This window comes from Malania oleifera, chromosome 11 (assembly GCF_029873635.1).
Source record: "Malania oleifera isolate guangnan ecotype guangnan chromosome 11, ASM2987363v1, whole genome shotgun sequence".
NCBI classification, from domain to species: Eukaryota; Viridiplantae; Streptophyta; class Magnoliopsida; order Santalales; family Ximeniaceae; genus Malania; species Malania oleifera.
In genome coordinates this window covers 25,477,984-25,550,072 of record NC_080427.1, presented here as the reverse complement: position 1 = coordinate 25,550,072, position 72,089 = coordinate 25,477,984, and the positions used below count along the sequence as shown (strand labels likewise).

At 36.1% G+C, this 72,089-nt stretch overlaps 3 protein-coding genes and 1 pseudogene across 5 annotated transcripts in view; 1 reads left to right on the top strand and 3 right to left on the bottom strand.

The window, feature by feature from the left end:
- Nucleotides 1-3,056, top strand: part of LOC131168410 (pentatricopeptide repeat-containing protein At3g53360, mitochondrial) — a 3,273-nt gene extending 217 nt beyond the window's left edge. The window contains exons 1-2 of one of the 2 annotated variants that reach the window (XM_058127798.1): nt 1-967; nt 1,169-3,056. The exon at nt 1-967 is cut by the window's left edge and continues 102 nt beyond it. In XM_058127798.1, coding sequence (XP_057983781.1) covers nt 95-967; nt 1,169-2,371 — 2,076 coding nt within the window. In that variant the 5' untranslated portion in view covers nt 1-94 and the 3' untranslated portion in view covers nt 2,372-3,056. The other variant, XM_058127797.1, reaches the window with a different exon arrangement.
- A 4,896-nt stretch (nt 3,057-7,952) lies between these two features.
- LOC131168409 (DEAD-box ATP-dependent RNA helicase 57) lies at nt 7,953-33,302 on the bottom strand. 2 transcript variants are annotated; one of them, XM_058127796.1, is made up of 14 exons: nt 32,808-33,302; nt 30,866-30,933; nt 27,918-28,028; nt 24,891-25,002; nt 24,185-24,300; nt 23,978-24,069; nt 13,323-13,419; nt 12,935-13,015; nt 12,631-12,863; nt 10,750-10,944; nt 10,494-10,584; nt 9,417-9,539; nt 8,776-8,926; nt 7,953-8,325 (listed from the first exon to the last, which is right to left on the bottom strand). In XM_058127796.1, the coding sequence occupies exons 3-14, from the start codon at nt 27,996-27,998 to the stop codon at nt 8,117-8,119; spliced, it is 1,581 nt and encodes a 526-aa protein (XP_057983779.1). In that variant the 5' UTR covers nt 27,999-28,028; nt 30,866-30,933; nt 32,808-33,302; the 3' UTR covers nt 7,953-8,116. The 2 variants fall into 2 exon arrangements, with proteins under 2 accessions (XP_057983779.1, XP_057983778.1); XM_058127795.1 differs by having other exon boundaries at nt 30,881-30,933.
- Nucleotides 33,303-34,978: 1,676 nt separating this feature from the next.
- Nucleotides 34,979-54,439, bottom strand: LOC131168406 (importin subunit alpha-9). Its single transcript, XM_058127791.1, has 11 exons — nt 54,120-54,439; nt 53,253-53,469; nt 52,575-52,728; nt 48,200-48,302; nt 43,077-43,261; nt 42,606-42,685; nt 41,833-41,983; nt 37,218-37,299; nt 37,072-37,130; nt 36,693-36,998; nt 34,979-35,433 (listed from the first exon to the last, which is right to left on the bottom strand). The coding sequence occupies exons 1-11, from the start codon at nt 54,172-54,174 to the stop codon at nt 35,269-35,271; spliced, it is 1,557 nt and encodes a 518-aa protein (XP_057983774.1). The 5' UTR covers nt 54,175-54,439; the 3' UTR covers nt 34,979-35,268.
- LOC131167935 (endoplasmin homolog) lies at nt 44,206-46,773 on the bottom strand (annotated as a pseudogene).
- Nucleotides 54,440-72,089: the final 17,650 nt, after the last annotated feature.

The window sequence follows — 72,089 nt, the reverse complement described above, 5'->3', positions numbered from 1 at the left end:
TTTGTGGAAGTTAAAAATGGAGTCTTTTTCTTCAAAATGATATGGGGGAGCTTCATCTTCTTCTTCTTCTTCTTCTTCTTAAAATCCCATAACAATGATCAGGAACTTGAAACCCCCACTGCGATTCTCATGCAATGGTGGTCACACTGTTTTAGCAAACTTCAGGTCTGAACAGTTGAGCGACGATTACGTAAGCTCTCTGTGCAAGCAAAACCTCTTTGAAAAAGCTATTGAGGCGTTTGAATGCCTGCAAAAGAGAGAAGGCTTTCAGATAAAGCTCAGTACTTATGCCCATTTGATATGCGCCTGCGCTTCTCTGAGAAATCTTGAACATGGCAGAAAAGTGCATTACCATTTGAAGACGGCATCTAACTCCAAGCCAGACGTAATTCTTCTGAATCACATTCTTAATATGTATGGAAAATGTGGGTCATTGAAAGATGCTCGAAAGGTGTTCGATGAAATCCTCGAACCAAATCTGGTTTCTTGGACTTCAATGATTGCTGGGTACTCGCAGAATGGTCGAGCCCATGAGGCAGTCGAATTGTACTTTCAAATGCTACGGTGGTCAGGCCTCAGGCCTGACCAGTTCACCTTTGGGAGCATTATAAGAGCTTGCTCCAGTTTGGGAAATGTTGGGTTAGGGAGGCAACTGCATGCCCATGTAACAAAATCAGAATACGGTTCTCATCTTATTGCACAGAATGCTCTCATTGCAATGTATACAAAATTTGATCACGTTGTTGATGCAATGGAAGTTTTTTCCCGGATTGCAACTAAAGATTTAATATCATGGAGTTCCATAATTGCAGGGCTCTCGCAACTGGGTTATGAGTTAGAAGCTTTGAGTCATTTCAGGGAAATGCTCTGTCAGGGAATTTACCAGCCGAATCAGTTTATATTTGGAAGTGTTTTTAGTGCTTGTGGTAGTCTTCTACAACCAGAATATGGACAGCAGATACATGGGGTGAGCGTAAAATTTGGCCTAGGGAGAGATGTTTTTTGTGGATGCTCCCTTAGTGACATGTATGCCAAATGTAATATATTAGATTCTTCAAAAACTGTATTTTATCAGATAGAAAGGCCTGATTTGGTGTCCTGGAATGCAATAATCGCTGGGTTTGCCTATGCTGGTGATACTAATGAAGCCATATCGCTCTTTTTGCAGATGAGACATTTGCAATTGGTTCCTGATGAGATCACAGTTCGCACACTACTTTGTGCTTTCACAAGCCCTTGTACACTTTATCAAGGTAAGCAAATCCACTCCTACATTACCAAGATGGGTTTTGACTTGGATGTTTCAGTTTGTAACACTTTACTTACCATGTATACAAAGTGCTCGGATCTTGGTGAAGCCTTTAACATGTTCAATGAGACGAGAAGCAATGCAGATTCTGTTTCTTGGAATGCAATTCTTACAGCATGTATGCAGCACAAGCAGGCCATAGAGGTTTTCAGACTATTTAAATTGATGCATATTACTCAGAATAAACCTGATAATATAACTTTGAGCAATTTATTGGGGGCCTGTGCAGAGATATCCTCTCTTGAAATGGGGAATCAAGTCCATTGCCATGCAATACAAAATGGGCTAGAGTTTGATATTTCTGTCACAAATGGATTAATTGACATGTATACAAAGTGTGGGTCTCTTGTAAGTGCTCGAAAGCTGTTTGATTCTATGGAAAATTCCAATGTTGTCTCATGGAGTAGTTTGATTGTCGGGTATGCTCAATTTGGATATGGAGAGGAAGCTCTTAATCTCTTTGGAACAATGATAAGTCTGGGTATTAAGCCAAATGAAGTAACATTAATTGGGGTCCTTACTGCGTGCAGTCATGTTGGAAGGGTAGAAGAAGGGTGGCAGTTGTATAAAATGATGGAAATAGAGCATGGGATTGTACCAACAAGGGAGCACTGCTCCTGTATGGTTGACTTGCTTGCCCGTGCTGGACGCTTAAACGAAGCAGAGGCTTTTATCAGTCAGATGACTTTTGATCCTGACATTGTGGTGTGGAAGACACTGCTGGCTGCCTGCAAGACCCATGGAAATGCTCAGATAGGAAAACAGGCTGCAGAGAATATTCTGAAAATTGATCCTTCCAATTCTGCTGCCCATATATTGCTTTGCAACATCTATGCCTCGAGTGGCAGATGGGAAGATGTTGCCAGATTGAGGAGCTTGATGAAACAAAGGGGTGTCAGGAAAGTTCCAGGTTGGAGCTGGATTGAAGTTAAGGATAGGATCCATATTTTCTTAGCTGAAGATTGTTCGCATCCTGAAAGGAACAAGATATACACAATTTTAGAGGAGCTGTGGTTACAGATATTGGATGCTGGTAAGGAAGCATCAACTGAGCCATTGTAATTATGAAACAAATTGTATCTAGCTGTTCGGAATTGTAGAGAGTGATCCCTGGATCATCTAGGAGGTTTCAGTTAGTGGAATTACGTCAGCCAGCTCTCTGGGATGTTATGTGGGATTATGATCTACTTCCTAGTAATGTTATTGGCCTATTTTTAAATGAACAAGCAAGGAACAGTGATTTAACTTAGTGGGAAGTTAGAACAAGACAAGAGTATGTGGTTTTTGAAGTAGTAGAAAAAGATTCAATTATTCATTTATTTTTTTTATTTTTTTTTGCAAAAGGAGCAGCCTTGCAACAAATTGAATGGAGGCAAATGATTCATGTCACAGACAGATATGATTGGGATACATGCTTAGTTGTTCTGTTGTACAAGTTCATTGTTGAGGCAACTTTATAAATGAAACAGTGAAGTTTAAGTTGTGAAGCTTGCAAAAGAATATTTCCATGTTTGTGGAAGAAAGGGAAAAATTACAATGGGAAACCCAAGTTAGGGCTTGTGAAGCATCCTTCCTGCCTGCACCAGATACGTGCCACAAATGCAGGAGTCCAAGAGAACAAGATTGAAGCCAACATTTAGCATTCAAACTCATAAGAGCGGTGCCTGGCACCATGGATGCTACATGCAATGTGTTGCCAGTGTAATTTATTACAGATTCTTATTTTAGCTATATATTGTCTGATTATATATTTTGAATCTCAAAAAGATAAAGAGATGTTTTGTGGAGGAAATAATTTTCAGTTTTTTATAACTCTTCCAACCCCTCCTCGGGGTTGGGGTGGGGGTGGGGGAGAGATTATATCAATCTTAATCATTCTTTATGTGGTGATCTTTTAATGGCAAATACATTGTGATAACCCCTGATTCTGAATTCTAGCTCAGTATAGTAATAAAGTATAACAATATTTTCCACCAAACGCATGCTTCAAGCTTTACATCCTTAGGTTACATTTGATTTGCTGAATGCATATTCCTTAGGAATAGAATGGCTATAGTATAGGAAATTGATAGGTTATTTATTTATTTATTTATTTTTGTTTCCATCATAAATTAAATGACAATGCAAAAATTTATATTATTCCACCAAGGACAGAAAAGGATAGGAATAGACATTCTATGGTGATTTGGGAACTTTTTTTTTATGATAACTTTTTTTTTTTTTTCTTTTGTTAGCTATTAAATCCTTACACTAATCATTCTATTCGTAGGAATAGATATTCCACTAACCAAACATAACCTTAGTAGCTTAACAAGAATAATATTTTGATAAAAATAATTTAACAGTTTTTTCCCCACTGAATTTAATTGTTATATTTAAATTTTACATCTGCAAAACAGTTTTAATTTGGATTTTATTTTATTTTTTTTGTGGTAGGACAATATATGTGTGCTTCTTTGGTAAGAAAATCAGCCAAAGCTGATAGGTATACTGCATATGTTCAAAAGTAAAAACCACACAGACCCCTGAATAAGTTTCTTAATTGAGCTTAACCGGTCATTGGTATGTTGGTTTTGTCAACTGATGCTAGGTCCAGAAGTAAATCTTCACTGCACAGAATCTACTATAACATGATACATTTTGGGGTAGTTTCTCAGGAAGTTTGCTAGCTGAAAGCATAAAATAAATAAATAAATAAATAAATCATTCCAGAATTAATGGTTTGGACATGTCATATCAAAATGCTTAAATTTCTGTTTTGGAGCGGACTGGATTCAAAGTCTCAATCAAGTTGTGGTACAGGGGACTGAGGAAATTTGTCTTGAAGATGTTTTATGGAGTGAACAGATAAAAAGGGCAGCCCAGTGCACAAAGCTCCCGCGTATGAGGGGTTCGAGGAAGGGACAGATCACAATGGGTCTATAGCACGCAGTCACGCCTTGCATTTTTGCAAGAGGCTGTTTCCACGCCTTGAACCCATGAACAGATGATCTCTAGAAATCAACTGGCATTGGAAGGCTAGGTTCCTCATTTTAAGATTATTTGGTTTCCTAGCCAAGGAACCCACCATTTGGGCCCAAGGAAGCAGTCATGACCAAATAGTGCACTTGGTTCTGCTAACAGTGTTCTCTCAAATATTTGACTGCTATGCATATCCCTGGAAACCGTGATCTCTCTCTCTCTAACATGCACACACCTACCCCTGTGCTTTGGAACCTGGAAGGCTAGATTTCTCATTTTACATTATTCAGTGTCCAAGACAAGGAACCAATGTTTGGGCCCAAGGAAGCAGTCATGCCATGCATTTGGTTCAGCACAACTGAGAGTGCATTACTAAAGATAGGACTAGAATGTATATCTCATAATCACATGAACCCTGAAAACTAGATCTCTCTCTCAAACAGGCACCCACATGGCTTTTAAAGTTATTCCATATATTTGTTACTCAGTTGGATTAATTTTGCATTCAACTTGTATACCTTTTCTTTGATATTCACAAAGACATGTATACAAACATGCGTACACACTTTCAAGTCATGCAACCAGGTTGTAACAACATTTTTTACTTTTGCGTGCTCTACAATTTTTTTCATTATATGTGGATCATGAAATTTATATGAAAACTATGGTTGGTTCTGTTCACTGACAAGTTAAAGCACATTTGCTTTGCTTTTATCTGTCACAGCTCATGGGATTTTGCTATTTTAGATTTTATTAATCTGTAGTCTCTTTAAAATTTTTCCCTGGATAGTTGTTTAAGTTTTTTAATTTTTTTTTTTATTGTTGTTAGTAATGCCCTACTCAACACCCCCTTCAAAATCATTCTTGAAAAACTTTTATTCACTTTGTGATCATGTCTTCACTTCCATTGGTTTTTGATTCCTCAACTTTTGATCTCTCAATCATAAGCAGGTTCGAAAATCTATTTTGATTCTCTATTTTTTTAGGTACTATATTCATAGGAAATCTTTCATTCTTATCTTTTAAAAAATATAACCTCTCGATCATTTACCTTACCAGAAACATGACTCTTAAGAATCCCTTATCCTTCTCTCTCTATCTCTGGATATGGTTGTCTTATCTAATTAAACATGTTCTTTTGACCATTTACCTTACCAGAAACATGACTCCTCCCTTAGCCTTCTCTCTCTCTCTCTCTGGATATGGTTTTCTTATCTAATAAAATATTTCCTCTCGATCATTTACCTTACCAAAAACATGACTCTTTAAGAATCCCTTAGCCTTGTTAATTTGATATCTTCCATTTATAGCTCTTCCATGAAAAATTGTTGAAGGTATAAATTCAACTGCATTTTCATTAACTATCATTATTATCATGAATACATGCTGTCAACTATATGCTGCTAATAGATTTTGAGAATAAAATCAACGTGATAATCCATTCTCTCTTAAGTTCTCTAATGAATTGTTTTGCTAGAATTTGCTTTTGCATGGGTAGCGTGGCCAGCATTGGCAGGTCATTAATTTCCCATTGCCCTATCTCTCTCAATGTTATGAAAACAAACCTCTGGTTGGTCATTATCTGGAAATATCAGGGCTTGCTAATTCACTTCTAAAAGTGGACTGACAAGTGCATAGATTCAATATGCTTTTTCTCAGGAGCCCCCTGTTCAGCCAACAGCCAACTTCAATTTGCTAATTAACTTTGACACCAGTAACTTGACTATTATCATCAAGCAGAAAGATTTTATTGGTTTTGCAGAGTGCCTATCTTTGTACAAATTAATTTGATGATTATTTAGATCACAGTGGCAGCTTCACAATTTTATGAATGATTTTCCCATCTGCAGAGCTTCAATGGCCGATCTCCACCTGATTCCTAGTAGTCCAAAGAACCCAAATGGTCGCCAGAAGGATCTGCTGCCAACTTCCATTTCTGTCCATAGCCTTTGACCGCAGCATGTTATGGAGGGAATTATTGAAAAAGATCTCATAGTCATGTAGATGAATTAAGGGGTCCCAAATCACCCTGGCTGTTGGGCAATCCATCAATATATGAAGAACTGTTTCTGGTTCCAACGAACATCCATCTCAGATAGATGGTGCTTTGAGAGATGTCTTTTCCGGCCCTGAGATCAAGAGTGCAAAATCTATCATGTCGCGCAGACCACATCACCATTAATTTTGTTTTTGTTCATTCCTAGTGTACAAATCTTTGTAACTGCAATGTTTGTGAGGTTAAATTTGTTTTTTAATTAATCCATAATCTTTGTTAAATGGCGTGTTTTGTTACAATCACGTGCTTGATGGATTTGCTTATAGAGGTGGCTTTGCTTCTTATTGAAGGTGCATGACATATTTGTCTCAAAACACTAGGAATTTATGTTTCTGTAGATATTTTGTGAGCAATATGTTTATTTTGTTTTATATTTATGTTGTATTTGAGAGCATGAATTTTAAGATTTAAATTTGAATTTATATGAATTTAGACAAAATTAAGTACAATTTTATATTACATTTTATTTAAATTTATACAAATTTAATTCAAGGTCTGAACTCAAAGCTTTCAAACACGGGATTAAAATTTTTTATTCAAGAATAAGATACTAATTATAATCTTATAAATCATAGCACGTGTTCTCTAAGCACAATTTAAATTGATAGTTATTGTCGCTTATTGCATTACATCTCATGGTTATCCCAAATATATTCTTCTTCCTGATCTTCATTACCATGTGAAGGATTGTTGGTATTGTTCTTGAGATGTTTTAATTGAAACTCTTGTATGTTTGTTCCAAATGAGAAGAACTGAAAGGGTTTTCTGTATTATTCAGACCTAAATAATTTCTCCATTAACGCAACATTAACTAAGGATAGTGGTTTGTGGTTCTTTCAGTGGTAATTTTCTCACCAAAGTTAATATCCTCTAATTTATCTTATTGGATTTCTCATAGAAAGGCCTCCAAAAATAACATCAAAGCATTAGTGTAGAAAAGGTGCAGAATGGGAGAGCCCTCACTCGAAACTTTGGCTCCTCCAAAATAAAGAATTTGCTTGTCATTACTCCATTTGTTCTCCACCCACAACAACCAACCACCCCCCCCCCCCCCCCCCCCCCCCCTTTTCATTTTGTGATGAGCCTCTTGGCGCCATCAGAATATGTTCACCATTGATCCCGCAGGGTTTGAAGCTACTGCCCTTCTGAAGCAAGATAAGCTGAGGAAGTAACAAGAGTCGGACTTTCCACAACCAACTTGTTAAGCTTCCACACACGGCTTTGTGCAAGCCTCAACTGGCAATCATCTTTCATTAACATTTCAAGTTCATGCTCTACGGCTTTTTGGTAAAATGCAGATAAATGGTGCACGCAATGCGCAAATCATTTTCATTTTCACAAGTAATAACAATTGAAAAATGCACATTGCACATGTTGATTTTGGAACATTTTTCAGTGTTCTACATTCTTCAAATTGGATTTTAGAGCTTAAAAGTCCATCCCTGCCAAGCAAGTTTTCAGCACATGTAGAACCTAGAGGCATCAGATCGCGCCAACTCCATCAGATTCCCTCTTTCAAGCTACTTTCAGGTTTTCACCGACTCTACCCCCAAACCCCACAAACCAAAACAAGGGGAAAAAAAGAAAAGAAAAAAAGCTTCGAACTCGTAACAAAATTGAACTACATTTGGCTCCTTAAAAATTATTAAATTGAAAATGCAAATATTTGAAAAAAATTAACTTAAATTCACCTGCTGTTTATATTGAGGTTACAAAAAAATGAGAACTTCACAAAAAAAAATCAAAAATAAAAATTCTCTGATGCTGGAGATTTGCTTGGACAACCAGGCTTAATCTTGCACATCTTTTGGCTTGGTGGATATAGAGTCTCTTTTTGGCCGGTGCCTTTTCCACTTCAGTTTAGGCATGGACATAATCCAGGACGGCACCTCACAGCCTGAAGCTGCCATAACATTAGCTATGTTACGCAAAAAAGGAACATCATCCTCTGTGTAAAATGTCACAGCTTCCCCACTCCTTCCAGCTCTGCCGGAACGACCTGGTTGCATGATATGTATCAGCAACTATATACAACTTATGTAAGAGGATAAGATAGGGAACTTGCCATGTCAAGCATCTTTTTGCAGAGAGAAGCTATGGGCTTAAGAAATTCTTGACAAAAGAATCCATTAACAGTTTATCAGAATGATTGAGGAAATTGGTAGGACTAGAAAACAGGCAACAAAAAGAACCAACTATGAACTTGAAACAAATAAGCTGAAGGATCAGTTATTAGCAATTCATGATCAATTTGCTCACAGTAAAATAGACCAATATTTTCATTAAATGTGCAATAATATGCTGCATAAATAATTAAATCTGATTACTTTTGCATCATAACACAAATTTCCATTAATCCATCCACGGTTCACCAGCAAGAACAATAATCAAATAACTCATGCTGAACTTAAGCTACAAATTGAAGCATTTGAAAAAGTTTAGTACATACCAATCCTGTGAATATATGCTGCTGCAGAATCTGGAAAATCGTAGTTTATCACACAATTGACACCCTTAAAGTCCATTCCCCGGGCAATAACATCAGTGGCAATCAAAACCCATGTTTTTCCGGATCTGAAGTTGTCAACAGCATTTTCTCGCTGTATCAAATTAAAAGAGATTAGCATGAATTTATCCACTATTGTTGGAAACTCATTATCTGACATATGATTTGGAGGAGGAAAAATATGTAAAACCTGAAAAAGCTTTTATGCAGGGAAAGAGCAAGAGGGAGAGGGAGAGGGGAAAAGAGAGATCAGAGATTCAGAGGGCTAATTTAAAGTGCTAGGACCAAACATTAGCTAGGTACATTGCCAACACCAAATAAAATATCTAAATTTCAACCATACTTTTTGAGAAGTTGCTTAGGCACTATTAATGAGCAAGATGGTCCAAATTCAATAGACCATCTTTCCTTCTTCCATGTAAACTGCCTAATAACCAACGTTACTGGCAGACCAATGCCCGTGACAAATCAACTGCTTAACAAGACCTCATCACCAAAGCTCCAAAAATTTTTCCTTGGTTTCAATTACCTGCTTCCTTGATCAAAGAGTAATCAGTACATACAGATGATGGCAGTGGCATTACCTGTGACTGGGACAAATCTGCATGGATAACATCAACTCTAAAGCTGTCAAATTCCAGTTCCCCATACAGCTGTTTTGCTCGCTCCTTGCTTTGAACAAACACTAGGACAGGAGGATTTAGGCTCTATTTATAATTGGAAAAAAAAAAAGAGTCAAGTAAATTGAAAATTCACTTCAATTGAATTTAACATGAAGAGCGTAATAAAAAAAAGCAGCAACTGCACATTATAAAAAAATTTGAATAAATTGCCCCCCATACTAAATTTCTGTTGGGTAAGGGATGTAATATTCATTTTTGGAAAGACCTTTGGTTGGGGAATATTGTCTTGTCCACCTTTTTTCCTCTCCTACTTTGATTGAGCTCAGGACAAAATGATTACATTTCCTCTTTCCTTGTTGATCCGAATGGTTCTTTACCTTCTTGGAATTTTCATTTTAGGAGATTCTTGATTTTTTTTTTTCTTATGATCGGGAACTTGGGGTGGCCGAGGCCCTTTGAACCCTTACCTCCTTGCAAAACTTAAAGTGGGGTGAACTGACCATGGCTGGCAAAGCTAGCAACAGGTAATCCACATGCCTCGTCCACCCTTACTGCAGAACCACACCTTGATGGGCTATTTCTTGGAAGAGTTGAAACAGGCTAATAAACTAGATATTTTTACCCATTGTGCACCAGCTCAATCATTGTAAGTTTTAGCACTCACAACACCAGAAAACACCAATTGTTTATGTTATTTTTTATTTTTCGAACAGGAATCCAATACATTTGATTTTAGCATAAAATTTCAAACTAGCATTATCTACTAATAACAGTCATTTCAGAACAATGTGACATCTCTTTTCAACTTAAAGCTTTCAACATTCCAGATAAAAACACCAACTAGCCACACCATACAAGGACATTTAGAGATTTAGAAGGTTAAAACAAGCATTGCATCAAACTCCAAGGAGCTGGCACCAAAAAGAAACATATGAAAGTTTAGAAAAAAATCCTATCTCCGTCATCCTTGTTGGGTGGGAGGTACTAATCAATCTATTCCAACCAAAAACCAATATTTCCTTCACCAAAAAAACATACCTCTGCAAAGCTTTGACGAAGTGCAAGAAGTTTTCCTTCTTCACTTCCAGCAAAAACCAATTTTTGCTTTATCAATTCAGAAGCTGAATTCCTGGACAAAGTTCAAACAAAAACTCTTAAGCATAAAATAGAGAGACCCATATAAATAATGCAACGGATGATCATACTCTTTCCATTCACACAAGGGAAGTGCACAACAATATATATGACACAAGACAAGGAAATGACACTATGCTTTTATAATCTAGCTTCATACTTCCTGCCAATGATAACTCTAACAGCATCATGCATTATTGTGCGTGCAAGCTCTTCAACGTAATCAGGTAAAGTCGCACTGAATAATGAGCGTATTATTGAAGGGTTGGAGCATGCTTTGACAACAAAATCAATCTCCTTCACCAAGCCAAGCTCAAATAGCTTGTCAGACTCATCCAAGACAAGGTACTCAACCCTGCACAAGGCCAATCAAAAAGAATATTCAGTACTCAAGCCTCCAGTTCTTTGACAGCTAACTCAAAATGCTATTCAAGTGTTGGTGATTTTCATCTGAAATAGACCAATTACTGGGTATATTTTCCCATAAAGTGATCAATCACTGAAATTTATGTTCTGCAATCTGTTCTGATCCTTCTCAATGAGAAGACATGATTGTTCCTCCTAATTAACAATTAACTAAGGTCAGAATGGTTCTAAGTTCCCAAATCCTAACAAATTTACTAGTATGCACAAAAATGACGCTTTAATCCTTACTTTTTCATATTTCCCTTGAATGTACAAAAATAAAACTTTATTTTTTCATATTTTGGGAGTGCAATGTAAATTGGAGAAATAATGCCCCATGAGGCAAAAACAAAAGCTTGTCAACTCAATAAATTCCTACTGATTTTACCTGGATGTTCAATATTTTAGCCCGGAGTGCAGTGTAAATTGGAGAAATAATGTGCCATGCCATAATATGCATTTATTCACCCCATGAGGCAAAAACAAAAGCTTGTCAACTCAAAAAGTTTCTACTGATTTTACCTGGATGTTCAATATTTTAGCCTGGATTTTCCCATTTTCTTCCAATTCTTCAACTAGGAATATGATGGGGAGCCATGGCATACCTCTAAGGTGCTTACTCCTATAGAACAGGGATACGGAAAAACTAGAATTGGAAATCAGAACCTACAAAGTTCTAGCTAGTCTACAGTGCACTCTTTATTTTTGTCCAAATTTAAGTTCCAAAGGGACGTCTCAACATTTGAAAATAAAGTAAACAATGACCTGAAATAGTGGACAGTATTTAATTGGAAAAGGTACATATCATACCCTAAACGTTTGAGGGTGCAGTTATTTTTGTACCTCATGCTCCAATTTTCAAATTTTCATTTTTTTCCCCCATTTTGGTCTCTTATGTTCTAATTTTGAAATTAGTACCCCAGTGTTTTTGCTTGTTATCAAGTTCCCTTTTACATTAAGAACCATTATTCTAATTTAATACATCGAGTACGTAATGGCATCATTTTTTATGAACTAAAAAGGATGGGGCATTATTGAAAAAACTACAATGTGAATGTCGTGAAGGGCCAGAATGATAGCAACCGCAATTTTGAAGGGCGTAATATGTGTTACCTATTTAATTTTACACCAATCCCCAGAAAATGTAGCAGGAAGAGATATTAGAGCAAACTGCAAATGCATTCACAATTCTAAAAATTACAGAAATTCTCCCTTCTAGCAGTGGCACGCAACAGTTTAGCTGCATGGCTGCTGCTTGATAGTGTTGATACTTAAATTTTTATTTTAAAAAAATAAAAAAATCAGGATATAATAAGGATCAACATTTTTAATCAATAGAACATGGGTCATCAGGCATGAAACTAAAGAGATGTTCTCCAGATTCAAAAAGAGTGGAGAGAAAATTTAGCACCTCAGTGAGGTGCTCCAATCAATAGCTTAGCATCATGATATGAAGCCTTAAATAATCTCCATTTTAGGTTTTCAGAGTAGCATTTGAAATGCAGTTTCCTCACTTTTGGAGCTTTATTACAGGACCTTTTAGCATCAATCCAACATTGTAAAATCTTGATGTTCAGGAATCAGGATATGACAGGCTTTGCATAAACAAAAGATGAGATATATATAAAGCATGTACCTGCTTAAATCGAGCTTTCTTTTGCGAATGGCCCAACGTAAGCGAAGTGGTGTGGATATGAGTACATCACAAGGCAATTTTGAAAAATCAGCGGTTCTTACAAGCTCTTTAGTCATTAACTTGATGCGAAATTTCTTTCCTTTAGACAACTTCTTGCACTCTCTGGTCGTTTGAGCAGCTAGTTCTCGTGTAGGACAAATAATAACAGCTCGAACACCATCCTTTGAAGCACGCTGATCATTTGTAGAACTTTAATCACAGGAATGAGCCTTCATAAAACTAATGCAAAAGCTCCAAAACATACCTTAAGTTTCATAAGCATGGGACAAACAAAAGCCATGGTTTTACCAGAACCAGTTGGAGCACAAGCAAAACATTCCCGGCCCTATTGCAAAAAGATTATAATATAACCATCCAAATATAGTAATGAGAACAGCTAGAAAAAACCTAATGCAGTTGAATTGAAGTTCTGATGAGGTTTGAGGCTACAGAAATAACAAAGTCAAAAGGAGGACGAGAGATAAAAGAGGGAGGGGGGGTGAAGCTGGTTGCAGGAAAGAAAAAAAAAAAAAAGGCAGCCCAGTGCACAAAGCCCCCGCATATGCGGGGTCCGGGGAAGGGGCAGACCGCAAAAAATATATATATAAAAATATAACCAAAAAAAAAAAAAAAGTTTGAATAGAAAACCATACAGAGAGGAGGACTGGAATCGCCTGCCTTTGGATTGGTGTCGGTTCCTTAAATCCAGATTCTGCCAAATTGCGTAACAAATATGATGGACATTTATATCTGTGCAAAACCAAATATAATTTATGCTCAGTTATAAGCACTGCAAAATGAGCATTGTCACAATGAGAGCAACCGTAGAAAATAGCCAAAATTATGACTGTTTTTAGAAGCTAAATGACAAAAAACAATCTTCTGAACACAGAAAAAGTGGGTTAGGAGAGAAAGAAAAGAAGCATCATCATCCATCCAATAAATAAAAATCATAAGAAGTCTAAGACAAGTTATATTGTAATTGTCAACAATGCATTATTGTTTATATCGATAAGCAGATCTAAAATTTTAGTGAACAAATCCTGTTGTGCAGTTTTAATACAGTTTTTTTTTTTTTTTTTTGGGAAAGATGCACATCTTTTTTTCCATAATAAATGGTATCCATGTCACTTTTGGGGACCAACTAATTTGGAGGGCAGAGGGTCCTTCCCTTTTTTTCCACCCTCCTCCAGGTAAGTAGGTAGAAGATTGAAACCCTTGACCAACTACAAACATTGTGCATACCTTCACCAGTTAGGGTGGCTATCTGGCTTGGGGGGTGGAGAGGGAAAGAGGGGTTGATATATAAATTTTAGCATATAAACTTCTAAGACTAACAAGTCAATCAGTCACATCCTCAATTGTCATTCAACTGTGTAAATTTGGAATGCAGAGAACAGCTGCAAAATAGGGGAACCCCATACTGCTGTCAACCACTCCTAAATCCCAAATATTAGTATACAAATTCCCAACAAACAAGAAAAAGTCCACTAAAATTTAGATTACATGGTTACAATAAACAACACTGGTAAAAGGAAGGAGAGGGGAAATAAATTTTATATATTATGCATGTGATAGAAACAACCCATTTTTTAGTTAATTATGAGGGGCACACATACAAACGTAAACACACACAGAGACACGCATGCAAAAGTTCATTCATACCTTGTAATAAACCAATAACCATTACTTCCCCATGTCATCCTCTCTCTAAAAGCAACTTCTCAATATTAAAATTTAATAAAGAAAACTAAATAAGAAACTTGTGCCTTCTGTTTCTTCGTTATGAAATTCACATGGAAGTTACATCTTGTTAACCTCAATGAATGATTTTTTTTTCAGTGGGCAGAAGCACTAACCTCCCCTTGAGGTTTGGTAAAAAGACGAGAACCACCCCTGAGGGTTCAAAAATCCCACAAAGCTCCTCTGAGACTTCAAAAATTCCACATACCTCACTTGACATTTGATTTTTGGGACACTAACATCTAAAAAAATTTGTCATTTTGCCAAATATAAGGAGAGGTCTATGTATTTTCAGCAAACCTCCCCTCTCTAAACCCCTGCTCTGCAAGAATAAACCTCGCTGCCCCTTTCCTTATCACAGGTAATCTCCACATCTCCATTCTGATTCCTCATCATCCCACAAACTGCATAACCTTTTTATCCCTATTCCCATGAGTAGATACTGAAGGACGCACGTTAGCCAACCTCTCATCAAGCTCACAATTCTCATCCACTAAGGAAGTTGAATTTCCAGATTTCACAAATCCGCTTGTCTTTCACTGACCTACCAAGACCCATGGATTCATTGTCCTCACTTTTGAAGAAATTTTAACCACTTCCTTTTCCAACTGCAGAGCATCCCTTTAAGGAAGATTTGAGCTGCCCTTCATCTGTGAAGCAAGAGCCAAGAGGAGCCACCTAATCAGAAGTCTGTGCATATTAATTAAATTCAGCAACTTACTTGTATTATGGGCCTGAACACTAGGAAATAGTGGGCTGTGTCCATTGAGCCTGTATGAGGGACAAATAAAGCCTGCAAAAGACTCAATAACATAATCTTTTAATATACCCAAAATCTGGCCCAAATGCAATGTGATGTTAATAATATCAGGCCCACCCATTACCCTTGAACTCACCTGCCCCACTTTTTGCACAGACCAACTTATTCCATTCCAGCTTCTCCACACAGCTATTCTCCATAGAAACCTTATGCGCCTCTGGAGCAAACACCATCCACCTCCAAATGCACAACAGGAGATGATGCATGATAAGCAATCACATGCAATGTTGCACCCCACATTGATCATAAATCTGGTTCCTTCCTCCCATCATGACCTGGCTCCATGGATCGAGCTTTGCTCTGCACTCCTTCATCAACACTGCCTCACTGAAATGCTTTGCCATCACACGAAATTCCTCCACAACCCCTTACCACCTATCTCCTTTAGGTCTACCAGGAACAAAAACTGAAAAGCTTTTGCCTTTCTGTCCCAGGCCTACCTCCAAAAAGTACCACATCTTTGTTGATTGAATCACAATCAAATAACTGACACTATAATCCACATGCTCCTGTAACCCCTTCCTAACCTTCCAAATGCCAAAGGCATCCCCGCCAAGACCCATTGCACTGATGACAGACAACCTCACCCATCAATGCCAATTTGGGTTACACTTGAGCATAAAATAAAGCTCACCTTTAACCACTCTGTCTAGTGTCTAGTCTTAGATCGAAGGTTTTCCCGTTAATCTGGACTGATCCCCTACAACCTTCTTTAATGGTCCACAATCGCCATAGTGACAGCCTTGTTGAACAATTTTGATGATTAACAAACCCTTACTTAAGCTTAGTTTGTGAAAATTGAATAAAGTGAAATGATTTTTCTCATCATGTGAAAATAATTAGTAAAGAGATTATTATTTGGGAGGAAGAAGGAAGGAATTGCATTAAGGAATTGTGCTTTATTTTCAGTGTTTTGGGGCTTGTGGAAGTAAATAACCAGCGTATCATTTCAGGGAAGAAGTTACAATGTTGGTTGGTGTGGGAAAAAGGTTCTTTTTATGGCTTCTTTATGGTGTGTGGGCAACAAAAATTTTAAGGGGATGAGCATTTCAGATGTTCCACGTGAATGGCAGTCTCTTTTAAGGACATGCTGATTTTCTTTTGCTGTCTTTTTTTTTTTGCATTTTTATTTTTTTATTTTTCTGGGAATTCCTAGATTTCCTTAAGGAGATGTCTTCTCTCCTGATTGTACATTCTTTCTCTATCTAATCAATTTATTTTTCTATTAAAATAAAAAAAAAAAATTATGTGCCTTATTATGTGTATCATATGAATGAGTTTAGAGATTATATTCATGTAGCTTAGATTAATAGTTCTATTTTTCCTTGCAAGCTTTCCATGCAATTCATGTAAATTTTTCAGGCAGAGTTTGCTAACTTAATTTTTCATCCTATGCTTGTATATGCACTTATCACAGAATTCCTTAATTGCTCGCCTCTTTCACAATTTGGACAACCCTCTCACATACTCCTCACATGCACTTTGGTAAATTATTTTCTCTCAAGGATTTGAAATAAATAAATAGATAAATACTTGAGTAGATTTTTACTTTCAAAATTCAGATAATTATCCTATGAGACTGAGATGACTATAAACTAATTAATATTGATATTACTTGACATTATCATTTTAAAATGGAGACAATCTCTTGATTATTTGGATAATATTTGAATTTAAATGTGTGGTAGTGATTGATTATCGTCTTGATTGGAGATTATCTCAGTAGTAATTAAGAAGTTTTATTTTGATAGTGGATTCTATTGTTTGATTGGAATTATCTTGAGAGTTTCTTAATTTAAGTATAAAATTTCCATCCCTCATTTTCCAAAAGTTAGGTGTTGTTTGGTTACTGAATAGTTTCCTTGTCTTACAACTCTTCATTGGATTTGGGGCACATGGAGAACATATCAGGGTCAAGGGCCTTCTGCACTATGGTAATCCGTGTGTATTAAGCCTGTAGTGAAACACAGTCCAAATGAAGGCTCAAATCTTGAAAGGTACCTTAGACTCCCAAACGATGTGGCTCCAATAAAAATGATTGGAAAAATGGGTGGAGTTTTTAAGAGATTAAGGAAAAAAGGATTTAGTGGTAAAGAGGCCAGAAGAATCCCCCCCCCCCCCTACCAAACTGTCATCATTCCTATTTGGTGTCGCAAAAGAATCCAAGAGATTGATCAAGGTGGTCAGTTCATCAACCTATCTTCCATTAAGATTCCGAAGAAAAATAAAAATCCCAAGAGAGAGAGCCCCCTTCCAAAGAAAAGAAAGAGCTGAAAGGTTCATTGCAAAGAGTGGATTTTTCATCCTTTCTAATATATCTTCTTTCTAGGAAACACCAACACTCCTAAGAGGAGTCTCCAGCACTGTCCGACATGTGCCTCACACAGCACAATACTTTTCTTACATGTCAGAAATTAATTTTAAAATTTTAATTTTTGGACAAGTTTTGAACACTCTGGACGCATTGCGACATGGAGCCAACACATTCAAGACACTTCTGCAGCAAAAATGATGTGTTTTGCGTCTTTTGCTCACTTTATACAAAACCAAAAAATAGAAAAGAGAAGACATGAGGTTCCACTCAAGTTTGAAGCCCTATGCAAGTGCATACAGCCTATCCTCCCAGCCTGCTTTCCCAGATAGTTGGAGACATATGTTCCCTTCATTCCTGCAGCTGCTTCATTCTCAGGTGGAAGCGCTTGGCTTCTGTCAAAAGCCTCAAAGGCCAACAGATCATCAAACCCTTGAACTCCAACCAACGCTTCCTGCTTCATTCAACTTGGAGCCCAGTTGAAATGGTAATTGCACTACACTCCCTCCCTTCTTCCTGCCCACCTTCCCCTCTTTGCCAATTGGGCAGTTTGCCAATGGCCACTGCCCAATAAAAAATTGTCCTGTTTTTCTTTTTTATTTTATATTTTTTTAAAATGATGGGTTAAAGTATTGTTAGAGGATAATTTGTTATTTTACTAAATAGTAATTATGCTGTGTTAATGGGGGTATTTTGTCCTCAAGACTATATTGTTATTAACAATATACATGAGGGTAGACCTGGAGCTGCAGACTCCAGGAAACTACCACACAGTTTTAATAAACGGAGCATAGCTGGCATCTAATAAAAACAACTTGGCATCAGCTACAGACATTAAGCTCAGTTCTGTAGTTATAACTGCCTCTTGAAGTTATGGATTCTGGAAGATCTGAAGTGATGTAAGTGCAGGTTTTTGAAGTCCTGAAAAAGTACTGTTTTCTACTAGCCTCTGCTGCCTGACTTCTTCTCAAGCTCCTTCCCACTATAATACATCCATGGATACTACCTCTAACTGTAGTGGGGGAAATTTGGAGGACAAAGTCAAGATTTGGATTGCGGTCATGGCAGCAGTTGTGTATTAGGATAAGGAGTCCGTCATGGCAATTCTCCCATTCGCACACACTGTGGCAAGGAAAATCAGTCTGTTGATCACTGTTTTAATACCCTTGGGAAACCAACTTGGGCTAATAAGTCTCTAGCAAAGGTCAATTCTACCATTAACACTTCAAATGCACCTATACACTCCACTGGGGAGTTGAGTATACCATCTAGCGTGCCCCAAGAGGAGCTTAATAATATTTTTTGCATGCTCAACAACTCCAAACTCAGTCTTTTACACCTAGTGCTACTGTGGGCCATTCAGGTACAATCAGGCTTCTTGCCTCTTCATCCTCCTCACCTTGGGCTATAGATTATGGTGCCTCCTCCTACATTGAGAGGTAGTCCTGCTTTATTTGAGTTCTTGAACTCTACTACTTTATACTCTAAGGTTACTCTTGCTCATGGTTCAAAAATTTTCGTTTTGGCAATATTCTTTCAATCCCTTCCATTCCTCTTTCATCCATGTTATATGTGCCTAAATTTCTCTGATAACCGTTCTACGACCCTCTTTCCTTCTCATTGTGTTATTTAGGATCTCCGGATGAAGAAGAGGATTGGTGGAGGGCTTGAGAAGGATGACATGTAATATATCGATGGTTATCATGGTGGATCTAATTCTTTTCATACACCTTCCTCAATTTCTACTCATGATGTTTCTCTTGATCAGTGGGACACTCATTTGGGTTATCCATCCCTTCAAAAAAAATTACAAGAGGTTCTTCAATGTTCAAATCCAATTCTCATCTTGAGTGATCTGCACAACAGTTGGTAAAGCATATTAGTACATCTTTTCTATCTATATCATTGTTTTCAATTACTCATTCAAATATTTGGGATTTGTGTAGAGTCAAGAATTTGACCAGTCTATTTTGCATCTTTGTGAATGATTTTCTTGCGTATGGCCTGGATCTATTAGTTAAAGACAGGTCTAAATTTTTTAATGCATTTACTCAATTCTACCAAGAACTTAAAACTCAGCTTGGCATTGATGTCCAAGTTTTCCAATCTGATAATGTACTTGAATTTGTTCAAAATGAGCTCCAATCTTTTTTCAGGCCAAAGGGATTATTCATTGAACATCATGTATACATACCCCTTAGCTGTTGAAATAGCTAAACAAAAAAATAGACATTTACTCGACATAGTCCCAATTTAGTCCTTGAACTCCCCTACTTTATACTCTAAAGGTTACTCTTGCTCATGGTTAGGTTACACCAGTTTCTAGTTCTGGCAATATTCTTTCAATTCCTTCCATTCCTCTTTTCATTTGTGTTATATGTACCTAAATGTCTCTCATAATTGTTCTATAACCTTCTTTCCTTCTCATTGTGTTATTTAGAATCTCCATACGAAGAAGAGGACTGGAGAAGCTTGAGAAGGATGGCATGTACTATATCAATGGTGGTCATGGTGGATCCAGTTCTTGTCATACGACTTCCACAATTTCCACTCATGATGTTTCTCTTGATCAATGGGATGCTCGTTTGGGTTATCTATCCCTTCAAAAGTTACAAGAAGTTCTTCCTCAAATCCTTTTATTTATTTTATTTTTTCTGAATGTTCTGCATGTCAATTGGGAAAGCATATCAAGACATCTTTTCTATCCAGATCATTGTTTTCTCTAATTCACTCAGATAATTGGGTCCGTGTAGAGTCAAGAATTTGACTAGTCATCAATATTTTGTGTCCTTCGCGAATGATTTTTTTTGCATTATGACTTGGATCTATTTGTTAAAAGATAGGCCTGAATTTTTTAATGGATTTACTCAATTCTACCAAGAAATTAAAACTCAACTTGACATTGGGATTCAATTTTTTCCCACACGATAATGCACTTGAATTTGTTCAAAATGAGCTCCAATTTTTTTTGCTTGGCCAAAATAATTATTCATCAAACATCATGTATACATACCCCTCAATCGTTGGAATAACTAAACGAAAAAATAGACATTTACTTGACATAGCAGTCTCTACTCCTTCATATGCATGTCCTTAAAACCTTTTGGACCGATGCTCTTGTTATTCCCTGCTTTTTTATCAACACAACGTCCTCAAGTGTTTTAGGGGGACGATTCCCTTCTTCATCACTTAGCTAGAAATATCTATGTTCTCCATTGTGCCTCGTGTCTTTGGGTGCACATGTTTTGTTCATGTTTCACATATTGGTCAAAGACAAGTTCTCTCCATGACATCCTCATGGTATTAAATGTATCTTTGTTGGCTACTCAAAAAGCCATAAAGGATATAGATGTTATGATCTCAACACTCGTAGGAAATATGGGGACACCTTATTTCTCTAGTGTCAGATCCTCTTTAGATGAAACTATTTTGATTCCATCAACGATTTATGGTCCCCCCCTTTTGTGTTGATCCTCCTATTCCTACCCTTATCCTCTCAAGAATTCTGCGGCTCCTCTTACAAATCCATCAAAAAGAAATAATTGAGGGTTTATGAAAGAGTGAACGCAAGCATAGACATCACTACCACCATGCAAGGACCTCCTTTATGCATCACTGTTTCAACTTCTAGTTTTGGATATCCATCTTCGGATTTGTCCATTGTTGATTGGAAAGGTACTCGAACATGAACTCAGCAGTCCTCAATTGCTTGTCCTATTACTCGTTATGTTTCAGTTCTTCACCTTCCTAGTCCTATGAGTTATTTTGCCTTATCTATTTGATTTTCCTCATTTCTATCTCTTCTTCACATCTTGAAACACTTGCTAACCTCGGGTGGAAACATGCACTGGATGTAGGATGGATGCCTTGACCACTCAAGGGACATAGGTCTTGGTGAATCTTCCTCCTGGTAAGGATTTGGTCACATATCATTGAGTCTACATCTTGAAATATCTTATTGACAACTCTTAACAACTTAAGTCTCAGTTGGTTGCCAAGGGAATAAGGGATACATCCGAACACAGTATTGATTATTTTGAGACCTTCTCTCTTATTGCTTAACTAAATTATATTCATATATTAATCCCATTGGCAGTAAATTTTGATTGACCCTTATACTAGTTGGATGTGGAGAATGCCTTCTTGTGCAGAGATTTGCAAGAAGAGGTACACATGGAGCAACCTCCTAGGTATGCTGATTACGGGGAGGATGGTAAATCATGTTGGTTGCATAAGGCAATTTATGATCTTAAGCAGTCTCCTTGAGCTCATTTAGCGTTGTAATCTTGACATTTGGCCATATCTAGTGCTACTCTAATAATTCGATTTTTGTCTGTAAAAGGAAAACAGGTTGGTACTTCTAGACTTCTAGTAGTTTATGTTGATGATATCATCAACATTGGCAGTGACTAGAACGGGATTGCAAATGTTAACAGTGGCTCCAATCAAAATTTCAAATCAAGAGAATATTTTGCATTACTTTCTTGGTATTGAGATTGTATGGTGTAGGAAAGGATTGAGTCTATCTCAGCAAAAATTTATGTTGGACTTTAGACAATTTACTGAGAGCTAAATCAACACTTATACAATCCCAACGTGAAATTGTCTATGGATGTCAGACCAAACTCCAAAAACAAACGGTGATATAGGCAATTCATCTACTTGACTGTCAGTAGACATATTTTTTTGCAGTGGGGGTAGTGAGTCAATTTATGGAAAATCCGAAACCACATGAGGTTGTTGTTTGTAGGATTTTTCAGTATCTCAAAGGCTCTCCTAACAGAGGTTTGATACATAAATGTAATAGAAATTTTAAGATTGTGGGATGCGATGATGCAAATTGGGCTGGATTTGTTGATTATCAAAGGTCTACTACTGGATATTGTACATTTGTGGGACGTAATCTTGTTACTTGGCATAGAAAGAAACAAACTACTTTAGCAAGATCTAGCGTTGAAGCAAAATATCGAGCTATGGCTCATAAAATGAGAGAATTTACGTGGTTGAAGTCTCTTATGTCAAATATGGTATTCTGGGTAATGAAGCCAATAGATATGTTTTGTAATGATCAACAAGCTGCAATTTATATTGCTAGCAACCCAGTGTTTCATGAGAGGACAAAAATCACATGGAAGTTGACTACTATTTAGTGAAGGATGTTGTGTTGAAGAAGGTCCTGAGGACTCCCTTCGTGAAATTTGTGAATCTGTTAAGTCATACTTTTAAAAAGACTTTAGTTAAGCCCACCTTGTCAAATGGTTGTTACAAGTAAGGGTTAGGTGACATTTACACACCTGCAGCTTGACGAGTGTTAGAAGAGAATATGTTATTTTAGTAACTAGGTTGTGTTAATGGGGGAATTTTTGTCCTCATGACTTCTACCATTAATAATACATGAGAGAGCAGACCTGGAGATGTACGCAGACTCTCCAGGAAACTGCCGCCCAATTTTTCTCCTCTCTCTTTTTCTCCTCCTTTTCTCTTCTTCTCTTCTTCTCCCCTCCATCTCTAACCGTATAACACTTATGAAATGGGTCAATGACTCACTTAATTTCCTCTTTTATCCATAAATAAATAAAGGCAGGGAAAACACAGCAATGGGCACATATTAAAATGTATACAAACATAGAGATAAATTAATATAACATATGAACCAAAAATGTGAAAACAAATAGCAGCATAACAAGAAGAATAAAGTCAAACAATAAAACTTAGAATTACATTATAAAATTGAGCATCGATAGTCCTCAAATTCGCTTCATGGGAAAGCTTCATCTCTCTAGACAAGCTTCATTAAGAAGCTTTTAATGAAAGTTGCTACTTTAATTTTATCTCCAAATCATACAAATTTTTTTTTTTTAATTTAAGTTACATTTTGCCTAGAAAAGAAATATTTAAGTTCAATTGCTTCACAATTACAAACAGACCCTCGGTACTTTCCAGAAAAAGAATAAAATAACCAGCCAGATCGAAACCTTGTCACAGCCTTGTCAGTGTCACATTAGAGCTACACGCATGTGGACTGCGTGCACACACGTGTGCACATACAGAGACACTTATATGGCATTTTGTTTGTGTATGTGTATATTGCCATGATCTTTTCATGCCTTATCTGTACCACATAGAACTTGTACCTAAACATGTTCATGGAACAATGTTTTACACCTCAGGCTGTAGACTCATAGACTTTTTCAAATTATGGCAACACTGAATAATAAGAGGCCAACGGAAAAGCATTCAATGCTGTAAGATTAATAACTAGGAAGAAGAAATAAGCATATATGCACACGAATATTTGTACATGTACCCATATGTACATGTGATTCACCCAAAAAAAAAAAAATTTTGAACCAATAACATAATAAGACAACACCAAAGCCACAGATGCACAGTGCCCAAAACTACTGAATAAGAAAAGGGGAAAAACAAGATACCTAGAACTCAATTCCCCAAAACTTTTAAGTGGAGGCGGGACATTATTCCCAGATATGTGAATGTTGTGCTGCTTCCGTAAAAGCGCATCCCGCTAAACCAATGAAGAAAAAGCAATATCAACAAAAAAAATATACAAATAAATAGGCAACTAACAACAACAAAAATTAGTACTGATGCATTAATGCAAGAGGGGCAAGGAAGAGGACCTCCATCTGCCGATAGAACTCCTTCTTTGCTTGGGAAGATACATTTTCTTCCTGGTCGTGTTCAATTACAGCAGTCGATTTTGAAGTCTTGAAGACACTAAAGCCTTCTACTGTTTCTGAAGCCAATACAAACAAAATACAACAATAATTAATTTATAGCCAGGTACTTGCTTTGAACGATATAACTAAGGGGGCGTTTGGTAAAATTAAGTGCTGAAAACTGAATTCAAATCTGATTTTGTGAACCAATACTGAATAAAACTTGAACCAGGATCTGAATCTAAAATTTGGACTATAGCCAGGTAATTGTTGAATAAGTGTTGTTTTTCAACAATTAAGTTAAAGTTTTAAATTTAATATAAAAATATTTTCTTGTCATATATTTTATTAATAATTATATATAAAATAATAAAATTTATTATTTTATAAAAATAAAATTTATTATTTTAATTTTAATCACTTGGGTATTAAATTTTGCCATTTTCATTTTTTATAAGGGATAAAATTGGAAAAGAGACAACTAAATCTAAATCAAACATGTCCATGTATGATTCTATCAGAGGAATTTTAAGAAAAATCAGAACTGTCACCAAATGCTCTGATATCTAACTGGGTCAGTTAATAACTGTTCAGACATAATCTCAATTCAGAGATCTTTAGATCAAACAAACGCCCCCTAAGCAACAAATCAAACAGCAGAATCAACCGGATCCCTTTGAGTTCCGCTTCCTCTTAACAGGCATCACCCTGTTCTCTGGTTCATTGTTTCCACTTTCACCAAAGCCCAGCTTGTCTATAACATTATTTTTTTCTTTATCCTATAAAAAAGTAATTGTAAAAATTAAGTGAAATTATATGCACAAAAAACTAATAGTTAAATGACAATAAAGTGAATGGCAGTTCAAAGATTCAGAAATGGGACACTGTATGCCAGAGTACTAGAAGAAATATGTAATAGAATAGGCAAGTCCCAAAATAAATTTCCACATTCATTGTATCTCCACTAAAAACCCCAAGAATTTTTGCACTCATCAAATGTTAACTCAAAATCAATCAAATTAAGAGATTTACAAAGCCCCACATAAGCAGTAAAGAATCACAACGACCACATCTATTACTTATTAATTTTACTTTTTCTATCATAAATGAAATTTATGAACAGAGAAGATTCTAGAGAGGTAATGCAGTTCAAGGATCAATGCTCAACATCTAACTCGGTGTGCATTCAGTTAGAAGTTAGAACCCAAAAATAAAAATTAATTAAAAAAAAAAAACCAAAAATCTTAAATTATCTTACATGATTCCAAATACCCACAACCAAAGTTCTTGAAATCAAGATCCTACATATGATCACTAGAAAGTTATCAGGAGTGGAACATAGGATCATATAGAGGAGCATAAGATTCAACTAACCATATAAAATAAATATAAAAATGCATGTGTTATAATTTCATAATTAATAACATAAAAGTAAAAGATTAACTAATAAGTGTTGAAGACTACAAAAATCACAAGCAGGCGTATGATACAGCCCTCGTGATGGAGAACCACCACCTCATTAGACAAAAAGAAGTTTGTTGCACTCCTAACTCAATCAAACCAGCATATAATGAAAACAGAAAAAATACTTTTAAAAAAACTTTAACACAAATCATCACTCAACAAACAACAACTATACAACATGACACTTCTTTATAAAAACAGAAGTATTAGCATCATATAGACAATATATGCACCAGACTGTAAATCCAAACTCTTGCAAATGTCACACAGAGGATTTCTGCCCAGCACATTTGTAAGCCTCAATCCTCATTTAACTCCCCATTTCCAACATCACCACAGGCCACCTCAACTGCAGAGACTGTAAGCAACAACTAGGCCATGCACTTAAAGAACCTTAAAACTAGGGCCTCCAAACTCACCCATTCTAAACTCTACTTCAGTTATAACAAGGGAAGAGAGAACCACCTAAACAAAAAATTATAAAAGCCTCACATAAGAATCAGTAAAACCCTAAAATTAAAAGCCATAAATTCTAGATTTTAGGGCATCGTAAAATTAGCAGTGCAGGCTGCCCATTCACTTTAATTAAAGGAACCCATTGCAATTTAAAATGTCAGTCATAAAATACAATATAATGATGGAATATAGTGTTATAATAATTTTTTTCTAGTGAGATACTTCTTCAGGTAAGGAAAGAAGGAAAGCTTTGACTGTTATTCCCGTTACCTTTTTTCAGATTGCATGGAGGGAAAGAAATAGAAGAGCCTTTGAAGGATCAGCTGTGTCATGATGCCAATATATATCGAAAACATATGGACTACCACTCTTATAAGTTAGTCGCGTGCTACAACACTTACTATTTAGTAGGGTGGCTTGTACATGATAGACACTCGTACACTTCTTGACTATTTTGACACCCTGCATTATTGTTGGTTTCTCATTGACACTGTTTCGCACATGGGTGGCACCCACTAATGCCCTTCAATGAATTCTCTCTTTTGCATCTCAAATCCTAGGATATACACATAGTGGGATGCCTATTTACCTACATTTTGATATAAAAATATAAATAAAATTTAAAAATAAATCATTCGGACTCGAAAGAACTAGTTCTGCTGTTCATTCACGCACCTTCAGAGGACAAGCACTCAAGCAGTCCTTGAGCTGCTGTTTTATTTTTCTTTCCCTCCAATTTGAAGAGATTGAGCTGCTTAGTGGCTTATTACTAACTACTCTAAGTCCAACAGATGAGCAGCTGTCCCCACCCTTTTCTTCTTCTTCTTCTTCTTCTTCTTCTTCTTCTTTTCCTTTTTCCAATTTTCCATTTATGAAAGACTCCATTTTCTAATATTATGGCTTATGTTTATCTTTTAAAATGCATTACTTGAGTTTCTAAAAATGGCCTACATGTGATTTAATAATTGTGTTTTATTTTTTACTTATTCTATTTGCAATATTCTAAATTTTCCTTGTTTTTTTCTACTATGTAAAAATTTATTTTATTTATTTTAATTAAAAAATGCATTCTCAAATAGTCAACCTTTTTAAAATATTATTTCCGCTTAATGCCAGACCTGTCGACACCTATGTGATTAAGTTATCTTAAAGTGCACTTCAAAAGCAAATAGTCAACTTCAACAAGATCCAAATTGAATTTAGATATCAATAGGTAAAGCACAGATTATGAGTACAGCAAAATAAGAATTTGGGTCACCGGCCTATTATTTTTTTCACAATGCAAGAACAGTATAGGAACTATGTCACTGCTTACTAACCAATAGAAAGTGGATAGCATGGACTACTAGCTTCAACTTAAAGCTTCTAAATCTTGCACACATCTTCATCTAATTTAATTATCTACTCATAAATCCTCTGATAAGGGAAAATTATGAAGCAGCAAAGCAAAGCTACAATAAAATCTATCAAAATGTAGCACCTCTTGGAAACGGATTAAGAAACACAATGTGCCGTCAAAACAAGGACCAATTTATCTTGTTCACTGCATATCTTTAAAAAACAAAAAAGTTCATCAAAATAAAGTAAAGAAGATTTTTCATTCCCAGACTCACTCAATGCCCAAGGAAATCAATAATATACTCAGAAGTGTACAACATGTTCTGTTCATAGAATCAATTATGGTAAATAAATTCATATGTTTTAGACATAATAAATGCTACACACGAAAAATAATTTGATAATTTGCCATAAAAGTACTGTGTAAAAATTTTACCTCGAATCTCGTAAAATCACTAGAAAACTTCCTTTTATCAAAACGGATGCCTGCAAACAAAAACGAGGCTCCCTTCTCCATCCTTCTAAAATAACCAACTCTTTTTTTTTCCTGGGGGGTTAACAAGAGAAATGTATTAAGATAGAAGAAACAGGAGTTACAACCGAAGAGATGACAAGAGATACTTAAAAGACAAAAACCAACAAACAAATGTCAAAAAAGAAAAGGATGCAAACTTAAAAAATAACCAAATAAATAAATTTGTGTGCTGAAGGGGACAACAATGATTGTTGCACCAATTATGGGTCGACAAATCTTTGATGGATTGAGAAAAGACCCAGAATTGTTATGGAACTGAGAAGGCCGAATACTTCCTACGCTAAAGCTGTTCAATCAGCTCTGACGAAAGGTGCTATAGTAGCTGGCAGGAGCAAATCCACTTTTAGGTTTACAAAAAGCCCTTATAGCATATAAAGGGCAGAGTGAAAGTAGGGTTGGCTTTTGGAAATTGCATACACTCACCTTATACATGCATGGGTCTACAATAAAATTTAAAAATAATAAAAAAATTTGGGTCTAGTTCAAAAAATTTAAAAAGAAGCACTTGCTTCTGCACTAGACCCCTCACAGCCTCTCCCCCAGCTCCCAGTCCCTCTCACTATCAGAGTGCCAGATCAAATATGAAACACAGCCCCATCCGTCGTCCACCCTCCCCACCAGCATCCACCAGAGTCCTGCTCGCTGCTCAGCAGCAGTTGGAAACTTTACAGCAGACAGAAGCCCAGTGAGTCGCGTCCTGCATCCACCAGTCCTCCTCCCAGCTCCACCTCAGCACCTCACATGCAGCAAGCAGCACTGCAGCAGCCGGCAGCAAGCAGCACTGCAGCAGCCGGCAGCAGGCAGCAACCCCTCAAGCCTCATTCCAGCTCTCCAGCAGGCCCCACTTCAAGCCTTTGGGTAAAGTTTTGTTTGAATTATACATCTCCATTTTATTTAAAAGCCCTAATTTGATGTGAGCCCTGGATTTTTTTATCTTTTACCATAATAATTTAATATTCTTGTGACCTTAAAAATTATTTGTTTGAAACTAGATTTTTTTTAATTCCTTACAAAATCCCTAATTTGAAGTAAACTATATATTGTTAGTAACGTTGTTTCTTAACTCTTGTCATATTAATTTCATATTTTATTGTCAAATTCTTATTGTTTGAAATTATTTTCTAAGAGCTCTTTTGAAAACCCTAATTTAAGGTGAACTCTAGATTGTGATTTCTTGCATTATCGCTAAAGATTTTTGTGCTGTCCTACATTGTATTCTCATACTAGTATATATTTTCTTGTTTGAATCTAGATACTTTGTGTTCTTTTAAAAGCCTAATTTGAGGTCAATGGATTGAATCTTGAATGGCTATGATACTTTTATGTTGTCTTCATATTAATTATATATTTTCTTGTTGGAGGGAATGAGTTGGCTATGATATTTGATATTTTTATAAGTTACAAATATGAAATCATTTCATTGACAACAATCATTTTAATGTAGTGAAAAGTTGGCAGTTTTTTTTGTCTAGTAGTGTTTTAATGATATGTATAAATTTATTATAATAGTTTACAATTATTAATGAATAGTTGTAAAAACTCAATCTTATGAAATAAAAAGTTCCTTCGCATCAAAGCCTTAGCCACCACTGACTATATAGGGTCCTCGATTAGCCACTAGTCGAGGCGAGGAAGCCCAATTGTGAAAAATATGGGATTTACTCGTAGGGAATAATGGTGGGAAGGCCAGGGGTTTATCGGGATTGGGCTGGGGCTCACTCTATTTCTAATCTCAATTTGAAATTTCACACTCAAGAAAATAAGGTGCTCTCTTTGTTGGAAGTGTGGAACACAAGTAGAAGAACAGATAAACAGATTACAGCCAGCGTTGAACGCTTTCTTCCTCCTCTTCTTCTTCTTCTTCCCGCTCGCTCTTTCTCTCACTCACAGACGTTAATGGAGTTCTTCTTCACTATCTCTCTCTCTCAGGCATCGTTAATGGAGTTGGACACTGGGCGGCAGAGCTGAAACAAACTCGAAAGGGCGCAGTGCCTTCTGCCAACCAACTAGGCCTGGCAAAGCAAATCGGGTGGGATAATCCGTGATGAATTAAGCGGATTATCAGGTGAAAAAATCACAATCCATATTCGACTCGTTTAAGTAGCGGAATAGGCGGATTTGAGTCGGATAATTCATAGCGAATGGCGGATAATCTACCATTCTCAAATATAATTTTATTATTATTTTATTAATAATTTATTGCGTCATAATAATTATGTTGTATACAACAACTTGCAATTAGTTTGTGTATTAACTTTTCTAACAACTATATCTATCATTCAATCATTTCTACTAATTAACAACTCCTAATTCATGTAAGTAAAACTGTAAGCATTAAAACATAATAAATTAGTCCCAATCCAACTCAAAATGGAAACTCAAACCGTGTGATTCGTGTGAGTCTCTCTAAAATAATAAAGCAATGCCAGTTGCAATTTTAAACCCTAAAAGAAAATTTTACCCCACACGTTTTTGTTTATTTGTACATGAAGAATTATATTTATACATACACGGACACATCTTTTTCTTTTTGTCATTTATAAATGAATGAATAATTTTCTATTTTTTGTGTTTTTAAATACTTTTTAAGTTTTCAAATAATCATAAGAGATCACAAAGTTACATATTTCTCAATTAATCAAATGAGGCAGCATGGTAAGAAAATATCAATTTAGATAACTAAATAGATCAATATCAAACAATCTAAACTATTCAACTTTCAATAGTTTAAACATATCGTGAATTAGCCTCATGGAGCATCATACCAATGCAAGAAACGCAACCATAATCCAAACAAGCATAGGAGAAGTAGCACTGTAGTTAAGCATACATACAATGCGATACAATACCTTATTTGGCCTTACCAGGGTTGCAGCAGCTTGGCAGAATTCAATTATTTAAAGCCATATGGGAAGACCTGAGGATAGCAAAGGCACCACCAATCCCATTATTATACAAAAACTCGCACCGTCCATTTATACAGAAGGCCTAATCTTACGAAATAGAAATAAAACTGCAAAATCTAGCAAGCCCAGCAGCAGAAATTAGAAAATTTAGACAAATTAAAGTTTGCCCACATAAACGAGAAGAGAAGGCACAAAGAAAATAAATAATAAGCAAGCAAACAACACAAGTTACATAACCATCTATCGAGCTTTAATAAAAATTTCTCCTAGGTTTCAAACTTATATACATAAAGCTGATAGAATTGGGACGGCGAAAATCTCCAAAAGCAGATTCTTCAGATACAACTTCAACCAACCACAGAAAATTCAAACAGATAACATTGTAAATCAACAAAAAAGAAAAAATTAAAGAAAAGGGGTGACTTTACGTAAAGAAGAATGGGGGCCACCTTCGCGGAATGACTGGAGTCGGAAGCTCTAGATGGGCTTCAGAATCTCACGGTGGCAGCTTCTTAAGAAGAAGAAGAAGAAGAAGAAGAAACTATCTGCTGTGTGGGAAGGGATATCCTCAATTTCAATTTGTTGGTGTGGGAATCATGGGATACTGGGAGTGGGATGTGGCTGCGCAGCTGGGACGAAAATGAAACTTCAAGCATTAAAACCCTAATGTGTGCAGCTGTGCTGAGATTTGAGAATCTGGGCGAGGGCATGGCCTGGGAGTGGGAGGGGCCGAGTGGGGTGTGGCGGTGTGGGCTGTGTGGCGTGTGGGCACCGTGTGAGCACTGGGCTGGGCACTCTGGGCTAGACCTGGCAAAGCGATCGGGTCAGATAATCCGTGACAGATAAGGCGGATAAGCGGGTGAAAAAATCATAATCCATATTCAACTCGTTTAAGTAGCGGATTCGGCGGATTCGGCGGTTTCGAGTCGAATAATTTATGGCAGATGGGCGGATAATCTGCCATTCTCAAATATAATTTCATTAATAATTTATTTTGTGTCATAATAATTTAAGTTGTATACGACAGCTTGCGATTAGTTTGTATGCTTGCATCCATCAAGATACGATACTGAGGTCTGAGTAATATACTGCAAATTAATTCAAATCAACCTTATCTCTAAGATATGCAGAAGAATGTAAAAGAAAAATAAAGGTAATGGTTTTAGATTCAGACAGTATGGATGTGTTAAATGTAAGCCCACACTTTCAAAATGCAAATAAGTTAAAGACTTTTCAAGTGGCTTTAGAGTAGAAACCAAATCCAGAAAAAGTAACAACTTCACATGTTTATTATTCCAAATCACTTTAAAATTTAAAATAGAAACAATTTGTACCAAATGTGATCCTCTGCCGAATGTTGCCCTGGGTTGATTTTAGAGCAGGAAAATGTATTGTGGGTTCTTTTTTCTGGGCAAACTTTTGAATTTTTCTTAATGCCAAGTCAAAAAGTTGTCATTATGCATAGAAAGAATTTAAAGAAATAACAGAAAACAGAAAAGGACCATAATCCAACCACCACCTCATACCATGGACTAATTAATATTTAATATTGTTATTGGTTCTGTCAAAAAAAAAAAATCATAGGTAAGAATGAGAAGAAATTCAATGGCGTAAAATTAAATTTATAACTTAATTTTTTCCAACAAGTGAAATGATTAAACTGCATCAAAAATTTACATTCACGAGCAAGATATATATTTCCATTAAAGACTTCCTGCCTACAGTAAAGTCTTAGGTTTTTTTAATAGATAAAATAAACTCATCTATTTCTAGGCAAAACACTCTAAGCAGACAGTTCTGCACTTGGTTAAAGCTGACTTAGCACAGATAACAGAACATACCCAATTTACATATATATAATAGAATACCAGATTCCAGAACATACCCAATAACAGAGAAGCGGATGAACTCACGAAGGCTCGAAGACAAACTTGCGAAGAGCTCCTTCTGGTTCGAAATGTCGACGACGAACTCACGAAGCTCTTGACAAACTCACGAAGGGCTCCCGCTGATTCGCACTGTGGAAGACCAACTCACGAGTCACGAAGCTCCTGCTGAGTCCTGCTGGTTCGAAGGGTCTACGACGAACTCACGAAGCTCCTGACTAACTCGCGAAGGGCTCCTGCTGGTTCGAAGTGTGGAAGACGAACTCACGAAGCTCTAGCTGGTTCGAAGGATCGAAGATGAACTCGCGAAGGGTCGGAGTGCAGATGGCTTCGAAGGGTCGGAGTGCAGAGGGCTTCGAAGAAGAAGGGTCTTGTCTCTTGTGCTGGCTCTCTGTTGGCTCACATCGGAGTCGTTCAGGCAATCTGGCTATTTAAGAATCTGGGAGTGGGCTGGTTGGGAGTGGGAGGCCGTGTGGGCACTGGGCTCTGCTCTGGGCACTTGGTGCGGGCAGTGGACTGTTGGGCTTTTAAATTTTATGGGGTTAATTTGTAGTAGAATTTTAAGTGGGTCGGCCGAATAAATTCAACTTGGCCAAGAGGTGGATATAAAAACGAAAAATTATATTCAATTTATTTAGCAAACGGTTGACTGTAAGTCGATTAAAACGGATCGGATATGGTTCGGATTAACGAATTTTTATCTATTTTATCAGATCTACTCTAAGCACCGGGTTGCTCATGCTCTCCCTTCTAATTTTTAAAAATTATTTGAAGTTACCCAAAATTTTGTAATATTTATGTTCGACCCCTCCTCTCTCCTTTGAATGGGGGCAACTCTTAAAATGGATAATCAATCTAATATAGATTTTTGCTATGGTTGAGAAGATAAACTCACGGAATCAGCGGTAACTATGAATGGTGAGAGGTTTACTGTGTGAGCCAGTAGGGATCGTGGATGTTGAGAGTTCGCTCTGTGAGCCAGCGGAAACCGTGGATGGTGAAAGTTCTCTGTGAGTTAGCAGGAATCGTGGATAGTAATGGAGATGTGTCCCGAGAGTAGGGTTGACCGAACGTCTAACTGATGCACAGAAGTCGTATCCGCATCTAGACTTTATCTTGATCGGCGAGACCTGAGGACGAAGGACGCTGATCCGTAGGTTTGGTGCCGCACCAGGGGATCCAAAGGGCTTGTTAGTGGCTGAAGTTCTTATGTAATAAAAAAAAAAGTCGCAAATGAGTTCAACTTTACGAGTAGATTAAATACAAAATATAATTATAAATGAGTCAAATTATTCATAAGTTACTTGAAATCAATAGAAACTTGTTTGACCTTGGTTGCAAGGATAAATGAATCAAGTTCATATTTATATTTTAAACTCGGAAATTAACAAAGTGGGATTGTGTTAGATGACACTCAACTCTATCAAGCGCACAAGCTAGTTCGTTTAATTAATTCATTTTGTATATTGGATCAAGAGTTGACTTGTCTTTTTGCTCATTAGAAAACTCATTAATTTATATATTTTAGTTAGAATCTATTTAAAATCGACATTATTTTACATGTATATTTTATAAAAAAAATATTTTCTCTCAAGTCAACATTAATAAGATGACAGTCACACTAGATTCATCCATTGTAGCACAGCTATGATTCCACCATTTTATGTGAGAAATAAATTATAAATTATGAACTGTGGTCTTTTCCATCAATTTTTGAGAATTGCATTTTAAGAATAATATTATTTTAATATAGATTCCAATTATTTTTGTTGTAATTTTTATGCTTATCATATGATTTTTATGATACTCTGGATGTTGGTTTTGAATCTTCTTCTCTTGAAGAGCATTGATGACAGACTTACTAGTTTCATTATTTCTATGCTAGTTAAGTTAGATACATGAGATTGAAAGATAAAAGTACAATGTTGTATGAGATGGAATTTACATTTAACACAACATTAATGCTCAAATGAAAATTTTCTAGGAGAAGAATTTTGGGGTAGCCAAATGTTTATACCTACCAAATAATAAATCTAAACATAACTCAATTATTTATGAAATAATCATTGATCAAATTATAGAAAATTTTATTCTTAGACATAATTATTTAATCCATCGCCTAATCTGTCACAGATCTAATCCACTTTGCCAGATATATTCTTGAAGGAGCTTTTTAACTAAATTATGAATTTAATCAAAACTTTCATTGAAGCTGAGGTGTTTTCAAGCTAATGATACAAACAAGATTTCTCTTATTTTGAATATGCAAAATGGAGAGAGTACCATGGTTGCATACTGACATATTGAAACTCACTTCACTACAGAAATAAATTCTACATTAGTTAATTTAACTTTGATGGTTCCCAACAAACTGCTGGTTGTACAAAGCCATGGAATGGAACATGGGAGCTTGGAGGTCATTGAAAAATCCCTGCATAGCTTGGCCTGAGCACATGGTGTTCACTCTTCCAGCCCGTAATCCTCACCAAAATACTTATCAACCAACCCATTTGCCATGTTTCGAAGGTCTTCATTTTCGTGAAATTGGAATCTTTCCATTGCATCGATCCCGTCCTCTCTCTCTACGAGCTTTGGGCCCTCACCGTTTGGCATACCCCTCAAGACCTAAGCATACAAAAGAATAAACAGTTGTTCAACATCAAAATACATCCTTCAATTCACAGATTCACTATGCTGTAAATTAACGAGCAAATCCCATCCTTCATAACAACCATAATGTACAAAATAAGAAACATAGAAGCAGCATAACCCGTTGTTTTTTGCTTTTGTGATGGAAATCATCTATTTTAATTATCAAGCAGGAAAATTAACCCACATCTGCTGGCCACAAAAAGGATCACAATACTATGTACATATGAAATATGAACACAAAATCTATTCATCACCTCTTTTGGAGGTTTTGGGCCCCGCGGGGGGGTGGGGGGGGAGCGGCGCTGTTATAGTGGATGATTGTGTTTCTCTTCACATTAACGTTTTAAAAGGCTCAATTGAGACATGCCACAAGATGATGCCTAGAACTCCATGAGGCAGTACAAACTATCTGACTCTGGAAAGATAAACACATTATGTAGTGACACTTATGCATTCGTACCCCTAAATACCCCTAAAAAAAGAAAGAGGCCTCTCCTGCACCGTTTTGTTGAGCCTAACTCATTTTGGACATTTGAATTCTAAGCTAGGTTTTGCTATAAAATATTAATCAGATGTTTAGACAATACAAATTCCAAAATATGATTTGTTGTCTAAAACTCCTGAACCTTGATGATGTCTAAACCTCGTGAACCTAAACCTTTTCAAAACAATTGAAAGTAACATCTTGAATCATGAAAACAATTTGAACTTTGTTATGTTATACATATTTGTTAGCAGGACTTAATAAATTGACCAATAAGTAGTATAGAAATTATGTTTATTCATATATATATATATATAATCTCTGCAATTTTCTTAATTTGGATTTTTAAGAATATACAACAACACAAACCAAGCCTTAAGCCCCCCACTAGGTGGGGTCGGCTACATGACAAATAACAAAAAGTATATGTAATTTATTTACATAGCTTTATCCAAAAAGTAACAGATTCCTTAAGGTTCACATCTCCCTTCTCAATGATTAAAAACACCTAGCCTTCGTCTTTGTTTTCCAAAAGCTTGAAAAAATTGGAAAAGTATCATGTGATAATAACCAGTGAAACAAGCCAAACAAAACATCAACTTGCTAAGTGATGTGGTATTATGATAAAAAAAAAATACCTGAACTGCTACATGAAATTAAAGCTTGCAAAAAGATGCGGTCTACGAGCAAAATCCACTAATGTGCTAATCATATAAAAATTAACAATGAGAGCATCTGATCTGCTTACCAACTCCATGAATTGCAGTCCAAGTCTTGCAGCTTCAGTATCTGCAGACCTAATCAACTCGATAAAACCAGGAAGACAACCTCTACCAACAAGTGAAACCAAATGCTCCAGAATCAGATTAGGCCTTCCAGCACTTTCTGTGGGGGCAACACAGAGATTACCTAGCGCATATGCTACTTCTTTTCTTATATCAAATGGAGCAGTTGAAAGGAGGCGCAACAACAAGGGCACTGCCTCACTTGAATATATCAACTGCTTTTGCTCCACAGAACCAGCCGCTATATTAGATAGCACCCAAGCTGCTTCCTACATAAATGATAGATCTCCCTATGAAAGGTTGCCAAGATTAATTCTAATAAAGTAAAGAAAATAAACATACCTTTTTCAAGACCCGGTGCTCGCTCTTCAAACATTTTACCAGTGCTGCTATAACATTATCTGAACATGTTAAAAAAAAAAAATCATTACTTAACATGAATCATGTGATAAAAAAGTATTCAAGTGAAACATGAGTAGTTCACTAGCCTGTGACTTCATGACCAGCAACAAGAACGACATAAGTTGTGTGAGCATCCCCAGCCACAAGATTACCCAAACTTCGCAGCACCTAGACAGAAAACTGTGTCATGATCTGGCAACCTGGCCAAACTCCTATGAAAGCCTCGTGAGTTAATTTTTTTAATTCAATCTACATCTACAAGGCCACAAGTATATACATACACCTTACAAAATGAAATACACAATTGTCACTGATATACTGCAAGATGTGCATTATATCCATGGTTTTAAATAAAGGCCGCGACCGTTACGTAACGCCGTTACCTAAAGGTTTTTTGGGTTACCGATACTGTTACACACCGCGAAATCAGTGGGAAGAAAAATCACGGCCGTAGCGGCCGTTACGGACCGCGACCGTTACGTAAAGGCCGCTACGGCCGTTACGTAACCGCTACAAGACTGTTACACCAAAAAAATATTTTATTTTTTACTTTTTCTTCTCACTTTTTCTCTCTCTTTCATATATCATTCTCAATATACCAAGTGGCAAGAGGGGGAAAAGATTATAATGAGGATGACAATGATACAAAATTTGCTTTTTCTTTAAATATTCACAATAGATGCATTAATTAACAATTTCAAAATACTAACTTGTAAGGAATTTTTTTATAATAATATTAGTAATGTGATATTTATGTTCTTTATTATTCAACTTCAACCTTCTTTCTTTTCTAGCTATTTTATATTTATATTATTCGTATGTCTTATATGTCTAATAGACTAATGGAGTGTATAATGTACTTTATTTTATTAATTCATTTAGCACACATAAGAATTTATCACAGATAAGAACAATGAGAAGTATAAATACGCGCGCACACGTAATTTTCTATCAATGATGGTTTAAAACAAATGTAAACTTGTTGCCCTTACCAAATAACTTAGTTACTCGAACTAAAGGGTCCAAAATACACTAAAACCCTTTCTAAGAATGGCCAAAAGCTTAAAACATGCAAGTACGTTAATATGCACAAGGTTGTGTGTGCTTCAAAAAAATTCACAGCCGTTACACCCGCTTCCCGTTATGTAACATCCGCTACTCCTGCTTCCCGTTACACCTGTTACCGTTACGTTACACTACCCGCTACCGCGATTTAAAACCATGATTATATCTTCAAGGCATTATATAAAACCATAATTGAAGGTAAGGAACCTTACCACCCTTTCTATATGCCACTAACAATTCAAAGATGGTGTGAAACCAGACAAGAAGTTGCTATCATTCACATTTCTGAAGGGGCTAAATGCACTCTTCCCCAGATTCACTTTCAAAGCAGAGTTTGCTTTGAAACAAAGAAGTAAGCATCTGAGATTTAAGAATTTGGTGAGCTTCCACCTCATAGAAGACATATCATAGTGTCATCCCCAAAGAGGAGGTGAGAAACTTCCAGCTACCTACCATTTCCCTCCACTGTTAGGCCTTTTAAGAGTCTTGCTCTTGTGGCATTTTACAACAAAAGGCTGAGAATTTCCATGAAAATTATAAAAAGCAAAGGGGAAGGGGATCTACCTGTCGTAATCCCCTGGCGTAACGGAAGAACCCTGAAAGACGCCGTTAACCAGAATGGAGGACAGTGTGGTGAGACACTGCTCAATATATTTGCACCATAAGCTCCCAAAATCCATTTTTTTAGAGCTTACAGAAGAAAACTCCAACAAAAATGGCCAAAGGCTTTTCCCATATCAAGTCTGCAAGAATTCCTCCCTTTCCAGCTCTAGAGTGACTGTCCATCCACAATTTATTAAGCAATGAGGGCAGCATCCACAATTTGCCTACCTTCAACAAAAGCTTGCTGGTGCTCACTTCTGGGATTGTTTTTCTCAATCTTGTGGCGAGAACCTTATGCAAAAGCATGCAGACACTGCCCACCAGACTAACTAGTTGAAAATCTTTGATATTGACAGCCACTGCCTTCTTAGGAATCAGCATAATAAAGGTGGAATTCATGCTATCCAAAAATCTGCCTGTGGAGTGAAACCCATCAAAGACTTCGATAACATCAGCTTCTTGCCTGGAAAAAAACATGGAGAAGCCATTGGGGCCTGGAGCTTTATCACCATTAAAATTTAAAGAGCATAAAGGTTTCTTATTCACTAAATTCAGCCACCAATCCGTGGGTTGGCAGATTTTATTAAAACTTATCCTCAAACTAGTCTCCAGGATGAGTGCTCATGGTAAAGGTCTTCATATAATTTGCAAATACCTTCTTTGTTGTACCCTTCTTCATTTAAATTTTCACCATTTATGATGACTTTGTTCAGGCCTATCTCTTTATAGGCATTGGCTATGCGATGGAAGAATTTGGTTTTGCAGTCACCTTCTTCAAATCAGGCCCTAGACTTTTGTCTCCAAGCAATTTCCTCCACATTAATACTCTTGGATAAATCTTTCCGCACGAGGGTCCGCCTACTTTTTTCTTCATCATTAAGGCTTCGAGTAAGCTCTTTAACACCAAGATCCTGGATTTTCCCCAATGTGGTTTCTTTCTTCACATGGAAGTCTCCAAAGGTGTTCTCTTCCCACCATTTGAGCTTTCCTTTGGTCTATTTTCAACTTGCAAATAAGAATGAAACTTGCAAAGCCTTTAAAGTGGGAACAAGCCCACCACTCCTTGATGAGCTTTCCAAAATCTTCTTGTTTAAGCCACATGTTTTCGAAGCAGATTGGAGCTGATCCCCAAATAATTTCTCCAGTGTCCAACAAAATGAGAAAATGATCAGAAGTAGGCCGAGGGGCGATCTTTACAAACCTGTCAATTCTTGAGAAAAAAGAGGGTCTCTCTTGAGTAAATTCTCTGTGAACGGGGGTTTTTTAAACAGTCCTGAACCCTGAGCTTCAATCAGGCTCCTTGAAGAAACATCAGAATTAGTCCATTCCTTCTCAGTTTGGCTGTATCTGCATTACCTAGAGGAGTGTTGGGCGAAGAGGGTCCATCCTCCTTAAGAGGAATGGGGGTTATGTTAGGTTGAAGGTTAATGGGGAGGAGAGGACGGATTCCCAGTCCTGTATTTTTATACAATGGACCCAAGGAGCATGGTTTTGGATTGGAAAAGGGGGAAGTGACTTTTGGGCCTAGACGGAGGGGGATCCAGCTGTCATCCAGGCTTTGAGTCTCCCACAACCACCCAAGCAAAAAAGCGCGTGGGAGCAGTTAGTCTTTCTTGAGACTCTCCACTTGCACAGGGCAATTCCTGAGGGAGACGCTTATGCGGTGGCCACAGTGGGGGCAGGATCCAATCAACCTGTGGGACTGGAATTCCTGGCTGCTTTGATGTGAGAAGAGTCCTCTTTGTTGCAGAGGGTGGCTGATCGATTCCTGGTTGCTCGTTAGCTCTCTGAGCAGGCCTGGGAAGATGGCCCAACTCCCTCTGTTGAGATTCTACGCCAACCTTTGAAGTTGAAAACTTCTAGGAAAGCTAAGTGCCTCATCCACCTTCGTTGATTCCTGACAAAGGAGCCCATTGAAGCCAGTTTTTTTTTGAGTTGGAGCATTAGGGTTTTCTCATCCTTACTCTTCCTTACAAACCAAAACAGAGGTTTATTGCCAGCCCAGAAACCAGTACAAGATTCAAGAAACCAGTCCACCTTTTCCACCGCCAAGAAGATGGAGACCCTACCGGCCTTACAATAATAAGTGATCCTAGGGCAATAATCTTGTTCTTCATCAAGGAACAAGTCAAATGGTTTCCTCTCCACAACCAACGACCCGTGGCAAGGAAATCTGGGCCTGGAAGGGTATTTCTACGAATAGAGAAAGGAGAAAAGCCCTGTCTTTGGTTCCTCTTACTATCTTCAGGATTGCATGGAAAGAAAGAAATGCTAGAGCTTTGAAGGGACATCCACCTCTTCCAAAATCCTCAAATATAGATGGCTTACTAGTTACCACACTTAGAAGCTAGTTCACTAGGTAGTATATGCTGGAAACACATTTAATTTTTGATCTCTTGGATACATTGTCACAGTGTTGATCCATCTTTCCGTTCTCTCTCTTCTTGTTTGTACATGGGTGGCACCCCCTTGGTGCCCTTTTAGTGAATTTTCTCTTCGCTGATAAAATAATTTAAGTATAAAAAATAACAAAAAAAAAAAAAAAACAGTTACTTGATTCACTTTATTCACTCCAATTAATTTCCAAACAATAAAAAATTACTCATGTCATTAAGCTCTTTTTTTCTTCCCTCTCCCCTCCCCCCCGGCAGGGTCACTGGTGGTTGGCTCATAGAGCTCATTCTAAGATCACTCACTCAAGTAGAAAGTTTACAGAAACATTCAGGAACAATTTTTAAGTTGGGCAGTAGACATGAATTATTCGTACATGTTACACCACAGTGTTTTACACTTCAAAATTCAAGCAGGGTGATTGGCTAGACAAAAAGTAGTCTCCACGCAGAACATAAAAGAAGGTATAGAATTTCATAGCAAACTGACATCCAAACCATACCAAACTGCTTCTACACAAACTGAGTAAATGTAAATAAATAACTGCATGATTCGCTAAGAAAAAATATATGCAGCAGCTACTGCAACTGCAGTCATGAACAATTTAAACGAGCTAGTTTAGTCACTTATTTTGTATTTTACCGGTATAAGCAATTGCAAACAGTTTGATGTTGTCAATCTTTCCACCAGTATTTGAAGGATACCACTCTTCACCAGCATACTAGTAGCAACATTTGAAAGCGCTGAGAGATACACAACTACCCAGGCTACTTCAGTCGCCAACTCCTCATCCCTGAATTTAACAAGCAAAATGGCGGTAGTTAAGCTCTGTTTCTTTCAACTAAAATCTGGAGGTGTTTTTAAAGAGCTTAAATTTTAAGACGCCATAATTTTCAAAGCGAAGTGAAGATACATGATAACAATTCCCTAAACGATAACATAAGGAATTAGGAAGAAAAGAAACATTTTCTTTGGAAACGTCCCACAACAACTATTTTCCATCAAACAAGTGAACCCTTCGCAACAAAAGGAGCTTGGCAGCGAAAGGGGACTTAAAAAATGTAGACAAGTGGCATGTGAAGGTGAACCAATTTACGAGCTAAAATGTTAGCTGCCTTCCTCAGCAGTTTTCCTTTATAACTTGAAGCCTTCTAAGTCGTATAATTTCTGCTACAGGGGAAGCGTCAAAGAGTATAGAGGGCATACGACACTCTAATATAGTGCTGACACATACAGCAGATCTGTATAGTACATCTGCTCTCAGACAGGCAATGTGGTTTTTGGCATCTCATTCCTCCATCTGGTTTATGATTGGAATGCTGTCTAACAAAGCTGTCTGGACAGCAGTCCACACACCATTACACCCACTGACAACTCCATATGATCCCCAAATTAAAAAATTCACAACTACTTACGCTTTTCTTAAATGTCGAATAACTGCATCCAGTACACCTTCAATTTTTATGAGTTCTGTTGCAGCTTTAGAATCTGGTCCCTACAACCAAATAGACTGAAATCATATTCCAAATGAAACCAAAAGGTATAATTATCAGCAGCAGGAAATGGAGGAAAAACAAGAATAGTAGTAAGCCTATCATATCCAGTTCCAAACGGGGTTCTAAACCCGACAAGAGTTCCAGAACTGCATAATCAATCCTATAGGTGGGGCAGGTGAACTATTGCTCTCTAGGTGGGGCAGGTGAACTATTGCTCTCCCTAACATAGGTAGGTGAAACCAATGGAAGAAATTTTTTACAACATAAACCTATTCAGCAACCAAAAAATGCCATATTCAGTTGTTTCCATTATAATCCACTCAATTAGTTGCCTGGTTAAAGCAGAATTCTTAGAGATGCAGTTTTTTATTTAATGAAAAAGTTCAAAACCTTGATCAGGTTTGACAAAGCCCAAGCAGCTGTTCGCACAGTTGAACCCTTGTTTGGCAGCAACATTCTTGCAAGTGGTGGGAGGGCTCCCTGTGATAGCAAGATATTTCTCAGTTCCTCTCCTTCACCCGCAACATTACCCAATGCCCATGCACACTGCTCAGCAACAGGCAAGGAACTCTTCTCTACACATTTAAGTGCACATTTAATTGCCAAATGAGAAAGTGAACAATAAAGTGTATATGAACCCAATAGATTATAACAAAGGAAAAATGCAATGACGAGAAGAAATAATGTACTTCCATGGCGATCAAGGTGGGGCCTTCAATTTGTATAAAAAATTGCAAACCACCACAATGAGCTATTTTTTCCCCATTCATTTTTTATTTTCATTTTCTGGATCTGTATATCTTATAGTCACAGAATCCTGCTACACGTGGCAGAATGATTCCTTTAAATAACATAGGCCATTAATTCCCAAACAATGTCTGTTTTCGCTATGAAAGGCAAGGGATGTCAGCCTGATAACCAAAAATTCTCCAAACAGTAATCTAAATGAACAATTTCTAACAGGAGCCTAAGAAACATATAAAGACACTAAATGGAATAGTTCAACTGCCGAGTCAATCAATGATAGATACTTTTCTAAAGCAAGCTGATGATGCTGCAGCTGCATGAGATTCGACAAGCATTTTTCTAGGATCTGCTGTCTAAAGAGAGCCCTATTTAGATTCCTTCACACATATATTTCACCAAAAATTTTCCCAACTATGAGCTCTCCCTTCCACCTGACATGAGACTCAAGTAATCACAATTAGTCTTGTCTTTCTCAAAAACTAAATCCATATGATGCACCAACCATATTGTTGATCTACTAATGATTTCTACAAGTATAGAGATGTGCAAGACATAAAAAAGAAAGGGGGGGAAAAAGGCAAGGTGCATAGAGCATACTTTCTTAGAGCCTTATCATTGATCTACTAATGATTTCGGCAAGCATTTTGCCTCACGAAGTATGCACATTGCCAACTAAAAACTTACAAGAATAAGCATTCTAAAGAAGGATAACTTGTATAAACCCATTCAAATACAGCAGTTTAATCAAATAATAAACACATGAATAAACATTCTACCCATCCAAGTAAAGCAATTCAGCATAAACCCGTCCAAATAGAAATTTTTTTTCATCAGAATTCAAATTTGTTCCTGAAATGTACAGATCTAGTGACACTAATTTTCCACCAGATATTGTGTTCTCAAATATTAGAAGTTTTGGCAAGCAGTGCATCTTCAAGTATGCCAAGCTTATGGACTTGCCAAACTCATCCCAGAAGTTTTCATATTGAGCTTTTTCTCATTATAGCCTGATTTTTCAACATCTTCTTTTTCCTTGTCCCCAGACTCATCAGCATCCTTCAGCAATTCTATGGATCAAATCAAGGGCCTTCTGGATGGGTTTCTTCTTGATTGTCTTCAAACTGCAGTATTTTTGAAGCATTTCTCATGATACATAAGTGACAATGTACCAGAATTAACAAGACCCTTCAAGAAGCTTAGATACTTCAGTAAAAGCACATCAAATTCATCTGAGATGATGACTAGTCTGACATACAACTTCACATTGGACTTGTTGGTATTGTAACTCCCATAGAGATCATGAAGAGACATAGGAGGCACAAACAAAACAGCCTTGGAACTCAACATCACCTTCAGCTGAAAAGTGACACCAAGCTAGAGGCTACTTGTAACTAAATTCATTTGCTAGAGAGTGGTAGAATTTGGTGTCCTCTTCATCTGTCACCTCCTTTGAATTCTATAACCATATAGCCTTCACATCATCAAAAGATCCCAGTTGTAACTTATTTCCTTCACCGTCTTTAACTTTTTTTATCAGCAAAGAGCAATTATATAAAACAAGGCATCAAGGGGATGCCACCCAAGTACAAAGAAACAACAAGAAAGAAACACTCCTTGCTGAAAAGTATCAAGAAAATCAAGGATTACAATGGGATCCCTTTCATAGTAATCCAATGATCCATGACAGCCTGAATAGGAGAGATAATTCCTTGAAAGGCTCTTCTATTTCTCTCTCCACTTGGTACAGAATATAGGTAGGGGAATGAGAGAAAGAGCTCCTCTCCCTTATAAAGATCAGATCCCTTTCCAAGCCAATAGTTCACCTACCACTGTAGCTATAGTTAGGGGTGAGCATAATTTGGTTAAAACCAAATTAACCGAATTAACCGAGTGAATTCGGTAGGTTTCGTTCAGTTAAAAATTTATTCAGTTTGGTTTGGTTTTCATTTTCATTGAATTTTGGTTTTTGGTTTTTGGTTAGGTTTTTGAGTTTAATATATTCGGTTAACCAAATTAACCGAATAGTATAAATTAATAATAAATAATTATATACATTATATATATTAAATTATTTTTTATATTATATATCCTAAAATTATATATATTTTTATATATTATAAATATTAAAATTTTATATTTATTAAAATATTAAATTGGTTAAAATTGGTTAACTGATTTAACCGAAATTCAGTTCGGTCGGTTTTGAGTTCGGTTAATATATAATTTTGGTTCGTTAATGAGATTTTTTAACCAAAATTTTTCAGTTAATTAACTGAATTAACAGTACCAACCGAATGCTCACCCCTAGCTGCAGTAATCCATTTCTGAATTACAATGGAGATGACCAAGTTCCACAATTTCTTGGTCCATGGACAATGCAGGAGTACATGACTCACTGTCAGCAGATTTCACAATTTCACCTTCTTTATCTTAAGCTTTTTCTCAGCAGATTCATCTTCCCCCTTCTCAGCATCTTCATCTTACACTTCTTCCTCAGAAGAGCTGCTTTCAGATGTTTCCTCTTCATCACTTGACACACTTCATCCGCAGGAAGTTGATAAATTCAGAATATTTCCTCAATGGATTTTTTAATTTGCTATCTTCCAAGTACTCTTTCCAGTTTCATCTGTAAGATCAATATGATTTCTGTTCCACGACTGACTGACACATTCCATACACGTCAGAAACTGCAAATGACCCATCAATCTCTGACTCCCATAAATGCTGTTTGTCATCATTTTCTTGCTAATGATTTCACCATCATCAGCAAGTGCAACAAGTCACAGAAGTAGAACCCTACAGCAAACTGCACAATAAGATTAAGATCTCCACTCATTTGCATTTTCCCCTCAAAAGCTGAGGTTCCAGACTTTACAATGGTTCCAAAGTTCTTAACCACATCCTCCTTGGTCATCCCCATACCTCTATTTTAGATTGGAAGAATTTTATTTTCTTCATGTAACTTAATCTGGATCACAACCTTTGACCTATAAACTTCACCTCAGAATCTCTTTATCAGTGAGACGAAGGAACCTAATCTTGTCTTGTGCATCAGAAGCATTGGACATGACCCTCAAAAAAATGTCTTTGTTTCTGTAAAGAGAGTTGATAAGAATATCCACAAGCCTAAACATATATGACTGAAACTCAAACTTCCCTGCGGAGAGATCTCTTCGACATGGACTCCACTTCCCTCTCAGTGACATCACTCAGCAGATAAGCCATTTGGAACAGCACTGATCTTCTCTTCTACCTTTCACGGATTTGCAAATTTTTCAGAATTACCTCCTGCATTAGCAGGTAATACTGCCTCTGATATGGAAGAAGAGAGGGAAGGCATACAAGAAGCAGAAAGAAGGGACTATCCACTTACTCATCATCCTCGCAACTGTTTCTAGTAGCATCCTACTGAATAATATCCTTTATCACACACACATATCACTAAACTACTATGCACACTTTAAGCACATAGCACTACATGCTTGCTTTTTAAGTTTATACAAAAGTATCCTTACTTTTTAAATTTGTTTATGCAAAAATACTCCTATACATTCTAACTAGAATTATATATCTTCTAATCTCTCATAATGAAATAAATTTGTATCCTATATGAAAGGTTATCTTCTTAGAAACAGAAGCTATCAAATTAAAAGACCATAAAGTGTGCAGCTAGATTCCTCCTAGCCATTAGAACCTTAAAGAATAGCAGGGAGATTGAAGCTTGAATAAAGGTATCACTAAGGGCATGCCAAGAACTTTTAACTGGAGATTGGACTTGTGTCATCCAACATGGCCATGGTATAGGAAATCAGTATGTCGATTGGCTAGTGAAACCCCCAAATACCCTACACAGGAAAAAGTTTAATAATCCTTGAGTCTCCTCCACAAGATACAATAGGTTGTAATTCACTGTTTTATTTTTTGCCCTTGAGTCCTCAATAAGCAAAAAAGGCACTATTTTCATCCATGAAAATTTTTTCAAATAACATCAAGGCGAAACAGACCAAAAACATCAATTCAAAGATTTTAGTACTAAAAAACCTATAATTCAAAACCCACCTAAAAAATTGAAAAATCTATCTTCACTTGTAAGATTTGGTCAAATGACATACATCTCTCCAAAGAATTCAGCACTGTTGTCTAATGACATGCCAATAGAAAAAGTCAATATCGTTCCCATGAGAAATCAAAACTCCATACAAAAGAGTTGACATTTCACTTTACCAGTAACAAAATTAATTATTAATTTTTTTCCAGCTAAACTAGACGTATATTTTACAGGAATTCAACTAACCTCATTTGTCATTTAATTTTCTCATTCATTAAATTTTCAAATGCAATGCACATGCATCTTGACTAGTAAGGTTACTACAAACAAAACATAGAAAAATAGCATAAAAAATATATCTTAGAGGCTCATGAAAATTTTTCTGAAAAAAAAAAAAAAATAGTCTTGCATTTGGTAAGCATCAAACCAAGGGAAATTGTTTCACGCATAAAAGACCTCACAAAACTAAACCTTCATATATAATTATGAATGCATCTGGAATCATAAGCAATGCCAATGATGAGCTTGTGCCTTGTAGATTCAAAAGGGCTTCATTTCAACATTTAACTATTTAAGTTTAAAATGGAGGTTTGCAACCATTCATGCATATTGTTTTAGGACTCGTATTTTTACGAGTTCTTCAAGATAGGAACAAGGAAAAAAAAAAACCCAAAAATTCTTTTTTTCTCTCTTAGTTAAATTATAAGTCATTACCAACCTCCAAGATGAGCAATGAGCAAAGGTAATGCAGGCAACAAAGCTTTCGTCTCTTCTGGTTTCCCTGCTGCAATATTGGTAAGGCACCAAGATGCTTCAAGCAACTGCAATATGCCCACCCATTGAAAAAATATTTATCAAGATCTCCTTCCACAGGTCCTCACTAAATTTGTCATTCTAAATACATACAGTAAGCAGAAACTTAAAAGATGGATCATCTACACATGCAAATTCTGTCCTTCAGTATTACATATTCATACATGACCATCAAACATCATTCAATATTTTTTGGGAAAGCTCACTGCCTAGCTGGAAAAAAATGTTTGGATGCTAGGATTGGTAGAGTGGGTGCAGGGGAGAGGGGGAAATCATCTAGATTGGGCAAAGAACTAGGTAGACTTGCTTCCTCGATTAATTATGACTTATGAGAAGGGGGAGAGGCTTTTGGGTAATAATAGGAATAAGCAATGAAGCTCCTCTCTTCGAATGGCCAGGGCTTAGGTTGCACTACTAAGAATAGAATGGTTAGAGACTTAACTAATAGAGTTTCTCCAAATATTTTGTATAAGGTAGAGGTGGTGGATAGTTTCAGTGAGGGCTCTTTGGGTGTCAAAACTTAATATTGGGCCTTCCATCCTTCCTCGGGAGCACCAAAGGGGCCGATTATCATGCAGCATACAGGATAGCATCATTTGGGGGGATTGTGTGGTGGGGTCTCTTTCTATTCCTATATTGTTAGATGGGGAATAGGAGATTGGTGGTTCACTTCAGTTTATGGGCACATGATATCTGCCATGCAGGTCTCCTTCTTTGATGAGTTTGGCTTGCCTTGTAGCCTGCATTGGGTGGTTGGAAGGGATTTTAACATCATTTGCCTCGCTAGTGACTTATTAGGGCATACTAGGGTGGCTAGTTGTACGAGGATGTTTAACTCTTTCATTCATGATTGTCAGCTTATGGATTGACCTTAAGCAACATTCATTTCACTTGGATTGCTTTACGAGGTAGAGCATCATACTCCCAAATTGATTGCTTTCTATTTGCTAATGATTGGGAGGATATCTTCCCAAATGTTGCTCAGGAAGTTATTATTAGGTCAATATAAGTGAGGCCCTATCCCATTCAGATTTGAAAATATGTTGTTGACTCATCCTTCTATCATTACAGTGCAGAGAGGGTAGAGTTCAGGGGTGGGCATGTTTCAAATTTATGAACAAGTTGAAGTCGTTGAACTCAATTTGAAATTATGGAATAAAAACATTTCTGGAGATTTAAAAGAACAAAAGAATGTGATTTTTAACAAGATTGAAAGCCTGGATAGGTGGGAAGAGTGTGGATTGGATCATGAGGAGGATAGGATTAGGAAGGGTCACCTTAGTATGATTTGGATTTGATCCTGTTCCAGGAGGGGATTAGCAGAAGGTAGAAGTTTAGGGTCAAGTGGATGAAGGATGGGGATTGTATTTCCAAATTGTTACATAGGGCGGCAAATGAGAGGAGGAAAAGTTTTATTCAAGAACTGGAGTTTACTTGGGAAGTATGCTGCTAAACTTATGGGGAAAGAGACAACAGATTTGCATAAGAGTTTGTGTATAGGTTGACCTTAGAGGGCTTCGAGTGTCCTATTAGTAAAAAACTTGCTATTGACCTGGACAGACCCATTAATATTGAGAAGGTGAGGGGAGCTGCGTCTGAGGAGGATAGAAATAAAGCTCCAAGCATGGATGGCTTTATTAGGACGTTCTTACAGGAAAGTTGAGAGGTGAAGCAGGAGGATATTTTGGAGTTCTTTCATGAATTTCATCATAACAGAGTGGTGGAGAAAAGTGTTTACTATTAACTCTACTTTTATAACCCTTATTCCTAAGACAAAGCAGACTTCAGGCAGTTTGATCATTGGCCTTTACAAAAATTTTGGCTGAGATTTTGTCAAAAAAAAAGTTGCAAAAGGGGTTCAGAGGCACAATTACTTTGGAAGCAATATGTTTTCAATAAGGATAGGCAGATTTTAGATGTTGTTTTGGTCCCTAATGAAGTGATGGAGGATGTGAGGAGGGGATGGAGCAGAGTCTTATTCAAGTTGGAATTTGAAAATGACATGGTGAGTTTGAGCTTTTTGGACCACGTTGTGGCCAAAAAGGCCTTTGGAGGCACATGGAGAAGTTGGATTAAAGGATGTTTATCCTCAATAGTGAAAGGTCAACCAAGGCACGGAGGATGTGAGGAGGGGTTGGAGCGGAGTCTTATTCAAGTTGGAATTTGAAAATTACATGGTGAGTTCGAGCTTTTTGGACCACGTTGTGGCTAAAAAGGCCTTTGGAGGCACATGGAGAAGTTGGATTAAAGGATGTTTATCCTCAATAACTATGTTTGTGATAGTGAATGGCCAACCTAGGGCATGGTTTAAGGCTTTGCTTGAGACAAAGGGGGATCCTCCATTTCCTTTTCTCTTTACCCTTGTTATTGATGTGTTGAATGGCATGTTGAGACATGCTCAAGGCCTTAATGTGATTTAGGGGCTTAAGGTTGGTAAGGATGATGCCATTGTTTCTCACCGCCAATTTGCTGATGATACCCTACTTTTCCTTCAGACAATGTCATGAAGTTCCAAAAGGCTTTAACTTTACTTAAATATTTGAGAAAATTTCAAGCTTGAAGATCAACATGTATAACAGTGGTGTTGTAGGAGCAAGGGTGAGTTATAGGATTTTGCTACTTCAACTCATTGTGCTATTTAGATTGGCCTACTACTTATTTGGGTCTCCCCCTTGGGGAATCATAATTCTTCTATTTTTTGGAAGCTAGTGGTGGAGATAGTGGGTAGTAGGTTGGAAGGTTGGAAGAGGGCTCGTTTATCTTTAGGGAGATCATATTACTCTCATTAATGCTGTTCTTTCCAACATTCCCATTTATTTTCTTTTCCATTTTAGAGTTCTAGCAGGCGTGGAGAAAATTATGAGAGACTTTTTGTGGCCAGGTATCAGGGAAGAGAAAATAGATCATTTAGTCAGTCAGGAGAAGGTTAGAAGCCCTAAGTTTGAGGGGGATTTGGTTGGGAACTTGGTGCTTGAAACATCTTGCTAGTTGGTAAATAATTATGGAGGTTCCCCTTGGAAGTTGATTCCTTATGGCACATGGTTATCAAAAGAAAGTATGGATTGCATAAGAACAACTAATGGGGATAGTGGTAATTTTTGTTATGCTCGCGCTTGGAAATTTATTTCTAAGGCTGCCCATTTCTTTTTCCCTCTTACCCATTCTCCTGTTGGGAATGGAAGTCATATTCAGTTCGGGAAGATGTTTGGGTGTGTGAGGTCTCGTTAGAGTGTATGTTCCCTAGTCTTTTCAGATTGTCTCTCTTGCATAATGCTTTGACTATTGTTTGTGGGTGGGTGGTGGGGTGGGTGGGGGTTCTCTTTCTTGGGAATTTCATCTTCTTAGGAATCTTGATGAGAGAGAGGTATAGGAACTTAGGATGTGACAATATTCTTACGAGTGCTGGAATATTTTGTTCCTCTAGTGGATAGTGATTCAATGATATGGATTGGGGATTCTTCAGGTTTTTTTTATCACAAATATTTCCTAGCTCAGCTGCTGAAAAAGCCAAAAGCTCCTTGTTTTCCCTTGAACCATTTTATTTGGGAAGCTAAGTTTCTTTTAAGATCAAGACTTCTATGTGGATTTTGGCTCTTAATAGGCTTAACACCAACAATTTGCTGCAGTGAGGAGATCTTACATGCCATAAGTCCAGATATGTGTGTCATGTGTTTGGAGACGAACCAGGCTCGCGACCATTTGTCACTACATAGTCAGATGGCTAGCTAGCTTTGGGTTTTTCTTTTCTGTCTTTGAGGAGAATTTGATGTTGCCCATAACTATTAGTGTTTTTTTCCCTGGTAGTTACAGAGGCTTTGGGAGGAGTAAGAGGGGAATAGTTTTATGGAGATGCTTAGTTTTCAGCATTTTTTGGACCTTGTGGATTGAAAGGAATGCAATGATTTTCGATGGCCAAACAAATACCTTGCATTTTCTTCAGGATAGAGTTACTTTCCTGGCCTCCTTTTGGGCTCACTCTTTGGGTTTCTTTCAAGGAATGTTGCTGTCAGGTCTTCAGCAGGATTGAAAGGGGGCTTTGATGTGATGATATTTGTTTCTTTACATTTGTTTTTGTTCGTAGGAGGATATCTTATCCTCCTCCTTTCTCTGTAATTTTCTCCCTTTTTAACATGTATATACTATACACACACACATATGTATATGCATACATGTTTATATGCATATCAAAGAAAACATGTTAAAACAAATGACAGCTGGTGACAGAATTTCACGAGGCTGACGTGATGATACAAATACATAATTTAGAAAGATCATTAAACCTGTTCATCTGGAGAACCAAATGAAAGACATTGCACCAGAATAGGCACTACTCCAGCTTTAACAGCCGCTTCAACGGGAGGGAATTCAGATCTTGACAATAAGCGCCTTAATTCACGAAGGGCAGTTACCCTTTTCTGCATTGCACCTTTCCCCCTAATGATTGTATAATGAAGATACGGTAAGCAAGAGGTTTTATATAAACACCACGCAAACAATTTGCTTTAGAAGACACTTGGACACACAAATTCAGAAATTGTGTGGTGTTGCTTATCGTTACTAAATAACATCTTGCCAATAGGAGAAATAAAATTACGAATAGAGATAAGTTTCCAAGAAAAACCGTCCAAACTATCAAGAAAACAACCTATTAGTAGAGATAAGTTTTAACAGGTTGCGCTTCCCAGCACTATTTTCCCATTTCATCAGCAAACCTTACTTGCCAAGCTATGTGAATAGGTTACAATAGGCATTTAGATCGAGTGAAATAAACAATCCAATAACAACCATACAGTAAAACAACAATAACAACCACAGTCTAGTTTCTAAATGAAACCCCTTTATGTTTTGTGGCTGAGTTACAAATGTGTTACTGAACCAGGTTTTAGAACTATTTGTCATATAGAACTAAAAGATAGAACTTATTTATTGTGCAGCCAAAATAATATAAAGTAACATACAGGTAGGCAACTGCAGACTTTAATTCCTCCACAGATGAAGAAGTCTGAGCATCCAAAATTGACTGCTCTTCCTCGATCATCATCTCACTTTCAAGGAGAGCATCACTATCACCACTAATCCCCACTCTGCAAAGGCGCTTGGTGCGCACCAGTGCCTCTCTCCTTTCCTTTGCAACTGTAACTGCATGTTGCCGTCTGCGCGCCGCAGCATTTCCAACTGAAAACCATATTGTTAGTCAGCATTTGACATCTGAAAGAAACAGGTCCAACAACATAAATAAAATGATTTTTTAAGTCTATTTGGAAACCGAAAAAAATAGTCACTAAAAATAATTTCACTGGTTATTGAAGGCTTTAAAAATATTTGATAATTAAAATGAAGCACATAACATATTCATCAATCTAAAAGAAATTTTGTTTCAAAACAACACGATGGGGAAGAATAATCAAAATCAATTTTACTGAGGGCTGACAAAACAACGAAATTTCTGGAAAAAATGCCAAACGGTTTAATCTTTTATGAACCTCGTCCACTTTTAACTCACACATAAGTCCGCTTAGATGTTGAGAAACAAAGTGGAAAGCAAGTCAACACAGCTCAAAGGAGCATAGTGAACTCCTTAGCAAGGTAGTGGCGTGTTTCATTGTTGGGAAACTAAGACAACACGAACCATAACTCTAAAAAGCACATTTCCCACTCATTCCTCGGTGGTTCTCTCAGCAGTCGAACAGTGTAACAAAAACCCTACAAATTCCCTCAACACCGTATTCAAACTTAATCGATATAAAAACACTGCGAATGCTGCCACATATGATTTTCGGGCAAAATAGAGGAGAAATGTCCGAATATAACTAGAATGAGTATACCTGAAGAAGACTTAATAGGATCTCTTCTGTGAGAAGCCAAACCTTCATCCGCCATTGTTAAGCTGCAAATAGAGTTCCTGAACTACGTCTGAGATGAATATGTAAGTTTGAATGATGAAGCAATCACTGATGGCGGACGGATTCCCCAAATGCTTCGATCGCCTTCTCGCACCTACGCGCGAAAATTCCCCACTCCCTCTTCGTTGTTATTTTTGTTTTTGGTTTTTCTTCTTCTTTTTTTTCTTTTTTTTGGTCATCAACTTTATTAATGCATTATTTGTTACTTGTTTTTGTTTATTTTGTTCTTACTTTTTCGTCTTGGCTAAGTTTATTTTTCAACGGAAAATAAGAGCTAACGAAATTTCGATTTTTCTTTTTAAATTTTGATTTTAATAGATGATTATTTTTTTTTAAATTAAATTTATTTTTAATAGTGTTTGTCCATTTAGGTGCAAGTACTTTTAACGTGTTTGTCTTCTTCGTCCTTTTTTTTTATTTATTTTTTTATTGGATATGTTGGGTATTCTAGACTTACACGCCAGACTAATCTCACGCCTACGTCAGTTGTGCCCTCAGCCAACACGTAGGAGGTAAATCGCAGATATGCGGTGCAGGCGATAGAATTTTAATGTCGTGTTTGTCTTCTATTTTTGTACCACTATAAAGGGAATTTCTCTATTTGGTGTCAAGTTTTTGAAAATACCAAATTTACCCCTATTGACTATAACTATCAATAATTATCCTAAAATAATCTTTTAACTATCCATAACTATCCTCAAATACCCTTAAAATAATGTAAAATGCTTATAATTATTACAAAATACCCTATGACTATCTACAATTATCTAAAAATGTCCTTATATTAATTAATTTTTTTTATTTTATTTTTTAAAAGTTTTAAAAAATAGAAAGTCATGGACCATGCACATATTGCATGCCCATGGCTAGTATTTCTTAAAATGATTATTAAGGACGGCATGTGTTATTTTTATCATACCCAAAATAAGTTAGTATGACTAAAATACTAAAGTTAAATTTTAATATAATTTGTTTAAGAATTTTAAGTTTACATGACTTATTTAAAGATGTCCTTTGTTGCATTTATATGTGTTATTAATAAATGTATCGCATGCTATTTGGTAAGTAAGAAAAATAAATATATATATATATATATATATATCAAATCATATCGAAAAAAACGAACCAAATCAAATTGAAAAGTTAGTTGACCATTTTTTTTCGTTCATTTTTTATTTAAATTTAAATTTTTATTATTATCATTTTGGTTTCAATTTGACCCATTTAATAATCATGTTTAACTTAACCAGTGATATATTAGAAATATACATACATATTATGCATAATATTATGTACAATTTTAATAATTTCAATTTAAAAAACAATTGTATTTCTCCAAGATTAAGGTTTGCATTTTAGTAATGAAATAAAGAATACATTACACTTTATATCTTGATTATTGTGGAAGAAATAAATCCTAATTTGTAGTGTATTAAAATTTTAAATTAGATCCAATGGTTCAGTTAACCATTGGATATTGATTTAAAAATTCATTAACAGAATTTTTATTACCATTTGGAATTATTCGGTTTCGGTTCTCGTTTCCTGACGAATCAAAACCTAGGTTTGGTTAATGGTTCGGGAGTATAGTTCAATTAACTGAACCGTATCTAGTATTTCTATAGTAATTGCGAATACTTAACTAAGTTATATGTGTATATCTAATTTTGATTATGAATAATTCATTTTTAACAATATATGCTTGATTTTCTACTTGGATATAATTCTCATCAATAAATATTTCAAATAACAATTAAATTTGGAATATCTTTGTTATGCTCCTCTTGAAAGATATTTCTAAATAAAAAATAAATGAAATGAAAATTTGAATACAAAGCATGATGAAATCAAGTGATAAATTTAATTTCATTCCCGTCTATTTTGTTCAATACCTACATACCAAACATGTTTTAAGTTGATTATGAGCATTTTTTTTATTTTTAAATGAAAAATATTTTTCTTAAAGTCAGTTTTGTTTTCTTGCTCATATATTAGACCCTTGATTACCAACATTTTAAGGAAATGGTAAAAGATGACCTATCATTGATTACCTTGTGGCATTTGGTGAATTGACACTTTATGGTGCTAATGAAAGAACATTTAGATAGTGATTTGTTTGATAACATTTTCGACACGACCAAATATGGAAATGGTTGGACTCATGGTCTTTAAAAGAATTGCTATAGTGACTAGTTACAATTGGCATGGTTTGATAGTAAGTTTGAGTATATGTCAGCTGCTTCATTGATACTAGAGCTTGCTTAGGTGTGGAAAAAGTCGTGGTTAAAGAGAAATTATGCTTAATGCAAGGTATTAACCCACAAATTGTGTGTAGTATTAATGACGGAGGATGCAATGTAGACATGTTAACGAATCATGATGGTTGCTTGGCAATTATCCGTGAAGGAATGCCTAGTTGGTTCTATCTTGTTGGCAAATGTTGCATCCAACGAAACCAAGTAGTTAGGGATTTAAAAAAAAATTAAAACCTTTATTGATATGCCCTCACTTTTGACGGAGGAATACCGTGGTTATAAGACAAGCATTGAAAGGATTATAAATTATGAAATTAAAACCCTCCCAGAAAAAACACCAAAAACCAACCAAATCAGGATAATAAATCCAAACAATGCTAAATAAGAAACAAATCTAAACAAGTCTAGATAAAATCAAAATACATTCAAACAAACGTAAACCCACCAGAGCAAAAATCGATAAGTTAAACAAAAAAATAGTTACGGTTGTCTACTATTGACCCTAGATAGTTGTGGGTATCAATTGTATAAAAATGACATGTGGATGACATGAGATATTAGAAGGAATTTATCCATGGTTTTTTTGCACTTGTCTTAAGTGTGTAATCCTTGTCTTTGAACAAGAATAAAAATAAGGTTGAGAGGTATTACCCCTTTAATGTCATTATCTCATGTATGTCATTTGTTGTTTTGTTCATACTACACTTTTTTTTTACACACACTTACAGGATTAACCAGTGAATTTGGATTATGGCTATTGGCTAAACCAATTAAGACTTGGTACTATTACAACGTCAAAGTGTACCATGAAAACTTAGATCTTGTGACATCATGCATGTTGGTGTTGCTTTTGAGTTTTGTAACTCAATAATTTGACAAGTCATTTTAAAGAGACACTTTAGCAATTAAATATTGTATTCAAATTGTGTTTTGACTATCCATTTAGTTAGACATTTTTCACTTATCGAAGCATATAGAATAACTTTTGAACTAATTTATGGCTTTACCTTGTCTTGCATGATTTGGTTTGGTCCATTGTATACTATAGATGGATAATGAATAGACTTGAGATAAGTTTAGAAAATGGGTTGCCACTTGTGTAGCCATTTATGTAATATATGCATATGGGAATTGAAGATCATAGAGAAAATCAAGATTGGGGTGTATGGAAAGGAATTCAAAAAGCAAAGGCAAATTTAAGGAGGTATGCAAAAATACAAGTTGAAAATGGGAAGAAAACTTCCTTTTTCGCATAATAAATGGGCAACAAAACTTCCCTTCAAAGCTCAATTCCCTAATCTCTTTTGTTTGTCCACTAGCAAGAAGCTAAGGTTAATGAGTTGTTAGTCAATAATCAAGGCAAGCTAGTGGTGTTGTAGCTGGAGCCAAAAGACAGCCAGGAGCTGAAGCTGAGTTGGAGACGCGGTCCATTCATGGAGCTGAGTTGGAAAACGCAGGGCATTTAATCTCCATTTTATCTCTCCATTGTAACTTCCCATTTATGCTTAATAGTGATTAAATTGTAATTTAAATATTAGTCCTATAAATAAAGGACTGAGGAATGACACAGTATATAGAGAGAAGCTTAGAGAGTTAGAGAGCAAAGAGGAGAAAGAGGAAGAAGAAAGGGAGGGAGAGAGTGAGAGAATTGTAATTTTTCGGCTAAATAGTGAATATTTGGTGTGTGCTCCATGGACGTAGGTCGATATTGACCAAACCACGTTAAAATTTTGGTGTCACATTTATCTAGATGCTCACAGGTTCCTAAGAAGTGGTATCAGAGTCCTATTGGAGCAGAAAAGTTAGATTGGAAGTGATCCCGAAATTAGAGCTCTGTCTAGTGAATCAAAACTAAGTTTTGAGGTCACCATCGCATTCAGCTTGCCGAGACGAAGAGAATTGCGCAAATCGGAGCTCGAAAGGAGTTCAGACGAAGCCTCACGCGCCCTCACGCGTCTTGCCAGAGTAGGACGCTTCGATACGCGCCGGTCACGTGCCAATGACCAAATCCTTCACGCACCACACGCGTTGCACGCGTCGTCCTCGCCCGATCAGCCTCGACCTGACCCAGAGGAAACCCGACCCGCCCAGATAAAAACTCATACCAGGTCAACCTGAGAACCGGATCCAACCTGCTGACATAGAACCGGCCATGTTAGCATCGTTGAGTCAGCCAAAGTGCTATGTCAGTCATAGGTGCCACGTCAACGGTGGACCCCACTTCCGCGTCAGCAGTGGCCCCACAGCCATGTTAGCATATGGGTTCCACTGCCATGTCACCACTGCCACATAAGCAGGTGCCACATCATCACGCCATGTCAGCAGAGTTGACCAAGTTCGACCAGGTTTGACCAAACTTTGACTGAGTTTTTCATAATCATTTTGGGTCCATTTTTTGAGTGACTTGAACCATTTCTAAGATTTTCAATTGTTCTGGATCCAATCGCGCTATCCATTTGAACTAATTCCATCTTTATATTAGCGAATCGAGATGTCGAATGAAAAAGCTCAAAAATCGAAATGTTCAACGGAAACAATTTCAGTTTTCTAGAAGATGCAGATAGAAGATTATTTGTTTGGGAAAGAATTGCACTTACCGTTGAAGGGTAAGACAACATCCATGAATGAGGACGAGTGGGAGTTGCTTGATTGAAAAGCCCTCCAAGCCATCAAAATGACGTTGTCGAAATCTGTGGCTTTCAATATCAAGTATATAACATCCACCAAGTCTCTAATGGATGCGCTCTCTAATATGTACGGCAGCCTTCAACCGAAAACAAGGTACATCTCATGAAAATACTATTTACGATAAGCATGTCTGCTAGTGAAAGTTTCAGCAGGCATTTAAATAACTTCAATGAGTTGCCTGATCAACTTGCCTCGGTCGAAATAACGTTTAATGAGATTCGGATCCTATTGATTCTCAGTCAATTGCCTGAAAGTTGGAATGGTGTCATTACTGCCATCAGTAGCTCCGCAGGAAAATCGAAGCTTCTATACAATGAAGTCGTCAGCATGATTTTGACGAAGGAAATAAGAATGCAGTCGAACCATAGCTCCACTTCGAGTCCAGTCTTAAACATGGAGAGTTGAGGCAGAGGAAACGGGCATGGACGATCAAACAACCGCGACAGATCTAGGCCCGGTCGGTCTAAATCCAGAAATCCCAGAGGTACGCGGGACACAGGATCCCAGAGCACAAAAGTTATTGAATGTTGGAACTGTGGAAAAATTGGTTATTACAAGAACCAGTGCAGAAGTTAGAAGAAAGAATACGAGACGAGGGCAAAGACAGAAGCAAATATTGCTTTTGAAAATGATGAGATGTTGATCTGCTATTTGGAGAGCAAGTAGGAGTCTTGGGTGTTAGACTCTAGAGCTTCATTCCTTGTCACTTGCAACAGAGATTACCTGAAGGAGTATACATCAGGTAATTTTGGTAAAGTTTATCTAGGCAATGATTAACCGTGCGACATTGCTGGTAAGGGGACAATAAAGATCAAAATGAATGGATCAGTATGGAAACTAAAGATGTCAGGTATATTCCAGACCTGAGGAAGAATTTGATCTCAGTTAGTCAATTGGCAGATGAAGGTTATAACACATCTTTCATGGGTGATGAATGGAAGATTTTGAATGGTGCATTGACAATTGCTCGAGGTAAGAAAAGTGGTACTCTTTATGTAACTCCTGATACTTGTATGTCTATTACAGTTGCTACAGGAAATGATGATAGCAACTTATGGCATCAACGACTCAAACACCAGAGTGACTCAAGGTAATGCACTCAAAGGGTAAGTTGAGTGATTTACAGTCAGTGTAGATTGACACATGTGAGGATTGCATATTTGGGAAACAGAAGAGAGTCAGTTTCCATACAAATATCAGTATCCTGAAGAAAGAGAGACTTGAGTTAGTCCATTCAAATGTATGGGGACCAACAACCATTTCGTCTACAGGAGGAAAGTATTACTACGTCACGTTTATTGATGATCATTCACGGAAGGTATGGGTTTACTTCCTAAAGTATAAATATGATGTTTTTTATGCTTTTAAAATTTGGAAAGTGATGGTAGAAAACGAAACTAGTTTGAAAATCAAAAAGCTGAAAACAAATAATGGTGGAGAATATGTTGACACCGAGTTCAAGAAATTTTGCTATGAGCATGGTATTAGAATGGAAAGAACTGTGCCAGGTACGGCTCAACACAACGGCGTAGCAGAGCGGATGAACAGAACGTTGATAGAGAAAGCCAGAAGGATGTGTATGCAGTCAGGCCTGCCAAAGATGTTTTGGGCAGAAGCAGTAAACACAGTAGCTTATTTGATAATAGAAGTCCTTCAGTACCATTGAACTACAGGCTACCTAAAGAAGTTTGGAGTAATAAAGAGGTAAGAATTTCACATTTGAAAGTTTTTGGTTGTGTCGTATATGTACATGATCATATCAGGAATAAGCTAGATCTGAAATCCTGAAAATGCACTTTCATCGGTTATGGTGAAGATGAATTTGGATATCGCATTTGGGATGATGAAAAAAAAGGTGATCAGAAGCAGAGATGTGATTTTCGATGAAAAGATGATGTACAAGGATAGACACACAACAGAGTCTATAGAGTCCGAAACAACCTTTGTAGATGTAGATGATGTTTTAGAAGGTGTAAAGACACATCAGCAAAACACAGAGAATCCTCAGCAGATTACCGAGATTCCTCAAGTAGAGGAACATGTGGAGTAGATTGTTGCACCACCACCTCCTACTCCAGAACCAGAGCTTAGGAGATCTTCTCGGCAGCACGTACCAAATAGGAGGTATATGAACCATTTACTTCTTACATATGGAGAAGAACCTGAATGCTATGTTGAAGCATGTCAGGCAAGAGATGCGAGCAAGTGGGAGCTGGCAATAAAAGATGAGATGAAGTCTCTTAACTCCAACAAAACATGGGAACTAACTAAGTTGCCTAATGGTAAGAAGGCTCTTCACAAAAAATGGGTTTATAGAATCAAAGAGGAGCATGACGACTCCAGGAGGTACAAGGCTTGGTTGGTAGTTAAAGGCTTCGAGCAGAAGGAAGGAATTGACTATACCGACATTTTTGCACCAGTTGTGAAGCTGACAGCCATCAAATTTGTTCTAAGTATTGATGCCTCAAAGGGTTTACATCTTGAACAATTAGACATGAAGATGACATTTCTTCACGGTGATCTTGATGAAGAAATCTATATGCAACTACCAGAAGGTTTCTCAGAAAAAGGTAAAGAGAAACTTGTATGCAAATTGAAAAAGAGTTTGTATATCTCAAACAAGCTCCTAGACAGTGGTACAAGAAATTCGACAACTGTATGCAGAGGAACAATTTTCAGAAATGCAATGCCGACCACTGCTGCTACTTCAAAAGGTATCGTGCTAGATATATAATTCTACTATTATATGTTGATGATATGCTAGTCACAGGATCAGATAGAAGAGATCAGGAAATTGAACAAGCAACTGTCAGAGGAATTTGATATGAAAGACTTGGGTCTTGCAAAGCAGATTCTTAAGATGCAGATCTCTAGAGATAAGCAACAAGGCACATTGCAGTTATCTTAGTTAGAGTATATCAGCCGTGTTTTACAGAGGTTCAACATGAGCAGCACCAAGACTGTAAATACACCATTGGCGGGTCATTTTCATCTCTCAAAGGACCAGTCTCCCCAGACAGATGAAGAGAAATACTTTATGGCTAAGGTACCATATGCCTCACCTATTGGAAGTCTAATGTATGTTATGGTTGGTACTAGACCGGATATTGGCCAAGCAATGGGAGCTGTTAGCAGGTATATGTCAAATCCAGGGAAGACACACTGGGAAGCAGTGAAATGGATTTTGAGATATCTTCGTGACACTATTAATAAATGCCTATGTTTCGGCAAAAGTGATCTGAAAATCTGAGAATTTGTAGATGCTAATTTTGCAGGTGAGATTGATCATCGCAGAAGCACCATCAGGTACATATTCACTATTGGCTTAACAACTGTTAATTGGATGTCACAGATACAAAAGATTGTTGTTTTGTCCACTACAAAAGTTGAATATGTGGCAGTGACAAAAGTTAGGAAAGAGATGATTTGGCTTTAGGGTTTATTAACTGAGCTTGGATTAAAACAGGAGATGAATGTTTTATACAGTGACAGTCAGAGTGCAATACATTTGGCAAAGAACTCAGCATTTCATTCCAAAACTAAGCATATTAGATTGTGTTACCATTTCGTCAGATCTCTAATAGAGGACGGTGTGTTGATACTTGAAAAAACCCAAGGTAGCAGAAATCCGGCAGATATGTTAACTAAGGTGGTAACTACAGAGAAGTTGAAGTTGTGTTCAACTTCAGTTGGTCTTCATTTCTAAAGACATATTTTGAGCATATCATTTATTCATGATACTGGTTGAGGAGGCGTCTCTGTCTCCAAGTGGGAGATTGTTGTAGCTGGAACCAGAAGACAGCCAGGAGCTAGAGCTGAGTTGGAGATGCAGTCCATTCATGGAGCTGAGTTGGAAAACGTGGGGCATTTAATCTCCATTTAATCTCTCCATTGTAACTTCCCATTTATGTTTAATAGTGATTAAATTGTAATTTAAATATCAGCCCTATAAATAGAGGGCTAAGGAATGGCACAGAATACTGAGAGAAGCTTAAAGAGTCAGAGAGCAGAAAGGAGAAAGAGGAAGAAGAGAGTGAGAGCGAGAGAGTGAGAGAATTGTAATTTTTTGGCGAAATAGTGAATATTTGGTGTGTGCTCCATGGACGTAGGTCGATATTGACCAAACCACGTTAAAATTTTGGTGTCACATTTATCTATATGCTGACAGGTTCCTAACAAGTGGCATTGGAACATTGAGTTCTATAGGAATATCAAAGGTAATGAAGCTCATTAAGCCATCAAGATGCTGGAAGTAATTAGTTTAGTGAACAGTTTAATCAGTAATGAAAACTTAGTAGATGGATGCATATGTAAGATTCCGACATAAATTCTTTCATAGTAAAACCTTGACCATAATCTTTTATCAATTTTAGGTAGCACTAGTATTGGGCTCCATTGGAAATTGATGTGAAATTCTTTCATTCCATAAAAAATTTCAATATTTTTGTGGCTTAACTTCTAAGGATAACATTGATAACTTACAAAGAAGAGGATGACAATTGCCCTCAAATTGTCACTTATGTAAAAAAAAAAAAAAGGGAGATGATATATCTCCTTCTCATTCACTGTGAGTTTAGTTCTCAAAACTGGAACTTTATCATTCACAATATTAAGCTATGGTGGGTTATGCCAAAAACCTTTAAAAGAATGCTTGATAGTTGGGTACTAGTGAAAAATAAGGGTAACAATGGAAAAACTAGATTGCCAATCACAAGTGCTATTTCTTGAAAATTTGGAAGGAAAAAAATGTTAGAATATTTTTTGGATAAATACAACACTTTATCTACCATTCACATGAATATATTGAACAATCTATTCGTTTGGAGCAAAGTTGATGAAAGTCTTATGGCTATAGATTGGAATGATTTTGTATTTTTTTTTTTTTTTTTTGCATTTTTTTCATTTACTAGTTTGTAAGTTAGTTCTAAGTTGAACTTTGCAATTTTCATTGTATTCTTTCTGCTCTCAAGCTCCTTGCTTGTGAGATATGCCAATGAATTCCTTTATATATATATATATATATATATATATTACAATTAGTAATTATGGTGGAGACATGGAAATCATAGTGAGTGGGCAGTAGATGAGAGTGGAGGGGGATTGAGTTGAAGATTAGAAGGGCATGTGCTTTAGTGAAAGGGAAGAGCCACATGCACAAAATTTTAAATCAAAAACCCATATGTAAACTTCAATTAATTAATCTGACAGCGTTTGATAGTTGACCTATTTTCATCCACTCTTATCTTTTCTTAGTTAGGAATTAAAACCGAAAAGTGAGGAAAAAAGCGCAAATAAATAAGTAAATAAATAAATTGAAGAAAAGTAGAGAGAGAGAGAGAGAGAGAGAGAGAGAGAGAGAGAGAGAGAGAGAGAGAGAGAGAGAGAGAGATCATCGATCTGAGATGTGGATGCATGATCGATACATCTCTCTTTCAGATCGGGAGAAATCATACATATATATATACAGTGGGATTTTGACATTTTCCTTCTTTTTCTTCTTTTTTTTTTTTTCACAAAAACTCCAAATTTATTGATAGAAGTCACTTATGGTAGAGGAATACCATGATTACAAACATGTCACATGAGATTTACAAATAAACTATCAAAACTACCCCAGACATCAAAACCAACACAAACCTATCAAAACCCGTACCATTATCCAACTAAAACAATCTATACATGTCTATATGTAATTGACAAATGCTTGGAATACTTATCTTATCCATACGAATGAGACCTCTCTCCTTTGACGGTAAGATCTTTTATCTATATATATCAGATTTAAAAAAAAAAAATTAAAACAATAGCTATGTTTTTTTCTTCTTGTGGATCAGATCAATCGAGCTAGCTAGAGTGGAAACTTTACCTAGAAACTTGCTTAATCTTCTGCATTCATTATTTTCAATATTTGTTTAACCTAAAATATCAATCAAGAAATAAAGTTGATCGAAGCATTCCTCTGAATCGATGACACCAAGTTGGTATCAGAGGAATAGAAAATGTGAGGCACAAGCTTTGATCTCTAGATCTGATGCGAATCCTTCAACGCTCTCTCTTTCTCAACCTCAATTTTTTTTTCAAAATAAAACGAATGTCAGCTTCGATATCTCTTTTCCTGCTCTGCTCTCTCGCTCTCACGGTAATTTTTGTTGATGTTGACCTATCTAATAAGGCTAATTTTTGTCGTGGATCTGTAAAGCTGGTCGATGGAGGATTTCAACCTTCTCGTCCTCAACGTAGCAATGGGTTAGGTCCCCCCCGCACTCAATACTCATCTATCATGATTGTGTTTGTTTGGATCAAAGGAGAAATGGAAGGGAAAATGTCAAAAATATCAAAAAAAAAAAAAAAAAAAAAAGAAGGTAGTTATGTTGTTATGGTGTTGCACTTAGGTTAGGGTTTTTGCAACGATGATGGTGTCGGAATAGAAGCATATATTCTCAAACCAGAAATTCCTGTACGCGAAAGAAAACCTCCAAAGTATGTTCAAAGACCTCCGTTCTTGTTCGTCTTCTCTAGCATCCTTCGGCCATCAATTGAAGGAATTAAGAGGACTCCTTCAACATCAACAAAAATTACCGTGAGAGCGAGAGAGCAGAGTAAGGACAGAAATATCGAAGTTGACATTCATTTCGTTTTGAAAAAAAAAAAGAAAAGAAATTGAGGCTGAGAAAGAGAGAGCGTTGAAGGATTCACATCAATTCTAGAGATTGAAGCTTGTGCCTCACATTTCCTATTCCCCCCATACCAACTTGGTGCCAACAATTTAGAGGAACGTACGCTTGGATCAACTTTATTTCTTGATTAATTTTTCATGTTAGACAAATATTGAGAAGAATGAATGCAAAAGATTAAACAAGTTTATGGGTAAAGTCTCCACTCTAGATAACTCGATTGATCTGTAGATCCACAAGAAGAAGAAAAAAATAGCTATTGTTTTAAATTTTAAAATATGATATATAGATCCAAGATCTTACCATCAGAGAGAGAGAGAGAGAGAGGGGAGCGTTGAAAGAGAGTAGAAAGCAAAAAGCAGGGAGCGGTAAAGAGTAGCTGAGAACAGAAGCTTAAATGGAATGGGGTCATTGAAGGATTTTGTAAGACTTAAAAGAGAGAAAGCGGAGAGCCCGACCTCAGAGCAATTACTTGGAACAGAATGCGCATACATTGATGCCCCTATACGTGCATGGGAAATTTTAGAAATCTAATTATTTGGAGTTGTCACGACCCAAAATTTCTGCCATTTTTTTTTCTGATACCATAATTTCACAATCCATTTAATTCACATATGTAGTAGAATCATAATCATCAAAGCCGGAATACAATACCAGAGTTCTAGTACTATCATATACTCATAAGTCACACTCCAAAATAATATCATAACCCTAGGTGTACAAAACATCTCTACATACATGAAAAGGAAGGTGTACTTGCAAGAGGGGGTGAATTGGGATCATAAAAATTTCTTTATGCCCTTTTTAATTAGTTCTTTCTCAATTCTTTTTAGTTTAGCAATCTCACATGCAAAATTGATTTACAATCACAATTTCAGAAAAAAAAAATTAATTTAGTTATAAACCTTTATGAATAAGAATTCCAATTTGAATACTTCTTTCAAAAATTTAAACCAACACCCAATTAACTTGATTCAATCAACCAAGATAAGTTTCACAATATGAAACAATATAACAATTTCAACAATTGCTTCCAAGATTCAACTTTTAAGTATGTCAATCCAATCAACAATATTAGCTTGATTACTCAATATGATTCAAGATAGAAAATTCAACCAAGCTTCCAAAACTCAGAATTTAAACAAACCATTGTTGGTCTTACAAGGCTTAAAATCTTGTTTTGATGCTAACAAATAAGTGAAACTTAACATGCTTTGTTTAGTGATGTCTTTTCATGACTCAATGATGAATGCAAGGTTAAAGAATTCATGAAAGCTTGTACCTCAAAGAAGGATGATTATATTAAGCTTAAAGCATGGATTAAAACTTGAAGATCATGATTATATCAAGCTTAAGGCATGTATTAAAACTTGAAGATCATGAGAGCATTGATATTAAAGAAAAAGTTTCAAGAATGAAAGCTCAAGTGATCAACGTGGAAAGCTCAAAGATCAATGAAGCTCAAAATCTAAAGTAATATTAAAAGATCAAGAGATCGAGATAAATTTTGAAAGCTTACATCAAATATAGGATCATTAAAGCTCAACAGTAAAAAAGACTCAAAGCAAAGAAGAGTCAAATGAGTTTTTAGAACAAGCTTTATAAGTACTTCAAGTATGATTCAAGTATGAATTTTCATTTTGAAGCTCATTAGGCAAACGAGACTTAGAGACCTTAGTTTTAAGTCTTGGAACTTATTTTTCAAAGAAAAAAAAATTGATATTCTAAAGATTAAATAAGCAAAGAATAGAGAGAACAAAAATATTTTAAAACAAGAAAAAAATTGCTTGATAGGCGACTGACTGCACATAGACAGTCAGCTGCAATGTTAAAGGGTTTTTAAATAAATAGACAGAAACATGACAATCAACTGTCTAGATCTTGACAGGCGACTGTCAGTGCAACTTGAGACGACTGACTGTGTTTTAACAGTCGTCGATCACCTTTCTAGTTATATTTAAAAACTCAGTTGTTCAGTGACAGGCACTTGACTATTCTGTTGACAGGCGACTACCATCTTACTGCTTGTGCATTTTATACGTATAATACACTGACAAGCAATTGCCAGAATCCTCACAGTCAACTGTCACGCGAAAAAATTTAAAATACATAATGGATATATTTTGAAATATTCAATTACTTGAGGCTCAAATTTATTTAAATCTTGGACCCTAATCCAAGTAAACTTGGGAAACAAGTTAGATACTTTTCTACATCTATAAATACACCCATGTTAAATTGATTTAACACCAAGAGTTCAATTCAGCATTCAAAATCTCTCTCAATTGCTCTCAAATTCCTAAGGCTCTCTCTTGCTCTAAAATTGCACGAAGATCATTGAGTTCTTGCTGATTCTACTCACTGATATTGTGCTACAACTACTAATTCTTTCATCCATTGAAAGAATCATACGGTGAAATACTTCTAGAGCTTCAATTTGAATTTCATATTGTGAATTACATTGAAGTATATAGTTTTGAACTGTACTAATCAGCTCTTTTAAGAGCAATTCTTTGTACAACTATTTGATTTGTATCTTGTAGATATAGACGATTCCAGGATTGTTAGATCGTTGACTAAGCAAGGGGATATTGCTTAGAGAGGCGGGCTTTAGCCTAATTGAAGGAGTGACAGAATGAGGGTACATCGTTTGGAGAGGCGGGCTCTTGCCTAATCGAAGGAGTGTTGTGTAAACGGTGTTGTTCCATCCGGTAAAGGAACTGATTTTAGTGAATCCTTTGGTGGTTTGTCAAAGGCGAGGACGTAGGCTGGGTATAAGCCGAACCTCGTAAAAACATCGGTGTCACTCTCTCTTTCCCTTACTCTTTATTTTCAACACATTTAAATTGCGTGGATGATTTAATTTCCTAATTATATATACTACGTATATTTGGAAATCAAGTAAACTTAAAGTCTAATTTTGATTTGGGTTGTGGAAACCGAAAGGGAGTATGTTGGTTAAACCATACTTTACGGAAACCAAAAGGGAGTACATTACTTGGTTAACACTTAAAGATAAATTTACTAAGAGTTTATTTGAATTATGAATTTTGGGAAGAGTGTGAATGTTTTGCTAAAAATCACTTTGAGAAAGCTAATTCATTATTAAAAGGATTGCAATTAACCACATGACTTGAATCAAACTTTCATATTTTCAGGGCTGCAAATAAACAAGAGCTGAAATCTTGTATCTTATATATCTTGGTTTGAATATTGTGTCTTGGATAATTGGTTTGGTTGATTAATTGGTAACTTGATTGTTTAAATAGTTGTGTTGTTGATTGTACAAAAGAAACTAAGTTATTGTGTGATTGACAAATTAAACAAACAAGTCAATAATTGATTAAAAGAAATAAAAGAGGTTAAGAAGTCTTAAAAGGAATTAAGAGAAATTTTTTAAAATCTATTTCACCCCCTCTGGGACTACATCTTAGTTTTCAACCACTTTCAATTTATTAATGAATCTTGGGTGTTAATCAATCAACATACTCTCTTACAATTTTCACAATAAGTATTGATCAACCAACGTACTCCCTTTCGATTTCCGCAATTTAATTGGGTTATAGGCCAATGAAAAAAATATATAATATCACATTATTTATTGAATTTTATTAGACCACCAAAGAATTTAATTGCTTATTTGGTTTGGCGCTATTCATTGAAATAAGATGGAATATAGTTTAAAAATATAAATTTAGTATTGTGGTTTTCCAAAAGAATGTTGTGTTTGTACTGCTTGCAATTTAATTGGGTTATAGGCTGATGAAAAAAAAATATAATATCACATTATTTTATTGAATTTTATTAGACTACTGGAGAATTTAAATGCTTGTTTGGTTTGGTGCTATTCATTGAAATAAGATGGAATATAGTTTAAATTTTGAGAATTAAGAGGACAATTATTTTTTATATATTTTTAATTATATATTTTTATTAATAAAAAATAAATAGACATTTCATGATGAAATTTGGGAATAATTATTCTTTTGCTGTATTTCGGAGCATGAATTTCAGACCTTATACTTGGATTTGGGTGGATATGAAAAACTTTCATTATAATTTTATATTAAAATTTATCTAAATTTAATACAACTCCAAATCCAAAATCTATCTAAACTTAGGGTTTTTATATTCTTTATATAGACTTATAAAATATGCTATTCTGTTATTTATTTTATAGTAGTAACATAATTTCTTGTATAATTAATTCTAATTAATCTACTAAAACTAATGTATTCATTAGAATAGGTACTACGCATGTCAAATGCCCATTAACAATTTACGTACCCATTATTAAATTTTATTGCATGTCAAATATTTTAAGGATTCATCTTAGATTTTTGTAGAAGTGACACATACAAGTTGGTTTATCAAATGTGGTGGCCAAGATATATAATTTTTTTGAATTAGACCTTGTAATCTCAAAAACAAAAATCATAAGTGGTGAAGAACTTTGTTGATCTACTTAATATTAAATGAGAGGAAAGCCAAATGTTGCTGCGCAAGAAAAACAAAAATCATTAAATAGAGCTCACATATGTTTCCTTTGCTTTCTTTCCCCTCTTTTTCATATTAAAAGAAAAAAATAACTCCCTTTTCTTTTTCTCACTCATTACATTTTTTTAGTTTTTTACCAAAACAAATTTTACCTTCAGTCAGTCGGCTGAGCTTATGGTCAGTGGGCTGACCTATTCTTTCTCTTTTAAGATGTTTGTTCAATCAGTCAGCTGAGCTTATAATCAGTCAGCTAACAAAGTTTCACCATTTCTTTGTCAAACTCTCTTCTTTAAAAGACTCATGCAATAATTTCAATTTACTTCAGATATTATTTTCTTTTGATTTCATATGAACATTCAAACTTCATATATCTTAATACTTTCTAATTTAAGCCTTGTATGATTCATTCATTGATTTGAGGCCAACAATTTTCATTAGTTTCCATAAGCATTAATAAGCTTTGAATAATTTTATCCTTATTCTCTATTTCAATTTGTTCAATATATTTGATATAAATTGAAGGATTTAGTCATAGTATTTTATCTTGGTACCCATACTTTTTTGCGTCCGGATTGTTTAACAAATGATGCTTCTTTAATTCTCCAAACCTGTTTTTTTTTTCACACCTTTCCTCTTTAATGGACATTCGAACTTAACATGCCCCTTTTTCTTACATAGGAAACATGTGGCATGTGTGTAGACATTTGAGGAAGTGTTAGCATAGTCTTTAGATGCTTTTGTAAAGTATCCTATGTAAAAATTCTTTTTCGTTTTATTTTCAATTCCATTGAATCATATGCTTTATTTATTTAAAGACATTCTTTGTGAGTCAATCATTTTCTCAAAATTTTCTTTTCCTTTAGTGAAATTGTAAATAATTTTGACTTGATCCTCAATTCCTTTCTTAAGATCATAGATTTCAGAATTTTGTATGTTTTTACCCTTTTCTTGATTTTAAGACATTTTTGTGATTTTATTCTCTAATTCAATAATATATAGATCTCTCTCATTAGTTTTGGACTTTAAATCCTCTAGTTCTTTTTTTAACTTTTCATTCTTGCTTTCTAATCTTTTGATGTTCAAATTTTTTTCCTTTTCAGCAAGATTTTAGAGTCTAACTCTTTTATAACAGCTTTATTTTTATTTTCTATTTTCTTGATTTTTAAATCTTTTTCTCTTTCAGTAAGTTTAATCGATTCTAACTCTTTCATAACTCCTTCATTCTTATTTTTCAATGATGTGTATCGTTTGGTCATATTAACTAACATCTTATGCACCTTGAATAAATCATTTTGTAACTCTTCATAAGATGACATGCTTTCATCATTGAATTCATTAGATGAATCACTACTATAACCATTAACCGATTTGGATGAAGAACTCTGTTCTTCATCATTGTCTCATGCTATATAACAAGTATAAGCAACTTTTTGGTCACTTGATTCATTATCGGAATTACTTGTAGTTATATTGTCTCAAGTAGTGACTTTCATTGCCTTTTTCTTTTTCTTTTTATAATCTTTCTAAAGTAGTGGACATTCCAGTTTTACGTGTCCATCCTTCTTGCAATTATAACATGTGAGGATTTTATTCTTTGACTTCTTTGTATTGGTTTCTTCTTCATCTGATTCTGAGTTTTGGATTCTTCTTTTGAATTTATTTTTCCTTCTAAGAATTTTTGCTAGCTTCTTGGATATATAGGCTAATTCATTTTCATCCATCTCTTCTTCAATATGATTAGAGTTTTCTTTTGATGTTTTAAAAGTCACAGATTCTTG

Excerpts from the sequence above, each read along its gene's own strand:
- LOC131168409 (XM_058127796.1), bottom strand. The coding sequence starts at position 27,998 with ATGGAGAAGGGAGCCTCGTTTTTGTTTGCAGGCATCCGTTTTGATAAA. Across the intron at positions 25,003-27,917 it reads GTGATTTTACGAGATTCGAG|GATAAAGAAAAAAATAATGT; the intron begins GTAAAATTTTTA and ends ACTTTTTTATAG. Across the intron at positions 12,864-12,934 it reads CCATGCTTATGAAACTTAAG|CGTGCTTCAAAGGATGGTGT; the intron begins GTATGTTTTGGA and ends ACAAATGATCAG.
- LOC131168406 (XM_058127791.1), bottom strand. The coding sequence starts at position 54,174 with ATGGCGGATGAAGGTTTGGCTTCTCACAGAAGAGATCCTATTAAGTCT. Across the intron at positions 41,984-42,605 it reads ATTCGACATTTAAGAAAAGC|GGATGAGGAGTTGGCGACTG; the intron begins GTAAGTAGTTGT and ends TGTTAAATTCAG. Across the intron at positions 35,434-36,692 it reads GACTGCAATTCATGGAGTTG|GTCTTGAGGGGTATGCCAAA; the intron begins GTAAGCAGATCA and ends TTGTATGCTTAG.